The 72,089-nt window shown below is 42.8% G+C and overlaps 1 protein-coding gene across 2 annotated transcripts; it reads right to left on the bottom strand.

Annotated features, from left to right (window-relative positions):
• Nucleotides 1-36,663: 36,663 nt before the first annotated feature.
• olfm1b (olfactomedin 1b) lies at nt 36,664-62,383 on the bottom strand (the record flags this gene model as incomplete). 2 transcript variants are annotated; one of them, XM_083982965.1, is made up of 6 exons in its annotated part: nt 36,664-37,338; nt 42,369-42,475; nt 50,049-50,268; nt 52,874-53,029; nt 54,303-54,452; nt 62,318-62,383. In XM_083982965.1, the coding sequence occupies 6 exons, from the start codon at nt 62,381-62,383 to the stop codon at nt 36,664-36,666; spliced, it is 1,374 nt and encodes a 457-aa protein (XP_083839091.1). The 2 variants fall into 2 exon arrangements, with proteins under 2 accessions (XP_083839091.1, XP_083839090.1); XM_083982964.1 differs by lacking the exon at nt 62,318-62,383 and adding an exon at nt 55,829-55,978.
• Nucleotides 62,384-72,089: the final 9,706 nt, after the last annotated feature.

Raw genomic sequence — 72,089 nt, 5'->3', positions numbered from 1 at the left:
GCATGAATGAATTAGAACAACATTATTCCCTATGATTTCTAACTGAAAAGCAGCACTGTCTAGCCCAGCTCCAGCAGCCACTTTAGATCTAAAAAGAAAAAAAGAAAAGTTTTGAATTAAATTACGTTCATATTGCCTGAGCAAATTCATCTCACTCAATATTCTTATTTTCACCAAGACATCTTCCTTGTACAGCAGCAACCCTGCCGCTGTACGGCAAACTGTAGCACATATTGATTTCAAATATTCATACATGTGTGGGCCTTGCCTACAGATAAAATATGATCTTTTACAGCCTTTTGAAGTGTGTGTGAATTGTGTGATCTGTACATATTGAACTGGAGCTACCTCTAAAGCTAAATTCTATATCTAGATATCTAGATATGTGCAAACAACTGCACAGCCTTGTGATGAATGATAACTCTCTAGCTATATTTGCTTCCATTATTAGATGTTTTCTTTCTATTCTCATAAAACAATTAATTTTATGTCTGCAGCGCACGGTATATACACAAACACAATTCTTACAGTTTGCTCGCCAAATGTCCTATTTAATTTGCAGTTTTACACTCGGAGGAGGGAGTGAGAAAAAGAGCATTCAGCGGAGTGGGAATGGGAGTGTTTTTCATGCAGTGCCAGAGAAAGCAGGCCTGCTTAATCTAAATTTGTCATGTGCATATGATTATGGATTTCTGTTTATGGTGCTGATTAGTTTTGGATCTGAACGTCATTTGGTTGATTATTCAACTAGCACGTACTGTAGCAGAGCAGTCAGACTAGACTGGTGCGTTCATCGGAAAGTACATCAGCGACCGGCTTTATCTCCCTCCAGCTGGTAGTTCCAGAGACAAATTGACTGCTGCTTTCCGAACTTTTCTCTTTCACACTCGAAAACTCAGACACACAGAGTTTCTCTGAATGCACAGTCATGATAAGGATAAACGGGATCTTGCTCAACGCTCACCTGAATAACCACCTGAGACACACTGATAAGGTGTCGTCCACTGGCCAATTGTGTGCTAAGGTTACCGGGACAGCCCTGAGACAGACCTCTATTTAAAAACTAAAAAATGACAATGAATTATACATAATTGCAAGTTCATTACCATAAATATTGCTGAAAGTAATTATCTCCAGGCTGCTCAAGATGGAATTTAGTTATTTAAAAATGTTCCTCTGTCAATTGCCTTGTTCATTATTTGTCAACGTGAAAATTACTAGGGTGTAAACATGAAATCGAAATTGACAACATCCTTCATCCGACCGTAATGAAGTAACTTCTAATATTTATCTTCATAATTCTGATTTCAGTGCACAGGCTGTGATGTATTCACTGTGACTGCTCTCAGAGAAGACTCGCTGCTAAAAGAGGGGGAGGCAGAAAGCTGACAGTATATTGTAAAGACTATAGACATTGTGCATTAAGTGTGCTTAAAGCAATTGCAAATGGATGATTTGCTCAGCAGCGTTATACATGCATATTCATTTTAATTAATCTCTCTAACATGATGATGTGCACCTCGTTTTGATTTAAATGCACGAAAGTTCAAGTGTTAAATATGCAAGAATGACTTAACAGCCATGATGATAGATTGTACAAAGCCTTTGAAGTTCAATAACTTATTAAAATGATTTTTTTTTTTTTTCTTGTGGTGACTTTTTCATTAAATTCACCTCAAAAGTAGCTCACTCATGTTGGCTGTGTGGACTCACATTAGAGAAAAAGCTTTATCAAAACTGATGCTGAGCAAATGATAGTTAGTCACTTTCCTTCTTGGCAAGAATTTAAAGTCAAAGGCAAAAAGAATTTGATTCACTCTCATGTCAGTGTGCTAAATATTACAGTAAAACCAGCAGCTAGTTAGCTTAGCACAAAGTAGCTGCAACAAGAAGAAGCAAAGCAAGAGGAAAGAAATAGGACATTTGCTCTCCAGACAAAGGAATAGTTAAGGAACAAAGAATATATATAGGCTATTGTTTGTAAAAGTAGCATTAAATACACATAAATATAAGTTATAAAAAACATTTGAAAAGAAATAGGACATTCATGTTTTCTCTTGAGTAAAGCTCTCAGCGCCATGTATCATCATGAGGACAGTTACTAATTGCTCAATGCTCACAGTCTCAAAACACTTAAGTATGACAAACTACAATACAGCCCTGCATCACACACACAAAAATCGAGCCTAACTTAGTATGCATACAAAGAAAACACAATAGCCACAACATGACAATGTGTCTGTACATAAAAAAAAAAAAAAACATGCGAACAAATGCTACGGGTAAAACCGAAAAAAAAGGGGTTTAAAAACTGTTCATTTATGTGTTTTGATTAAAGACAGCAGCAGTAGAAGGTAGTTAAACAACCTTGGTGAGGTTTTAAATTTCAACTGGTGGTTTTGACAGGTAAATTAAATCCTTAACTGTTAATTTTATGCCACTACAAATCAGATTAAGATAAATTATGTCAAAGATTATCACATTACAGTTCATTTCGAGCAAAGTACAAGTTCTAAATATGATTTATCATCAATATCTATATAGGCTACTAGCTAAATTAGCATAACATAGCCTACCTGTTAGAAATTTCTGGAAGGTTCTCGAAGTCGGAATCGTCTTTCATTCCTCGACTACTTTTACTCCTTTAGTCCATTAGGGTCCATGAATTACAAAAATTTAAAGTTTTTTCTTTCATAAAAAGTATTCCCAGTTTGTCATAAGACATCACAACAGACTTCCAGGGGGTTGTTTATCCGATTCGGCTGTCCCTCTCCCCGCTTCCTTGCGGGGGCGCAGGTGCATTTGTTTTCGTACTAACGTTAGCCTTCTAGCCAAAGATATTCAATAAATGGAAAGATACTCCATGAGCGGCTGCTCCAATGATATGAAATGGTATACACTTCCTGTCTCTCTAAATGGGCGTGGCCAACCGTCACCCCACCTCGTCTGTGAACGAGTGTGTGGATTTATACAATTTTTAGGTAGATGAAAGTGAGATATTTATTTTTTCTTATGATAACATTAAATATATGCACTACTAACAGTAATATTTAGCATGACAAAAATAATTTAAATCATTTTCACGGGAGTTCGCGGCCGTTTGTTTGACGTTGCCTAGGAGATCGGTGCCAAATCTCGCGAGAGTGTGTCGTAGAGACAGAGACAGGTCTGGAACAGTTTGACACCAAAATGGTAATATATTTCATTACTAAATATTACCAAATATCTTTGGTCAAACTGTTCAGAAGAGATGTGGCTTGTGAAAAATGAGTCCAAAATTTGCTTCAGTGACCGTGGGGAGAAAGACCCGACCATAATCGGTGTTCACATTAAATTGTCCCATAGGAATCAATACACTCCAAGCTGCCTCTGGTCTCTCTAAAGGGGCGTGGCCGTGCAGAAGCCCACGTGACATGCATACAGGAAGCTGACTCGTCATGAAAGGTCTTGGTTTATAAACCGTCTTTGTTCTAGCTAGCTACGGAATGGCCGCCTCTCGACCGAGCGTAAAACGTAATGACGCACGTCGTTACGAAAAAAAGGGACGTAACAGCTGACCAATCAGAGCAAACTAAAGGGGTGGGCCCTTCAGAGTGACGGCCAGACAAGAATCATTTATTTTAAAAGGTTTATAATGTGAAAAGGGCTCAGTATGTTTTCGATTATTTCATATAAAGACTAGAAACATATTCCTAGAAGTATTATGGAGCATTTTACTGGTATAATGGTCATAACATTTTACTTTTTACAGATGAGGACCAACAAATACAACATGAGCTGATGTTGTTTACATTGTGTTTTAATCATATGCATAATAACAAGCAGATTTTCAGAGACCAGATATGTAACCTTTCAAATTATGCCTCATGAATACATTTCCTGTGATTTTTTTCCACATTAACATATGTAAATGTATGCAAATAGGGTTTGAAACAGGCCAGCTCCATAGGTTAAGAGAAAGTGAGTAAAAAGGAACAGAAGTTTTGAAAGTTAGCCAGTATCTTGAGACTATATTGCAACACACAGACATATTGACACCAGAGACATATAATCCAATTGTATCAAAGCTATTTCAGTGTTATTGAGGTAGTCTGTGATAGTGGAGGGTGCTATATAGGCTACTAGGTGTTACAGATGTGTAAAGATGGAAGGAAGGGTGATAAAACAGGTTGAAAGGGCATTCAGGGTCAAATTTTACATCCAGTCCCACAACCTTCCTCTTTTCCTCGTTTCTTTTTCGTAACTGTGAATCACTGTGCTGTGCTCTTAGACATAGCTTGCGCCATCTATTGTCTGATAAACAAAATTAATGTATTTTTGATTCACTGTGACAGAATGAAATGCGCACTGGGGGAGAGGGATTAAGATGATCCTCACCAACAAGAAAATGTAATGATCACAGGCATGGAAATCAAATACAGAGCAGAAATCCCCTTTTCCCTCCGGCAAATCACACACGCTTATACCCACACATATAGTATACACACACACACACACACACACCACTGGTTTATTGCTTACAACTATTCTAGACCACACCGCACCTGAAGCCAGATTTGCTGTACTCTTCAGAGGAGCAGTGTCCAGTCAAAAGAGGCCATTTTGCAGCTGCCTGCTATAGCCGTCTTTGCACTCTCAGCTCATCCTCCCCCAGACACAGTAGCCTTAATAACCTCTTAGATGCTATGTAACAGCACCTCCCATGAGAAATGGCTGCCAGTTCGGCTCATGTGTGTGGGGGAGAGGGTAGAGGCCACAGAATTCGTTCAGAGCAGAGATGCACTCAGAGCTACTTTCTTTTCACTGCGAATTTAAAGTTATATTCAAATTATCTGCAGATTTAATTCATATTTCGAATCTATCCACCTGTCTGTTTATATGTGCCTGACTCATGGCATCCCATTCAATGTAATGTCAGTATCGTATCACTTTCTAAATGATAGTTATTGTAAGCCATTCCCATTTTTAGATACACATTGATCATAATAATACAGAGATGGCACACGTCAACTAATGCACCCACTTCACCGGCACTTCTGAAGAGAAGAGCAGCTTCACACCCCTCCTGCAACCTCTCAATAATGGACCGGCGCCCCTTAAGTGATCTTTAATGGAAGCTCTTAGGGGAGGAGGCGCTCATTCATATTCCATATTTCATCCCACAATCCCACCACTGGTGCAAATGGGTCAAAGAAAATGCCATTGCACACAGGCTTTTGACTCTCCAGGGAATTGCCCGCATGGCCAGAGGGGGGGATGAGGCTTCTGGTAATCCAGATTATATTGGGATTTTTTTTTTTTCTCCCACCCCCTTTTTTTTTTTTTTTTTCCTAATCTGTATTAATCCAAAACAAGCAGTGTGTGGCGTAAAACCATGCCAGGGCATATGTGATAGTGTTGACAAATATGTCAAGACATGCAGACAGAGTAAATCTGAATAGTTTGACATTTGGAAACATGTTTCAATCGTAGCTCATGTTCATTCATGGGCAGTCGCTCTGCCAACTTGAATCCATTCATCAGGGTGACTCAAAAAGCACCCTACAATTTGTGTATTATGCAAATGCTTTTTCCTTGCAAACCTCAACTGTAATTTCGGGAATTAATCACCAGTGTTAGGGTGTAGTTAAAAGGAGCTCATTGAGAATTATGACATGCTAAAAAATGAAGGATCGGATGGAGGGGTGGGTTTGAGAGGAGGGGGTGGGGGGGGGCACAAGCTTCACTAATTAGCCACCTGCAAACAAGCACACTGATCATCCCGCTATCATTCACACAGTGTTGTGACTTGTTTTCTCCATTAACCGGGCGAGCGCGAACACAGCTCAAACCTAATGTGTGATAATAGGCACAAAAAAACCCGCAGTGGCTGTTATAGGGGGCCAACACAAACGCTGTCGTCGCCCCGTGTCACTGGAATACAAAATATCAGAACGAGGAGACAGAAAAGTACATCAAATATTGATGCGCTTTACAACAACATCTGCTGTGCGCCGTTTATGAAATATTCAGGGATACACGCAGAGAGAGAGAGGGAGATACACGGCGGTTTGTCATGGTCTGGGTGCTCCAGATTTTACAGTATATGTGCTGAGCTGTGGAACAGAGCATGAACACAGAGCTACTGGAGTCAGGGTAGGGGAAGAAGGGGAAGAAGATGAGGCAGAGGAGGAGGAGGAGGAGGAGGAGGTGGAGGAGTGAGAACGTGGAAAATCCTCTTATGACACACTAAACGGCCGGTGTGAGGGCAGAGCTGCGGAAACATGAGCTGCAAAAAAACTCTCAGAGGTGATTTCAGGCCAAAAGTGTTGGCATTTTATCTGCACTTTTATGTGGACTCTGTTAATGACAGTGCCATCACAGGAAGAAGAGAGGAGGGAAAAAAAACATTTTGTTGTCTGAGTTAAAGCCTGCCAACAATCCCTCTCTCTGCCTCGACTCAGCTGGTAAATAGGGGAGAATGGTGCCGCAAGAGAAACAAGAGGATCATGGGAAAGCATATTATGATCTTCCATTAAAAGCTTTCTTCACCCAACCCCAAATCTATCTATCTATCTATCTATCTATCTATCTATCTATCTATCTATCTATCTATCTATCTATCTATCTATCTATCTATCTATCTATCTATCTATCTATCTATCTATCTATTTCTTTCTTCTACCCCCTTCATCTGTATTTTAACTTCTTTCTTTCTTTCACTCTCTATCTCTATCCATCTACCTCTTTCTAATGTATCTATCACCCCCCTCTCTCTTTTTCTTTCTTTCTTTCTTTCTTTCTTTCTTTCTTTCTTTCTTTCTTTCTTTCTTTCTTTCTTCTACCCTATTTCTGTCTTTTTCTTTCTTTCTTTCTTACTTTCTTTCTTTCTTTCTACCCTTCTCTATCTCTATCTATCTACCTCTCTCTATCTCTTTTTTCCCATCTTTTCTTTCTTTCTTTCTTTCTTTCTTTCTTTCTTTCTTTCTTTCTTTCTTCTACCCTTTCTTTTCTTACTTCAGCTGCTTTCAGCATGCACACGCATTTTCTTCAGGAAATGAATGGAATGGAATCTTTTTCTAGTTTTTCTATCTATCTATCTATCTATCTATCTATCTATCTATCTATCTATCTATCTATCTATCTATCTATCTATCTATCTATCTATCTATCTATCTATCTATCTATCTATCTATCTATCTATATATCTATCTATCTCTTTTAGTGAGTTCTTACAGACCCACTAATTCAAAGACCGAGCGGCACCTCATCACTGCAATCAGCCGGGTTTAACCGAACTCCCCGAGCCTGTCGACACATCCCGAGTTCAAAGAAGACAAAAGGAAGAGTGGCTGTGGGAAGAGTCAGCTCCCCTCCCCTTCAACTCCCATAAATCTTTTAATCATGACACTGACGCTAACTATTTTTTTTCTTTCTTTCTCCCCCTCTTCCATTCTCCTTGATATGCTGGTATTTTCTATTCTCCTTGTCTCTCCTCTTGTACTCAACAACCCCACCACCACTTCCACCCTTTACCCTCCATGATGGCTCTGCTTCCCCTCTCCTCTCACAGCAGTCTCACACCAATCCATTTGACAGACCCCACCCCCCTCTCCCCTCCTCACCATCGGCCCACTGTAGAGCCTTAATGAGTACACTGGCACGGCCTGTAAATTATTCAATAACTGGGGAAAAAGAATCTGATTCTTCCCCTCCTCCCCCTTGTTATTCCAAAAATAGACTTTTTCTTATGTTGGGAGTGAATCATTCACAGCTAATAGAAATTGAGATGCTCGTTCTTCCGTCCTGATGGAGCAGTGAGCGTCGGATTTGACACCAAATTGTGAAATATTGGGATAATTACTCAGCTGTCGTCAACATGGTTATGCTGTATAAAAATGTTGTGTTCCCGAAAATGTGTTTTGGCTTCTGATAAAAAAACCCAGACATTAATCTAACATCATTTTAGATACATTAGGATGTGTTTTATATAATGAGTATAAAATTAATGAAGTGTACACGGAAATACAAACTCATAATGTCGCCGAAAACAATCAGAGTAGAACACAATAGACAAATAATCGACATGTTTCTAGTTTGCGAAGCTGTTGAATTGAGATTTAAAACGTATTTTTCAAACTGAAACCGACAACAAGTCAGACACACCAGGTTTTTGTCTGAAATCATTCAATCACTCACTGCTCACTATTCACCGTCCAGGGAGTCCTGCTGCAGAATAAGCTAAATTATGTAGAGGTCATTTCCTCTACGCCATTTTTCTCTCTTTCCCCCTCTCACTGTGAGCGCAATGCATGATGGTATATATAGCCTATATATTGCCTGATTGGAGCGCGTCTGTTGTTGTGCACTACATTTCATGATGTATTGTGGGATACTGTTACTCCACTATACGAGCAGCACTGATAATTCCCACTATACATTCAGACAGCACTCACTGTGGGGAGTACTGACTGAGTGATTTCAGACGCAGCCATACATCCACCTGGCAGGGTCTGATGGGAAATCCTGTTGAGTTGCATGATGGGAAATACAGGGAACATGTTTTTTTTTTTTTTTTTTGGAGGTTCACTCATCCTGGGAACCTCAGGATATGATGTGAATTGGAAAATACTGTTTTGAACCTCAGTGTATGTATTGTCACAGTTTGTCTCTTGCAGGATCACAAGTGATACGGAAATATAAATTGTTTCTGCACGCACGCACACACACACACACACACACACACACACACACACACACACACACACACACACACACACACACACACACACACGCATGCATGCATGCATTCAGAAAATAAGAAGAAGCTAAAAATGTGACTCTACATTCCCAACCTGACAGAAAAGAAAAAAACCTGTCACCATGATTAGAATAATTGCTGAAATAAGCTGATATTTGTTTGTAATGTTGACTTTGTGAGATGTTATGGAAGAAAAAAAAAATTCAGTTTTAAGCTTGGTAATATAAGCCATGCTGAAGCTATTTATCGCAAGTAATCAATAAAAAGAAAAAAACCTCTGAAGCGAGAGGGAGAGTGGGAGATATCTGATCCCTTCATTTAGTTATAGATAAAAGCCTTGATGCTGCAAAAGTTGTGGTCTGGGGGAAAGTTGGTCTAAAAATGGATAAATGTGGGATTAGAGGAGTTAAACATGTGGATGCGGCTTCACTGTGCTGCAGTTTACAGGTTCTGCTACTAAAATTGTGAGAGAAATAAATCATATTTTGAATTTAATTACACCCACTGTAATAAACAGGTGGCATTGATTTATGCCTCACAGGTGAATACTGTAACTTTACCCATCATTTTTTAAAACCTTATCAAAGGCTGCACAGTAGAGCACCTCAAAAATACCAATGTGCCAATGAAACAATGACAGAAAATTGCTGCAAAATGAATAATAATAACTGATGAAAGTGTTTGTGAATAGTTGGAAATATTCTGACATAGATCCTTTTTACAGCAACGTGGATGGAGAAAATGCCAGCTGAATAAAAATATAAGCTTTGTGATACAGCAGCATTTAAAGGGATAGTTCAACATTTTGCCAAATTGCACCATTGCCATAATCCCTATAGTCTTAGCAGTAGGTTCATTACCTTTAATTGTTGGTGCAAGCTATTTTTAGAACGGCGGAGCAGAGCCATGCCTGCTCAGAGCTACGCTACGGAGGCTAATGGGATTTCTTAACACAACGTTACGAGACAGAGTTGTTTTAGAAGCAAATTCATGCAAAACCGCTGATGCGCGTTGCCTTCAGGGACAGTTTTTCAGCAAGCAGTCTCTGCATTTACCTCTAAAACAACTCTGTCTCGTAACGTTTGTTATTATCTCATAGCGTGGTGAATGTGCAGGTCACAACTTGTCCACCAGAGCGTTTTGGAGTTGTTGGATTGTGTATTTGATGAGTTTGACGAGGGAAACCAAGAAATCCCATGAGCCTCCGTAGCAGCTCGCAGCTCTGCTCCGCCGTTCTAAAAATAGCTTGCACCAACAAAAAAGGTAACAAACCTACTCCTAAAACTATAGGGATTATGGCAATGGGCCAATTTGCCACAATGTTGAACTATCCCTTTAACATCGACAGCCAATTACATTTACATGTAAGGCGGACAGCAGCAGCTGGCCTGCGTTGGTAATAGTGCTGAGATTTGAATGTCCAGCTCCTCAACTGTTTGCACTCCGGTCAAGGTCAGCATTCAAATGCACCTGCGCTGCACTTTTGGCCGCAGATAACTGGCCTCGTCAGAGGGCTCCTGTCTCATTTTGATTTGAAAAGTCACATAACAAAAGGTTCAATTTCCAGACCTCTCGGCAGCTCGGTCCGGCTGATTAGGATTCAACAGTAGTCATGTGCCCAGCTCTATTTATATCTATATTTATCTGTCTCACCCGTCTGCTCCCGTGGTGCTAGTACCATCGTTCTGTGTCTCTGCACAATGTAGGGGATGAAAGAACAAAGACTGATGATTGTAAAACAAATTAAATATCTCATCTTTGTTTAATGTGGTGATTTATATTAGTGAGAACCCTGGGTGAGCTGGTGGTTGTCTGGTCAGTGACTGCAGGCAGGCTGCTATGTATAGTTATATTATGGATGCCAGACTGGCTGTTTTCCAGTGTATAGCCACACAAACCCAGCGGTTTAATAAAGAAGGGAGGACACCACTGACCTTTTCTCACCATGAAACAGCCAAGTGATTTGTCGCACACGGCACAAGTAGTTTTCCACACGACAACTAGCCACAGTAACACAAGTAGTTTCCTCTAACTGCTCCCATTAACAGCTCACAGTGGCTGCACTCCCTTGTTCTACTTCTCACTTCAATAGTTTTAAAAAATGACATTCTCCTGTTGTCGACTTGTTTTTTAATCATCGTGAAAAATGCATTTCCTGTTTTCCAGAGGCGCATCAACCAGGAAAAGGTTTGTGGGGCCCCGGAGGACTTAGCGGCCCCTGATGACCCCTATTATCAGCACATTTTTGCACTGACCAATATAAACCTTCTCTTTCAAATCAACTATAAAGACATTGTTCATATTGCACTGCTTCTGGGATCCTGATGACGGTGCTAACCTTCACGTTAGAGGCATTCAGGAAACAATGGCAAATTGCAGCGTCTACAGACAGTCTGCACCAGAAGCCTTGAGGGGACATCTGTAAATGTGAAAGAAAAGCTATAGTTGAATGGCTTTAATGTCAGCTAACAGCAGTAGAGGATGTTTGCATTAGCGGTAATTTAATACCACTCAGATATGGCAGCAAGGGAGGGAATAGTTAACGGTGAGGCTGACATCAATGAGAGACAATTACAAACACTAACAATGGATTACAGTCATGCATTGTGCGTGTGAAAGCAATTTGAATCCGGGGGCGGGAATTAGATACCCAGAGGCAGAAAGCTATTATATACAGAGGTAATTACTTGACTGTAAAATGCATCTGGTGTGTAATGCAGACACAATGCTGCTGACCACATTTTCATACATTATTAAAAAAAACATATAGTTTGTTTGCATGAAAATCTTCAGGATTATAGCTTTAAGGTCGACTGTAAATTGTCCTGCAATAGAAATCCGGTGGCCGGCTCCAGTCATATGAAACAAATCATCTGTCTGCCGTGAAAAAGAAATGCTTCCCAGAAACCAGGGCACTAAGGATCACCAGGGGAATTGACATTTGAATGGGCTCAGCGTTATCATCGCAAGCAACCATCCACCAGGCATTGTGCACACATACACACATACACACACACACATACAAATGCACATACACACATGCATGCACACACATCCCCCCAGAACCAAACACTCCATCACATGAGGTGTCAGAAGAGGATCAAGAGATGATGAAACAGCTTCATGTGCTGTTTAAGACACTGTGCTTTTGATCAGATCTCCCAGCTCCCCCCTCTCTGAACCCCCCCTCACCCACCTCCTCTTTCTCTCCTGCTGCTTCTCTTTTATTTCCACCATGGCGTGGGGAGGAAATGTGCCTCCCTGAAAATGAAACAGAACAAACAAATGAGATTGGGTGTGTTGACCTTACTTTGTAATCCCCCCCTCAACCCCCCCAACCCCCCTCTTTCCCTCTTTCCATGAAATATGACTTGTGATGCACGGTGTAGATGCTCTCCATGCACACACTCACTATTTTGTCTCCTAGTCAGTTTAGTGTGAGGAAGAAGATGAAGGAGAGGAGGAAAGAAAAAAAAAGAATGTGTGTTTTGTTGCAGTAGAGGTAAAAAAGAAATTCATAATTCATGATTCTGAGATAAAATGTATGACCTGATTAATTAGTGGATATGGTGAGAGCTCAGAGGGGAGGAGATGGGAACAGAGAAATATGGGATTGAGCCAGTACATGATAAGAAGATGGATGGTCCTTGGATGAGTGCTGAAGGTGAAAGACTACTAATTTTCTTCACTTCATATTAAATGCATAGGCTACTTGCACACTGTGAGCTCACGTGTACATCACCAGAACTTTGCTTTTCTTAAGGCACACAATGAGACCTACAACAAGCCTATATTTTTCTAAGCTATATGTTTGAATTTTTCTTATTAAAGTTATGTTTAAGTCATTTTTGTCCCACATAATCAGAATCAGTATAACCTCAGAATATTATAGGCTACAGGTATGTCACAAATAAAGACTGTGGACAGCATAAGGTTTTTTTTTTTTTTTTTTAAGGGAAAAATAATAACAAGGACCTTGTAAATGCCCATATTTTATACACAAAAGCAGCCAAATATAATAAATAAAGAAAATATCATCAGTGCACAACGTCATAAATCAGTGCAGGCCATGCACTTCTGATTGGCTGCCTGAACAGTGAGACGTGACGTGAGACGTGACGTGAGATGTCAGTTTGAAAAAAAATCATGGAGGGAAATCCATCCGTAAACGCTCAGGGGGAGGAGAAGGCGGGAATGACGCAGAAAACAAAACAAAATTGGTATGTCTCCTCCAACAATGTTTCCTAACTTGTAGCGCGGGTGTATCGATCTAAGTGAGTGACACGCGGTCGATCAATAGATCAATAGAAAGCGCCGACTCTCTTGTTTACGGACATAAAACGGCGCGTGTCTGGCTCGAACGGTCGCGGAGTAATATGACGTTTTAACGATGAAGGTTGTTTGGCAGCTTCCTGAGCAGCAAACTTCAAAAAAGTAGTGAGTGAACCTACTTCTCTGTTTCTAAAAAAAAAAACTACCAACAGCGCCAAATGTTGTCTTTGTTGTTAGGCGACTTATAATGTAGGCTATTATAATGAAACTCATTTGCTAACAGTTTGGTTTCAGATAGGTTCAAGCAAGCTAGCTCCATAAAACCTTTATTTTTCTTTCCATTCTCAAACTTATGTCCGCTTGATACAAAGTCTATACACAAGTGTGAACTCCCCAGCACCTCAAACAGACAAGTAAACAGGAAATTGGCACAATATCCACGTTAAAACTCTAATATTTGTGTTAAAGGAAAGCTGAAAACAGCCCTAAAATCAACCACAACCTGAGCTGCACAACTACAAAAACTTTAACCTTGAACAGACTTGCAGAGCAGCATCACTACAACAACGCTGCAGGTCAGTTTGATCTCTCTCCGCTGAGGTATCGATGGGCAGGTGTTTAAGGTCAGGATTACTATCAGGGATGTTGTGCATTAAACCAATTTCTGGAAAGACAGCTGCTGAATTTTTAAAAAGTTATTTTTCATTGCAGGAAGCAGCGCAAATAAAAAATCCGGTCCCACCACTGGGGTGCAGACATCTCAGAGACAAACAATACCGTAAAAATCTGAGCAAATAAAACAAGGCAGAGAGGAAATCTGTCGGAATAAAGAGCTCAAAGTCTCGAAAACTTGAGTGAATCCCTACAGTATTTCCCACCAGTTTTATAGTAATTAAATGAGATTTATCTCTTGATAACATAAATGAAATCTTTATCTAAACTTCACCTTTGATTGCTGCACATTAAGTCATGAATATTTAATATTAGGAAGAAATGGCTCAGATGTGACGCCTCGTTTTCTGGGGGGAGTTACAACGGGGGAGTAAACGTATTCAACAAGCTTTCCAGGTTGTCGCTTTTATGCATTCACAAAATATCCGGGTTGATATTCGTGCTTCGCCGCGACCGCACACTTTGATCAGCTTCACTCTCCGCGCTGCAACAACTCTGACATTTATTACTCGCCCACCTTTGATTAATATCACTGTAAAATAAAGTGCAATCCACAGCTCAGCTCAGATCTGCAGCCGGAGCCTCCCAGACCAGACAGACAATCAGTATAAGCAGCCGTTCTTCTGGCTGTGTAAAGAGACAGACACGTCCTGTTTCCAAACACAAAACATGACCTTGTCTCGCCATTACTCTCTGTTTGTCAGCTGCTTTGTCTGTTTACCAGGTTATCCCGATGCCGCGGCCGATAGTGATGCTACTCGGAGTGAAAAGCCTCCATTTCTGGCTTGTATTAAGGATTTGCTATCACTTTTCCTGCAGAGTCTTAAGTCCCCCCAGTAAGCAGAGCTAGAGATAGTTAGAAACTGAAAATAGATCCATGCTTTTTTTCCCATCCGCTGCTCCGGTTCACAATTTCGCCCCGTATCATGTGAGAAATCTCATATCAAATGGGCAATTTAGATTATCCCCAGCTTCTTTGTTAGGAATTTGCATACGAGAGCAGAGCTGGTGTCTATTAACGGGGAAGATGAAATGAAGATTCCCAGATTTCTGTGTTGCTGATAAAGGAGGAAGAAATGAAAGGAAGGAGGAAATTATGATTGTTCTACTTTGCCTAAGTCTGATTGGTGCAAAAAAAAAAAGAAAAAGGAAAAGAAAAGGCCTCATTCTGCGTTGTTAATGAGGAACTATGACAATAATAGCATGCACAACACCTTTTTCCTATTGTGCAGGTTAGATGTTAGAGGTGATCTACAACATCTTGACTTGGGGAGGAAATCTGATTCAATTAAATGCAGTGGCTCTTTTTTTTCCTTCGTTTTTCTGAGAACTCCCTTAAGTATATTGCCTTTGGTTTAAAGCCTAGATGATCTAGACGAGGCCTGTGCTGCCAATTTCCTGTCTGAGGTCGATGGAGTTTTTTTTTTTCAGTGGCTCCAAGCTGTTGCACATGATGAACGTGCCTCTTTCTTGGAGATAAAAAAAAAACAGTTTCTGGCCCCAGAGGTGCAAATGTAGATCAGCGATTACAGGTGCTGGGCTGGAAATCCAGTCTGACTCACACCCACAGCCTGGTGCTGCTGCTGCTGCTGCTGCTGCTGCTGCTGGTGCACATGATAAGCCAACAAAAAGGAAACCCATTGCTCTCCCTACAATTAGATTTGTGCATTATAGCATTCATGGAAAGTGGGAACTAATCAAAAAGCAGCCAAACGTTAGTTATAGTGGATCCCGCCAGCTCATTTTCTGCGCGAGTCCTCCGAGGGTTGTGTCAGTGTTCAGACATCAGTCTGCAGCTCTCTCTACCTCTCTCTGCTTCTGTCTGTTAGCCAGTGTTTCTGTTGTGCAGAGCTGTGGCTGCCACAGGCTCCCAAAAAAAAAAAATCTCATCTGCAAAACAATTGTAATGTTTTTTTTATTTTATTTTCAGGCATCTCCATTCACCAGCATTGAAACTGTAATGTTTTATTCTCCACAAACAATTGCACAGAGCTCATTTTATACATGAATGAGGTCCAGTGTTTGACTTTGAGTTGTTGATGATAATGTTGCGTTCATATCACATCAAAGTTACCGTAAATAACAGTTTTGAACTTAGTAATTAGGATTCATATCAACATCCAAGTCTTAATTATGACTGGGCGAGATGTTTCATTCATCATCAGCAGCAGCAGCAGCAGCAGCAGGAGGAGGAACCAGTGTGATGTGGTTATAGAGCAGCTGTTTGTGTTTCTATCTGCAGACACCAGAGTCATCATTGTTCCCACGGTGACTTGAATCTGTGTTTTTTTGTGGCTGAGTGTTGGTTGTGAGAGATCAAACAGGGTTTTACTTCTGCAGATGTAAGTTTCTTGTGGTTTTAGACTTTAGATGCTCTTGCGCTTGGAACTGAAAGACAAATCTCAGAGGGAGAGTTTGGACGGTCGGGCTCGACATCAAACGTGGGGTCTTATCTTCTGTGTTATTGAAGGTGTTTTTAATATTTTCTGTGCGTAAAGGACATGAGGACAGTTTTGACGACAGAACATGGTGCAGTTACTGACAATTGTTGATTGCAGTTTCTGCTCATCATGTGTGTTTACTGGTTTTGCTTGTTCTACCGGCCCTGAGTTTTTGCATGTTTCTTCTGGTCCAGTGTTGTTCTGCCTCTTTCGACTGGTCCTGCTTGTTTCTACTAGTTCTGCATGTTTCTAGTGGACTAGCGTTGTTCTGCTTGTTTCTGCTCGTCCTGTTTGTTCCGGGATGGGTCTGCTTGTTTTTACTGGTCCTGCATGTTTCTGGTCCTGTATGTTTCTACTGGTCCTGCATGTTTCTACTGGTCCTCTATGTTTCTACTGGTCCTGTATGTTTCAACTGGTCCTGCATGTTTCTAATGGTCCTCTATGTTTCTACTGGTCCTGTATGTGTCTACTGGTCCTGCATGTTTCTACTGATCCTTTATGTTTCTACTGGTCCTGTATGTTTCTACTGGTCCTGTATGTTTCTACTGGTCCTGCATGTTTCTGGTCCTGTATGTTTCTACTGGTCCTTTATGTTTCTGGTCCTGTGTGTTTCTACTGGTCCTGTATGTTTCTACTGGTCCTGTATGTTTCTACTGGTCCTGTATGTTTCTACTGGTCCTGCATGTTTCTGGTCCTGTGTGTTTCTACTGGTCCTGCATGTTTCTACTAGTCCTGTGTGTTTCTACTGGTCCTGCATGTTTTTAGTCCTGTATGTTTCTACTGGTCCTTTATGTTTCTACTGGTCTTGCATGTTTTTAGTCCTGCATGTTTCTGGTCCTATGTTTCTACTGGTCCTTTATGTTTCTGGCCCTATGTTTCTACTGGTCTTGCATGTTTCTGGTCCTGTGTTCCTACTGGTCCTGTATGTTTCTGCTGGTCCTGCATGTTTCTACTGGTCCTGCATGTTTCTACTGGTCCTGTATGTTTCTACTGGTCCTGCATGTTTCTGGTCCTTTATGGTTCTGGTCCTGCATGTTTCTGGTCCTTTATGGTTCTGGTCCTGCATGTTTCTACTAGGGCTGTCAGTTTTTAGAAAAATGAGGTTCGAACGATTATTGAATGACCCGTAATTTGTTCGGATATATTCGAATATATATGTATCTACTGGTCCTTTATGTTTCTACTGGTCCTGTATGTTCCTTCCTATTGGTCCTGTATGTTTCTACTGGTCCTGTATGTTTCTAATGGTCCTGTATGTTTCTGCTGGTCCTTTATGTTTCTGGTCCTGTATGTTTCTACTGGTCCTGTATGTTCCTGCTGAAATACAGCAGTTGTTGGCACTGATTGCTCCGCATCAGTAACCGCGGTGACGTAAGAGGAGGGATCTCAAGGAGTGCAGGACAGAGGGGGTTCAACCTTGAAGGTGTAAATGAGACATTCTCAGGAAAAAAAAAAAGAATTGATTCTTGGCGCTGGCCAGCTAATTAAAGTAACCTAACACCCTGTTGCCATCATCCTCCTCCTTATCCTGAGAGGTCGGCAGCGGTGGCAGCTCTCAGCCCAGAGAGCAGCGGGGGGTGTCCCTGCACTGGCCTTAATTAAAGTGCACCAAGAGACAGACAGAGAGACGATGTGGAACAGGAAGTTAAAGGAATAGTTCCCCCCAAAATGAAATTCAGTCATTATTGACTCACCCATGCTGATGAATACTCTGGAGTAGTTTTTTATTCCTCAAAGTGCATCTGGAGACCCGGGAGGCCGGTTCGTAGTCCAACGAAATCCTTAATATGAGAGTCAGTAGCGCCCGACACAAAAAGGTCCGTAAAACTACACAAAAACCTTGTAATATTCCTCCATACTGCTCGTCCACTGCAACCCAAGTGTCCTGAAGGGATATAGTCCAGAGTTTACTTGAAACAACGTAATTTAGGACATTTTTACAGTCTAAACAGTCCTGTATTGCGCTCTGACATTCACGCACCCCAGGCAAATTCAATACAGGACTGTAAAAATGTCCTAAATGACGTCATTTGGAGTAAACTCTGGACTATATCCCTTCAGGACACTTGGATTGCAGCGGACGAGCAGTGTGGAGGAATATTACAAGGTTTTGTGTAGTAGTTTTATGGACCTTTTTGTGTCGGGCGCTACTGACTCTCATATTAAGGATTTTGTTGGACTACGAACCGGCCTCCCGGGTCTCCAGATGCACTTTGAGGAATAAAAAACTACTCCGGAGTATTCATCAGCATGGGTGAGTCAGTAATGATTGAATTTCATTTTTGGGGGAACTATTCCTTTAACTTCCTGTTCCACATCGTCTCTCTGTCTGTGTCTCTTGGTGCACTTTAATTAAGGCCAGTGCAGGGACACCCCCCGCTGCTCTCTGGGCTGAGAGCTGCCACCACTGCCGACCTCTCAGGATAAATCAATAATGACTGGATTTCATTTTTTGGTGAACTATTCCTTTAAAACAGTGTCTACCTTAATTTTAAGGTGAATGGAAAATAATAAATCTTTCTCCTGTGGTTTTAACTGATGGCCCGTTGTGATGTTGTGCTGGTGGCATCTGCATCGCCTGGTTCCTCAGAGAGCAGGAGCAATCAGATGGCGAGGGAGCTGGAAATCCTCTCCTCGTAATCTCAAGCCAAGAACCACGAGCTGAAATCATTTCAAGCCGATGGGACGTTTGGGATTAACTAAACACAAAGGACTGTTTTTCTTCCCCTGTCTAGCAGCCATATTTGCTCTGTGTGTGCCAGTCATCGAGGAGGAGGATAGGGAGGACGAGGAGGAGGCGGTGGGGTGTATTTGCCAGATCAGTCGGGCACGGGCCAGCGGAGCCACAACTCACTAGTTCGGCTCAGTGAGTTTCGGGGCTAGACGTTGAAACCCCCCCGGTGCTTTCTGGGAGTTCTGCCTTACAAAAGAGACGTCCCAGCGGGGCGACGGCGAGGTGACGTTCAGACTTCCTCCGAGGCAAATAAAGACCAGCTCTGTCTTTTTTACAGTCTACTGTAAAATCACACTTTTGGATCCCGTGACGCTCGCTATAAATTTTTTATATTTATTCACAATTTAACAACTTATCAACCTGAGTGGATGATGTTTTTTATCGGCAGTTTTTTTCCACTTCCTGTCGTCGAATCAATGGAGTCGTTTGAGACTCGTTTTTATAGAAATACCTATTTCCCGTCCTTTCATGGTTATCTCCCGGGGAGAGCTCGGAAGTGACTATTAAACTGTCCTCAGTCATTCAGGAAATTAATTAAAGGCAAAGCCACGTCTCTCAGGGAGGCGAACCTGGCACTCAACCCAAGACCAGATCGCAGGAGCTGCTGTTCAAAAAAACAAAAGAGAGAGCATTAATACACACACACACATAAATGTGTCGTTAATTATACATAAAATTATGAAACCCGCCACTTAGAATAAATGGAAAATCTTAAGTGAGGTGAACGAGCTGAGACAGAAACAAATGAACATCAATTGTGACAATGAACCAGATTCAGGCCAAAGTGTTTTTACACAGATCACAGTCGAAGCTTTTGTCTCATTTGATCTGTGTCGCCGACTTTGTCGTTGCAGAATTTATGATCATTGTTTTGTTGTTTTTTCAGTTTTTAACTTTGATGCATTGTGAGCGTTGCAGACTTGTCATAAAAATAGAAAGGTTGTTGCTGTCGACTTGGGGCCAAACCTCCTGTATCAGCCAATCACAGAGCTCAGGAGTGTCTCACAATTCAATATTGTTTTACTGAGCTACAACAAAACACTGGAACCATAACTCTCTTTTTACTGGTCTTTCCAAAAGACACTGGAGCTGATTCAGAGCTGTAACAAGGAGGAGGAGGAGGGAGCTGACTGCTCCACAATGACCCTGTATCTTCTAGACTCCATATCAAAGTCCTTTTATTTGCATTCAAAACTAATAATGGTTTGACACCCCCTTAGTTCACTGATTCTCGATCAACAAGTTGTTGGATTATCGTCTAAATGTCCCTCAAAGTGTAAGGCCTTATCCACACAGAAACAGAGCTTTTCTTAAATTATCTTTTTTGTTCTGTAAACATAACATTTTTACAAGAAATGTCGGCGTACACTCAAAACTAGGGGTGGGGGGAAAATTGATACAGCATAGTATCGCAATATTTTGCATGGCGGTATTGTATTGATATACGGACGGCAAGTATCGATCTGAACAGACTAAGTTTATAATATTAGAAACAATAGATACAGTTTTCATTTGGAGACATCATAGCAGTTTAAAAAACATGAATAAATCGCAGCATATTGCAATATTTTTAATATCGCAGTAATGGTCGTATCGAGACACAAGTATGGTGATAAAATCGTATTGCAGGGCCTCGTGATTCGACTCAAAACCACTGAAAACAACTTGAAACACTGTAGTACATACACCAGGCCTGTATGAGGCGCTAACCACTAGGGATGTAACGATTCACTCAACTCACAATTCGATTCGATTCACGATTTTTTGTTCACGATACGATTTTCTCACGATTCTTTTTAGATCAAAAATGAGCTACAGACAAATTATGACCTAATAAAATGATCTTTTATTCATAAGAGAAAGATAGTCTGAAAAATTCACCTTTCATTACAGATACACTGCACATCATCATTTATCACCTTTTATCACAAGTAAAACTGGTCTTATTTACAAATAGTCGTTCAATTAATAAAGAAAATCTAATAGCACCGAGGGACAAGAGAGATAGAGAGAGAAAAGAGAGTGAATTGGTAGGCTATGTGTGCGTGGCGGCGGCGTCTGGTGTCGAACAAATTAATCAACCAGTGACTTTTGGGATAATGTAAGCTACTTCTCACCAGAGACTTTGTTCTCACGCATCGCAATTTATTTTTATTTTCACCGATGCGAGTCGTCACGCAAAGTATCGATTTTTAATCGACTCACGATGCATCGTTACATCCCTACTAACCACGAGAAGTTGTTCCAGAACAAATATGACGATTTAATGGACACATTTCAGTCGTTTGCCATTTTTGTTGTTGTTGTTGTTGCGTGACATCTAGTTGTGTTACTCAGGTTACAGGTTAGAGAGGTGGGGCTATGACATCATTTTTTCACAAAAGATACGTTTTGGTTGTCTACATGAAGATATTTTATGATCTCTTTTTGAAGAAATACGGTTTTAGGACTCCAACATGCCGTTTCCATGTGGACGAAATGTCGAAATGATAAGAAACTTACTTTTGCACAACTCCATGTGGATGCAGGAGCCCGTAGATAATCTTCTACATGTCCCTCAAAGTAAAACTGTGAAGCATCTTCAGTCACCTAAACTCACCGACAAATATTAGAGGACACAATTGTAGATAGATAATCTTTTATTACGGACTAAGGTCCATTATGGGGAGACAATACAAAAACACATACAATACAAGAGACATAACTGTTAATATAACTTTTAATTAGCTCTTTTCTTAAAAGTCTTTCCTGCTTTTTAATGTTTTAACTTCCTTTCCTCTTTTATTTTTGTCAGAGCACTTTGAGCTGCATCACCAAGAGTTGTTTTTACAATATGAAAGAAAGACTGAGAAAGTGAATGAACAGTGAGACTCAACCAGGGGGAGAAAATGCCTTCTTTCTTTTTTTTGGCAGCATTTTCTTTATCTGAAAGACTAAATAGGAAAATGTGAACGTAATTGGATTTTTTTGTTGTTGATAACGGCTGCACACTGTGTGGTGGACAAAAACATCTTTGTTGTAAGTTTCTTGTATTGTAGTTTGTGAACACTTTCCGCAGCCTCAGCCTTTAGTGAGCAGATCTATTCTCCTGTCAGTCCAAATGCAGTTTTATTGTTGCATCCATACTTGGTGCAGTTTCATTTCTCAAATGAGAAAAAATGAAGAATACTGCAGCGATGGAAGTTTTTATTTCTGCAGCAGAGAAGAAGGAGCTGAGGTTTTACATGGATTTCCATTCCTCCCTCTCTTCATTAACGAGCCTGATACATATATTTTTCATAATGTAAATCAAATTTAAGCCTGTAGTTTTTTTCTTTTCCTTTCTTTTATATTTTACCAGAGAGAGTGAAATGAAAAGTCTTTCCGATGCACACTGACTTGATGAGCTCTCACAACTCTCAGTGCACTTTCCTGTAGCTGGCAGAGTGCTTCCCCTCAGCCCCGGGGCTAATGAAGCCTTTGCTTGCCTTCCCACATTTTGCACATCTTTCAATTTGGGAGGCTGATCATTCCAACTGGTCTCATATCTCCAGCCAACTCTAATTCTCCCTTTTTCTTATTTGTATGCATCTGCTTAAGTGCGTCTTCTAGCTCTGTAGCTTTTGTTGGGCAAACAGCGCCTTCACAAATTTATACGGGTCCTTGTAAAACACCCTGTGCAACAGAATAAGAGCAAATATGAAATCTTGAATTGCTCACAACTAAAAGAAGAAGAAGAGGAGGATATATCACTTTCCCAAAAGCGGGACACAAAGTGCAGTAGTAAACACTTTGCGGCGTCTCGTTAAGGGAACACACACAGACACACACACGCGCTTTGATTAAAACAGCCTCGGTGCTGCTGCAGTATGTTTACTGCACAAACCAAATTGATTAAATGATGCAGAGGAGATTTAATCAATGCAAATGAACATTAATAACACATTTTATATTAGGAGACATGTTTTGGTTTAAACAATTAGAGTGACGATCGAACAGGTTATTGAATCTAAAGGCGGCGAGAGTCGCGGTGCGCAGCTGCCAGACAGATGTTCAGACTCGCACAGCGTTTGTAGAGACAATATTAAATTGAATGAAAATGGCAGAAATTACGTTTGGAGACGTGTTTTCTGCAGCACAGAGCTGAGGAGAGGAGGGGACTGAATGATTTCTGTGGCCTGCAGGACGACTTGTTGCAAAAAAAAAAAAAAGTCGTGCAACCAAACATGAAAAGTTTCATCACGATACGATATATCGATTCGATGTTTGATGATGTCAGAAAATCTGCAGTACGATTTCAATTTGATCAGAGATGAGACGATATCATCTGATTGACATCCAATCATATCGAACCGCAAAAAGCAACTAAATATCATTTAAGATTTTAATTTCTGAGCTCAACCAGACATTTAAATAAAAAACAATTTGCAATTTTTTCACTCTATAAAAGAAAACTGTAACAATAAGTTCCTGTTTGTTTACATTAAAGCAAGATTTTTAGTGTGGACTTTTCTCCTGTTTAGGGTCTAAAACTACTTTAAAATGCAAGGGAAGTTTCAAAATAAAAGCGCGTCAAACAAATGTTAAAGGGATAGTTCAACATTTTGGCAAATTGGCCTAGTTCGTTACCTTCAATTGTTGGTACAAGCTATTTTTAGAACGGCGGAGCAGGATTTCTTGGTTTCCTGACTCTGTCTGGTAACGTTGTGTTATTATCTCATAGCGTGGTGAATGTGCAGGTCACAACTTGTCCACCAGAGTGTTTTGGAGTTGTTGGATTGTGTATTTGATGAATTTGATGAGGGAAACCAAGAAATCCCATTAGCCCCCATAGCGTAGCTCTGAGCAGCTCGCGGCTCTGCTCCGCCGTTCTAAAAAATAGCTTGCACCGACAATTAAAGGCAACAAACCTACTCCTAAGACTATGGGGATTATAGCAATGGGCCAATTTCCCAAAATGTTGAACTATCCCTTTAATATGTCCCAATGTCTGATCGAGGTTTTCATGTTTGATCAATGCTGTGGCCTCGTTGATCAGTGAGTCAATTACATAAAAAGGACAATTTAAAGTGACCGAGTGAAGTGAAAGTAGATAGAAGTCTTTAATGAATTCCTCACACTCAGTTTGCTCCTGTGCTGTGGATTTAAGGCTAAAAAACACAACCCTCCAGACTCTTTACAACCCCGAGCACATCGCTGCAGCATGTGGAGAAATCCCAGGCTTTAGAGGCCGAGCTGTGCCGGGGGGGCGGGTGACTGGAGAATTAAAAGAAAGAAAAATCGTGTTTACCTTCAGTAAGTCTTGTTAGGTTCCCTCTATACCGCTGCGCTTACACGTCATCTTCAAAGCGTCCGTAAACGTGACGCTACGAGTTCAGATCTGCCTGATTAGAGATGGAGGGGGGGGTGCAGATTTTAACAGTGACTTCCAGAGAGGCAAAATGAAAAGGGACGGGGGGTGACACACGAGACAGGGAAGTAATTCTGGATGAAATGCAGGGAGGCTAAATGTGAGTGTCGAGCCAGGAAGTTAGAGTTATAGACCCACTCAGACAGATACAGTGGCTGCGTATAAGTCAGATCAGACAGGGGCCGGATTCAAAATGGAAAATGAAAATTCACCTGGGTTGGCAGTAACTGTATTATTGCTTAATCTCTGAAGCTGTAAAAAAAAAAAAGAAAAGAGTAGTAAAACAAAGAAAAAGGGATAAAAATAACTTTCAACTCAGACCTTTTTTTTTTTCCTACAGTGTCCTTTAATTTATCAAACTTACAGTAGTTTTAAACCGCTTTAATAAGCCGTGCGGTTATCATATAAATCATAGAGGCAGACGTCCTTTAAAGGGCAACAGGTCACCTTATTAGGTCCCCGGGAGTTGTACGGCAGAATTAGAATGAGTGCGAAGCCATGACGAGAGGCCACGGAGGAGCGCCGGGGAGCGCAGGAGGAGGAGGTCAGAGGAGGAAGAGGCAGCAGCCAGGTAGCCTAGTGGTTGGTAATATGTGTGGGAAAGGAGAAGGAGAGAGGGAGAGAAAGAAAGAAAGAGTGAGAGTCATCCTGGAGTAAACGATTGGCGCTGTGCTCCCCCGTTGTATGCACCAGATGGTGTTCATTGATTATTCATTGCATGCGATGGATGTCACTGTCACCGCACACGGCTCGGCTCCATTCTGCTCTCTGCCTCAGTGCACCTGTGGGGGCGGAGGGGTGGGAGCTGTATAGGGGGGGCCGCTGCTGCTGCTGCTGTGTGCATCCATTTTTTATTTTTTAATAGTTGTTCGGAAACTGTACATGATCAGCAAATGAGTGCATGTCCCAATTTCTGCACAGATGTATGTACAGGGATCAGTGGGATTTGGACGGGGGATGTGATATTGGTTTAGGATTAGTCGTCGTAGGTCATCGCTGATTGGTTGTAGTATTATCGTATAGTTCCCTGTATATATCTACTATCATAGGTTGACTTCCTATGTGTTATTATTGTCCCATAATGGCAGGATGAGGATTGATGCCGGAGTTTTGTGAAAGAGATTTATAGTCGACACCCGTCAGCAAACACGCAGAGAAAATGATCCGCGACCGCGAGAGTGCACAAGAGTTCAATCACTACCACTTGGTCGACAGCTCTATCTGTGTGTGATGGAATTCACGATTGCTCTGTCACTCCCAATTTGCATTCTTGATGACTGAGGCCGCGAGAGATGAAACGTGGCGGGGGAGTCGGCAACAGAGGGAGAGGAGGGGGAGAGAGTAACACGATTACGAAGAGCAGCTCGTGCGACGTAACCTTTTTTTTTTTAGAGTGCGGGGTCAGGGTCTGGTTAGTGTGATTGAGGTGGAGAGGTCGAGTGCATAATAATGTACAACCGCCTGGAGGTATTGATCCGGTCGCATCCACGGCTGTTACCAGTGGCTCTGTTGGAAAGCTTCAGGTGAAACACTGTCAGCTCTGCTCTCCTCCTGCAGAACAGCAGCTGGCGCGCACAGAGGGACGGACGGACATGGCACCAGAATTAAAGGGATTGTTCAGTACATTTTGGCAAATTGGCCCATTGTCATAATCCCTATAGTCATAGTAGTAGGTTCATTGCCGGTTGTCGGTGCAAGCTATTTAGAACGGCGGAGCAGAGCCGCGAGCTGCTCAGAGCTACGCTACGGAGGCTCATGGGATTTCTTGGTTTCCCTCATCAAACTCATCAAATACACAATCCAACAACTCCAAAACGCTCTGGTGGACAAGTTGTGACCTGCACATTCACCACGCTATGAGATAATAACACAACGTTACCAGACTGAGTTGTTTTAGAGGTAAATTCATGCAAAACCGCTGATGCACGTTACCGTCAGGGACAGTTTTTCAGAAAGCAGTCTCTGAATTTTCCTATAAAACAACTCTGTCTCGTAATGTCCCGTTGTTATCTCATAGCGTGATGAATGTGCAGGTCACAACAGCGTTTTGGAGTTGTTGGATTGTGTATTTGATGAGTTTGATGAGGGAAACCAAGAAATCCCATGAGCCTCTGTACCGTAGCTCTGAGCAGCTCACGGCTCTGCTCCGCCATTCTAAAAATAGCTTGCACCGACAAATAAAGGTAACAAATTTACTGCTATGACTATAGGGATTATGGCAATGGGCCAATTTGCCAAAATGTTGAACTATCCCTTTAAGTTTCCAAAATTGAACATATTCAGCGACAGCGAGCGAGTAGACCCCCTTCGCCAGTGGTGCTAAAGTAATTGTGATATTGACATCAAAATCAGGCGGGGACACAAAAAAGCTGCAGCAGCGTGGGTTACCAGTCTCTCCACAGGTGAAGAATCTGTGTGGCTCCATTTGAAGTGTCTCATCAGAGGCAGGTGGCGAAACACGTAAAAAAAAAAAGAAGAAATATATGAGTGTCTGTGAAGGCAGGTTTCTGTCTCCGTCTCTGTCACTCTTTACTTTCAATCACCCACATCGTTTTGATTTCGTCCCTTGGTTTCATTCCAGGTGAACAGCAGATAGTGAATAATTCATTGTTCTGTCACAGTCTGTCCTCAAATCATCTGAAAGCGAGGGATTAGAAATGTCTGCGGCTGCATCACAACCCATGACTCAACGCTACTCTACTGGATCAGAACCTCACTACGGAGTCACTGAAGACGCTACTCTTACAGATTTTGGCAAATGGGATGCTGAGAAAAAAAATAGAAGCTACAAAAACAAGTATTATTTAAACTCAGGACGTTTTCACACTGTAAAAAAAACAAAAAAAAATCAATTTGTGCAATCGAACACGTAACGAGCGCCAGGCACAAACAACACTTTCTCCTCATGTGGAGGCCATATATTATTGAAAATCAGTGCGGTGAACATGTGACCGCCGCTAACAGGCTGGAGCTTGTTGCTCTTTGCTTCCCTGTGATGATTGGCCAGTACGCCCCCCCACCCCTCCTCCTCCCCCTCCTCGACGAGAATACTGGCACAACTCAGACACGAAACGCGAGTGTGAAATCTCCCGTGTGCACAGATGGCGTGCATTTTGTCACCACAGCTTGTTAGTAATACATACCCACACACACACACGCACAAATACACACGTGCATGTGCAAGTACAAGCATGCATAGACACACATTTTGTAGGAATGACCCCCCCCCCCTTCCCTTCCCTTCTCGGCAAAAAGACCACCACATATTGTCCGGGCAAAATGCTGCATGCGGCACAAGTGCCATCGCAGCGTGTGGCCACTTAAGTGTGAAAGCAAGTGTTCTATATGGTTGGTAGAGCACAGTTATGGTTAGTTACACAGCAGAGCACATGAGGATAAAGCAACAAATATGAACAGCTCAGCTCATTGATCCTCAGTGAGGCCACGGGCAGTCGAGGGGCCGGAGGAGTCGGATCAACAAAAAAAAAAATCCATTGTTGACTTAGCTCAGGTTTTGTCAAATCTACTTTTTGAAAAAAAAGACATTCATCTCTGAACTAATCTGCATTAGCAAGTAAGTTTTGTAAGAAATATTAAGCTGCACTATTGCACAACTCGACTTAACTTATCTGCAAAATGATCACATCATCATATTTGACTTGGCAGCTCCTGGCAGCTTCGGCATGATGAGCATTTTAATGTCGGGTCAACTCGAAGCACCGTGTTACGGAAAGGGAAAAAGATTGAGGTCCTGGTTTAAACTGCTGTAATCAATATTTTTATATTAACAATCGACCAAATAACTGCTTCTACATGAAAGAGGTCGAACTCAAGGGATGAACCCCGTAAATTATCACCTGCTCTGCAGCAGAGTCGTAGCATCTTTCTGCTCGTTGCTCTGGATTTCTGCAACTTTACCGTCGTGCTTCGGCCTCACTGTTCTCAGAGCAGGTGGCTCCTCTCTAGACTCATTCAGCATTACCCTGCATAGTGGTATACACAACAGTCCGGTCCCCCATGAAATGAAACCTGTCTTTTCCCAGCTTTAGTCCTGTATCCACATGTAAATTGTTCATTTATCTGTTGATTTGCCAGATTCATGTTTGATGACTCGTCCTGCACTCAAGGGTGTTCATAATTTTGCGTCCAATCAAAATTGTTACTTGAATTTTTACATCCCTCCCCTTAAACAGACAACGAGGAGGTTTTTTTTGGTTATAAAAAAAGTCTCATATTAATGTGGATGAATCTACGTTACCCACACTTGTTAATGGGTCCATTTTCGATAAATATATTGTTTTGTCTTTATAGTTATTTTGATATTATTATTTAGTGGTCGGCTCGCCCAGCATTTCCTACTTTCGGTTTCGCGGACGCTGCCCGGCGGGTCATGGGAATAACGCCGCCGAATCGCCGTTTATGGTCGGAACTACGACGGTATGTGATCGTTTCATTCTTGATGAATATTCTTGGCAAATGTTTTCGCTTTCGTCTGTCTTGCGCCGGTCCAAGAATTTCACCGTGCACGCGGAGGCTCATGGGAAATGTAGTGTGAAAACACTTTGCTTTCCGAAACTCCTCGTAGTCTCTTTAAATATCAATCCTGCCGTCTTCCAATTGGCTGAAAACTGGGGAACCGGGGAACCAATTACAAACATGTTTTTACATTGGCGGGAAGCATTTAGCAGCTTTTGTTTAAGTGCCACATGGCGACCATCGAAGAGCAGCTATTGTTCAATTTGACTGTTGCTTCAATTTTGAGGAATGGTAATATTGCTTTTCCACTAAAAAGCAAACAAAAAATAGCATTACGTCATCTAGATCGTTGCTCTGATTGGTTTGAGGTCTATCCAATTGATTAAAGAGGTATTATGATCTACATCCATTGGTCACACCTCTTGGTCACACATCTCAGTCTAGCGTTAACTAAGCTAGCTCCGTAGTATATGTACCATAAGAAAATTAGAATTTTATAAAAGGTAAATATGCCACCTGCAGGAATCAATCCCAAAAACCAAACAGTAGCAAAATTGATCAACCAGCCAGCATTGAAGCATTTAGCAACCAGACAGCTGCATAGTTCCCTCAGGAGTCGGTGGAGACCAAAACAGAGCAAAAAGTTCACGTTTGGCAGCGATGCACGAGGTGGAACCTGCAGAATCCATCAACATTCACCCCAAATCACCTTTCTCTCTCAGTCTTTAGTGTCACAATCTGCGTTTTAAACCCACAAATCTTCCTTATCTCCTCTGTACTGACGAGGAATGTCACACTTCCTGGATTAAAGAACAGATCCAAGCAGCATTTACACCTCTCCCCCCCAAAAACATAAATAAATGTCTTAAGCAGGAAACAGGAGTGTAATCTTATAATATACGGAGATTTAGTTTAGCTTTGGTGGCACACACACACACACATCTGTTTGTGTGTGTGTGGGTGTGTTGGTGTGTGTACACATTCACCCCGCTGAGAAGAGAGCGTTCAAGAAAATGCTAATCAAGGAGACATTTTGCAACAGAACAGGTGTTTGAATTGCTGACAAGGACACAACTGTAAATGAAACTAGTGCACTGAGGATTGCAAAGGGGACATCAGAGTTCTTTCTTCGTTGCCTGTTTATTGCACCGTAATTAAAATGAATTGTCTTTATCGCTGTTGTTTTTCCTCTCTGAGTCCTATTCTTTATCGTTCTATTGATTTATTATCGGCTGTTATTCCAACGCACGCTGGGCTTGTAATAGATTCAGCTCGGAGATTGCTCCTATAGTTACAATGAAAACGTTAGACCGAGACTTTATTTCTTTTTCTCTTTTGTCCCCGGTCGCTGTGATGAATCTGAATGGGAAATTTTTGCAGTGGAACAGTAACAAAAATGATTGTGTCTGAGAAACTGTTGGTGTGCGTCATCTTGCATTAAATTTAAAAAGGTTCACAGTAATTGCTTGAGTGCGGTGTAGGTCCTGGGCCGTGGAAATGTTATTACTGCCTGGGCTCTCCTGACAGTCAGGGATTAATCAGCTTTTTTATATCGTGAATGAAACTGAAACTATTTCGGTGGATTGCTAGAAATTTTAGGGCAGAAACCAAAACCCAGTGCGTCTGCAGCAGCTGATAAATGCAATAAAGCTGCACTTTGTACTGGAATTACAAAACTAAAGCCATAGGATTGTTTTTGTTTTTAAAGGGATAGTTCACCCAAAATTGAAATTTCACTCCTTATCTACTCACCCTCATGTCGACTAAGGGCTGGGAGAAGTTTCAGAGTCCTCCGTGGCTTCTCTGAGTTACAGGGGGTCTCGGTGTAGCAGTGCATGTCCATATAACGGTTGCAAATGGATACCAACTGTCTTCGTAACAAAAAGACACACCAAAAAACATCCAAATACCTCCATGCTGCTCATATGTAATGTCCATATTGTATTGAAACCCCGAAATGCGAAATTGGCCCGAAAAAAATTAAATTAGTTCGTCCTCTTCCCAGTTCGTCCAAATTTGACGAACCGGGAAGAGGAGCTTCGAAAAGCTCCTCTTCCCAGTTCGTCCAAATTTGACGAACCGGGAAGAGGAGCTTCGAAAAGCTTCCGCTACAAAACAAGCTTGAAATATAGACTTATTTAATTTTTTTCGGGACAATTTCGCATTTCGGGGCTTCAATACAAGACGGACATTACATACGAGCAGCATGGAGGTATTTGGATGTTTTTTGGTGTGTCTTTTTGTTACGAAGACAGTTGGTATCCATTTGCAACCGTTATATGGACATGCACTGCTACGCCGAGACCCCCTGTAACTCAGAGAAGCCACGGAGGACTCTGAAACTTCTCCAGTCGACATGAGGGTGTAGATATTGATAATGAGTGAAATTTCAATTTTGGGTGAACTATCCCTTTAAATATTGCAGGAGGCCCCGCTGAAAATCTACAACCAGGAAAGGTTCGAGCACAACAACTTGGCACCAACTGTTGAACAGCTGCATCTCTGAGCAGACCCTTTCATTTCACAGACTCGCGCCGCTTCAAAGTCTGTTTTTTTTTTTTTTTACATAAATCCACCAACCTGATGTCGGTTCATTAGTTCAGTGGCAGACAGATTTGACACGAAAAGGCTGAAGCTGTTTGAGCAGAAACGATTAAATGATGAAACTAATCCCACCTCAACAAAAACACATCCACAAAACATCTTAGGGAAGTCGACAGCACAGCAGCAGGAGGTTGAAACACACATCCGAGTAGGCTTATACACCTGTATGAATGTGATTGGCTGTTACCAGTCAGCTATCAATGAAGGAAAAATATCTTTTTAAGCGACACAGATGTTTTCCCCCCGGCCGCGTTACATCATCTCACATAAATCTGCAAAGGTGTCTGCACAAATTCAAAGTTGCATATCAATTGGCTTTACCAGCCGGCTGACAGTCGGACTTCTCAGGGTTGCATAACTCAACCTTCAGATGCACACAATAGGGGCCGTAGAGGAGCAGTCTGGGAGAGTCGGGCTGTAAAGGTAAATTATGTAATGTGGCGTCTACAGTCGTGACGAGCTGTCATAGAGCTGCAGTGCTGCTGCTGCTGCACAACGTTTTCACAAGTCTCTTGTTTGCACGTACGCACCGGCTTTCTATCACTGATAAGTGGTTTTGTCCTTGTGGGGGGAGGGAGGGAGGGTGTGTGTGTGTGTGTGTGGGTGGGTGAGTGGGGGTGATGCACCTTACAGCTGGCCCAGGCAAGGTCAAACCACTCACTGTGTCCGTCCTGTACTCCCAGGAGCTGCCGCAGTACTTGTGGCATCAGGACGGTGAAAAAGGAAAAAGGAAAAAGGTAGCCTCACACATGCAGGATAATTAGCCCGCTGCGACTGTTTAAGGCCAAACAAGAACCAAACGGTGCGGAAATGATAAAAGAGAGGAAAAAAGCCAACGTGCAAAATGATGAAATGACATGAAATACAACTGTCATGGGTGTGTGTGTGTGTTGATGTTGGGTGGGTGGGGTTTGGGAGTGGGGGTGGGTGGTAGCTGGGATGAGATGGGGGTGCTGGTGTGTCTCTTGATGCGCCAATCAACTTGTAAAGATGCAAATATATTCAGCTGCTGACTGACAGCTCGTCGTGTCGTACGCTGAGAGACCTTGTACACTGAACATGTCTCTCTCTCGCTGTCTCAGTCTGTCTTCTTTCTTTTCTTTTCTGTCGGTCTTTTCTATATCTTCCCCCCCAAAAAAAATCCTGCCTCTACCTCTTTCTGGGGGAGCGAAGCAGCTCGTGTTGGCCAAGCACTCGGAGTGAAAATAGAAGCAATCATTTATTCATCGATTGAAACATCAGAGGACTAAGAGGCTGTGAGGGAGTGGGAGCAACAAAGAGCGGTTCTGACGGATGGAGGAGAAGGAGAAGGGTGGTAGTGGTGCTGCTGCTGCTGCTGCTGGTGGTGGTGGTGGTGGGGCTAAGTGAAACAGAGTGGAGATCAAAAGAAGAGACAACTGTTGAGCGGACAGAAAGTGCACAACTTCGCCTTAATAAGACGAGATCACAACGTGTCAAATAATGGGAGAGAGGAGAAACACAGTCAGGTTGTTCCAGCTGGAAACTGTTAAACGCCCATTAATAAAGTTAGATGATTAAAGTGACAGAAGCAGGAAGTAAAATAAAAGCTGTAACAGGGTCAGGGTTCGTATCGGGGTGCTTCATACGCCACGTTGTTGCTAGGTAACCAAAGCCATCAATTTGCAGGGAGACATAGTGGGGAAAAATAAAAACGAAACCTTGTCAGTGCAGAGTGAGAGTTAGTGTAGACGACGTTAATCTGGCCCTCTGCGTTGTGTTTCGGTACGGACTGCCCCAGGCGGGGTTCGAACCCTGGTTGACGATGCAAACCGTTTTACCAAGAGGTCAATGACCGCTTGGCAGTTGGGTTTTGCACGTCTTTTATGGGTGAGTGAGTGCACCCGGACCCTCCGTTACCCTCACCCCCGCTGAACTCACTCCACCCAGGGCATCCGGGTCACGGCACCACTGTAGCCGATGTTAATCTTGCCCTCTGCGTTGTGTTTCGGTACGGACTGCCCAAAACCGTTCTGCCAAGAGGTCAATGACCGCTTGGCAGTCGGGTTTTGCACGTCTTTTATGGGTGAGTGACTGCACTCGGACCCTCCGTTACATTAGCATAGCAGAGTTAGCTGCTAACAAGCTAATTAACAGCATAAACAAATATATTTTTTGGCCTGATACATCTTCTAGTCGCCAATTTTGGTCACAACAAACTCTTACACGATGCAGTGCTCTTTCACCTGTCACAAGTTTTCCTTGTTTTTTCACTTCTAATGTGTGTGAGCCACGTTTAACAAACAAAATATTGAGTAAGAGCCTCTGGTAAGTTTACATAGTTACTAGAACTGACGATACAGTACAGACAATGTTTAGTGCGTTTACATACAGATACAGCTCCACCAGGCCATTAAATTGCACTACTGGACTGGCGAATTGATTGGAATCGATCAATCAACTGAAGTCTATCCAACGGCTTATTGGACCTTTTTCTGGTTGACCTATTACATCACAGAACAAACAATCAACTAGCAAGTAGTAAGAAGGCAGTGAACTGGTCGTCAAGTGGTGAAAACATGGATGACTTTAAAGCTCTGTACATTTTGTACAACTTTTTGCTACCAGCTTCTTTTTCTGTTGTGCAATTTGTTCAAATTCTGAAGCCATTTTGTGTCCGACTGATTTAAACATGCAGAAGTAATACGACTCCAAACTATATTATCTGAGTATGATGTGGCTCTTTTTTCACTACACAGTTACTGCTCTACTCGGCTGGGCTCGTCTGGACTGGACTGGACTGGACTGGACTGGGTTTAGGTCATTTTCCATAGCTACAACTGAGTACTTCAAAGTTCCTCCTCAACGTGGGCTGGATTGTCTTAGCATGACTGCTACGGTTGCTCAGTCTGACTCTCTTTTTTTTATCCTCTCATCTACACCTCGTTGACCGACCATGATGTGGTTTTCCACAAAGCAGCCATCTAACTCGCATGAAAGAAGAACAATAGTGGCAGTACAGATCAGTGGTCCCTGTTGCCGTTGTGTTTTTAAAAACAGCGGGTTTGACTCCCGTGTCGGACGTCGCGCTCGCAACTTGACGACACTCTGGTTGGCTCACTTGGAACCTTGGCCGAGGCGTTTAGGAAAAAGGACCAGGTACTAGTAAGTACGATTCCTAGTGGAGAAGCAAATAAAGGAGTAGAGTCGAGCCAAGCAGTACTAGTGGAAAAGCGCCATTAGTCCGATTTCAGTCAGTTTATGTATTTTAAATGTCCACAATAGTGTAAACATACCGACTGTGGCCCAGCTCAAGCTGCAGCAACAGCAGCAGCAACAAAGCCTTTGAGTGTGTTGAACTGAGTACGACACTATGAGTCTGTAAAAGCTTAATCTTCCCCAACAAGTCCACAAAAGAACAGAGCGACCGCACTATAATCTTAATGAAAGGGACGGTCCAAAAATGGCAGCAAGTGAGTAGTAAGAGCATTAGATGTGATGTTAAAAGCGAGGCTAAGTGTACGGTCACATGGCAACAATCCGTGTGTCAGATTTCTCTGTTTTATTGACACGAATCATTTAACTATCTCATCTCAGATACGACACATGTCCAGCAAAGCGCAAAAAGAGTGGAAAGCTTTTGTCCTCTGCAAAGGGTATACATTTAAACAGCATTATCCTTCACTAGCAGTGGGGGGGGTTGGAAGGGTGGGGAGGGGTACATGACATGAGACAGGATAATCCTCTGGAAAAAAAAGAAGAAGGAGAAGAAAAAAATAACACAAACCGCAAACCTCTCCGTACTACAGGCGCATGGTGTGAATTAAAGATTGGAGGACCAGATTCCCAGGATACAACACTTCATACATTCTGTTTGTTTTTTTCTTTTTCTACTACTTTTTCTTCTTCAGAGGGATGTGAGTTAGATGTGAGAGATAGATTCCTCCCACACAGTCCAAATAAACAAATACACAGAGGCCAAACCGGTGCCAACAGTTACAGTGATACAAGAACATTTGAAAAAAAAAAATAAAATAAAATGATTTGCAAAGAAATAGAAATAAACAAAACAGAAAGAAGCTGGAAAAACAAAAACAAAAAGAAAATTATTCTTTTTGCGAAAAACCTCAAATCCCCAAGGTGTTGTACCTTGTTCCCACTCCCACCCTACCCCTTCCTCCTCTTCTTTACTTTTTTTTCTTCTTTTTTTTTTTTTTTTTACTATCGTACAGCAAAAGACATTCAGAAGAGCATACCGGAGTGATAGAAAACACTCATGCAAAAGAAAGAAAAGCCTTTTTCACACATAGTCACTAAACACAGGAAAAAATCGTCTCAAACAACAGCGCTGCCAACAGTCAGTGCCTTCAGGTCTTTTAGAGGATGTCGTTATTGTTGTTTGTTTGTTTTGTTTACAGACTTTTTGATATTTGCTACTGTACTCGATTTTCTTTTAAAAACGATATGATCGATTCGACGGGACTTTCCACGCCCGTTTGGCTCCATCACGACTTCTGAACCAGACTCACCTCCTGCTTTTTTGTTCCATCCGTCATTGGGACCTTGTGGCCGGGACGAGGGGGGTGCGGGGTCCAGTCCAGTCCGAGTTTTTTTTTTTTTTTATATTACCAACCAGTCTTTATTTCAGGACCCTCCCCTTCCCCTCCTCCTCCCCCACCCACCGTCATGACCTAAAGAAAAAAAGTTCGGCAGGGAGGATTTCTGATTTCTGCAGAAAGAGCCGGAGCCACAGGAATGAGCTGAGGGTGATAATCCGTAATATAAAAAAAAAAGGCGTGTTGATGTTCATCGATGTTGTTGTTGTTGTTGTTGTTAGTTTTTTTTTGGCATCTGTTCTTATTCTTTTACATCTGATATAGTATATTCTACTTTTACAATCATTTTCTATGCGGCAAAACAAAGAGTTTCATTCCAAAATAAAAAATACCTCTAATAAAATGATGGCAGCTAGTAAAATAAAATCTACCGTATGTTCTTTTAAAACTTTGTAAAGTCTTTTTTTATTTACAGGACGCTTTAGGTCTGTGATATTAACCCCTGAACACCCACTGGCCTGGGCCTGCTGGGTGTTAAGGGGTTAACTGATAATATTTTTTTCTCTATAACAAATATATCACATTTTGGAATGAAACCCTTCAGTTGTAGGTTTTTTTTTTTCAGTGTCATGTATATGCACATTCAATCCACTTTTGCATTCACTGTAGATTCAGTCCGTCAGTAAAAGTTATTGGATGTTATAAATAGAGCAAATCTTGCCGTCGTTGAGTCTTTTTCTTTCGCAGATATATTTTCGTATATGGGGGAGATCTCTACACAGACAATATGTATGTTATGCACGTAATCCGTCGTCCCGTGGTTACAGTTCCTCCGAGCGGATGACGTGGAACAGCGTGACGTTGTACAGCACCTGGTGGCCATTGTTCCAAGCGTAGAGTGCACGGTCACGCGGGTTGTAGTCCAGCATGGAGATATGCGAGTACTTATTCTGGAAGGCAATGTCGATGTACTCGTAGGTGGAGGAGTTGGTGGAGTAGGCGTAGTAAACCTTGGTGCCTCCTGAGTAGCCGTTGGTGACGTAGAGCGTGCCGCAGATCATGAAGGACTCGCCCGCGCTCCGCTTGGGGTGGTTGGTGGTCCAGCTCTTGACGATCTGCAGCGTGTTGGGGTTCAGCTTACTGATGACGATGTTGCCGGCGTTCTGGTTGGTGGCGTACACCGCCCACAGGCCGCCCTCGTCCACCATCAGGTCAATGTCGGAGTGGCCCCCCCAGGCGTAGTGGTACGCATTGTTGAAGCCGGCGTAGTCGAGCTGCCGGGACTTGCTGATGGAGGAGGTGCGGAAGTCGAACTTGATGATGACGTGGCTCTGGAACTTGTTGAAGTAGATGGAGCCGTTGTAGACCACCTGGCCCGTTCCCGACCACGGGTGGGGCAGGCGGTGGGACGTGAAGTTGTCCGACGTCATGAAGTCCTGCATCGACTTGTACTCCCGCACGAAGCGGTTGTTGTGGTAACCGTCCATGTACCAGACCTTGACAGAGAAAAAGGAAAAAGAAGGAAAGGTCGGTTACATTCTGACATCCCACCATTTAGACATACCACCATTCCAACATACCGCTATTCCGACATGCAAACGTTCCACCATTCCAACAAGGCTTTCAATATAAGGAAATGTGCGTTACTCAACAGGTGACTCCCATCTTCAAGACATGCTGATAGAGCAATATCCACATGGTTCTGCGTCTTTTTACTAAACTTAACCAACTCCTTACCACCATTCCAACATACCGCTATTCCGACAAGGCAGCAGAGCGCAGACATTGACTAGTCTGCCTGTCTAGCCTCTACCTGGTCTTTTTACTAAATTTAACCAACTTCTTTCATCATTGCCTAAGCCCAACCAGTGCAAAAATCTTTTGGGGAAAAAATACGCTATTAACTCTTTCGCGACCATTGACGAGTTAACTCGTCACAGCCTGCCGAACGTTAACCGTTTTTTTTACAGATTACGATAATAGACACTCTGAGGTACCCTGTGTGTGAATATGGTAGTCCTCTGATATGTAAAACTGTTTTAAACTAAAATCAAAACATAATGTTTTTTATAAACTGTGTGATCTTGGTTTTGTTTGAGTAATCGTTCTCCTTGAATGCTGCTGTGGGGGCAGCCTGCAGCACTGTGCGGCTGTCGGCTACAGTGTTGCGACTTCCTCGCTGAATCTGGCGACTTTCCAAACCCTCTTTTGACAAAAGCGACCGACGACAAATGTGGCGACTTTTACCGGTGCTGTTACAAACGTTTCTGGTTTGGAGACTCGGATCTGAAAGCCCGTTATCACGGCTGTTTTCACGGCGCTGTGCAGCAGAGCGGGCGCTCTGCAGCGGGGGCTGTGACCGACCGCCCCCGCCCCAGAGCACTCATCGCCGGCCAGTCACACAGCAGTGTCCCGGAGCTGCTGCGCTGCGGCCAGAGACCCACACCGCTGCACCGCTGCTCTCCAGGCTGCCACACCCCCCAGATTTACCTACAAATATATTTATTTAGCCGTAGAAATGATTTGGGAGACATGCCACACTGCAGAGTAGCGGTAAAATGAGCCGATTGCCACTTGACACAAAAGTGCGTTTTTCTCTGAAACTAGAGCGGGAGCTCCGTTTTTGGAGAAACCCAGCTCTCTTCTTCTACTTCGTCCTCACGAACGAAACGGCGGAAAAACTTGCCGTTTTTTCGTGGAGCACGTTGTAAAGTCACTCTTCAATCACGTGAAGACCGTTTGTTTCTAGGTGACGTACAGAGTTCGGTTCGACGTTAGATAAAAGGTAAACAAATAGCCAAAAACATGTGGTCCTGAGCGGATGTGCTGAGGAATTAGTGTGGTCGCGAAAGAGTTAAAGGAATTGTCAGAAAGGCGGGATGTTTAAAAAAACAAAAAAATACCGTCATTCCGACCATAGGAGGCAAAAAATTGGCGGAATTATGGGACGTTTGATAGAAAATAAGTGTTACCATTTAGACAATTAATAATAATAATAATAATAATAATGATACATTTTATTTATAACGCACTTTTACAAGTGCTCAAATACACTTTAGAGACCTATGTTGGACTGGTGGGATGTCGGAATGGAGGTTGCCCCCCCCAGAAAGGTCGGAAGAAGCATCAGCATCACACAGAAGCAAAGTGCATCACAGCTCGATGTCCTATCATCATCATCATCATCATCATCATCATCATCATCATCATCACCACCACCATCACCAATCCTCATCATCTTCATCATCTGTCTGCGCGTCCTTTTGTGAATATCACACTCTGGTATGCGGATCACTCGCTGAATAAATCAAATCACAGACGTCAACAAGCATCCCAATTAAGTTAGCGGCGCTGAGACTTCCACACCAGCTTCTGAATACAAACAGTGGAGGAGGGATGACGGCCAGGAGCCGGGGGCCTCGCAGGGATAATGCCCATCACTCCACATAAAAGGCTCGACTCAGCTGCTTCGACCCCCGGTTTCCTGTTGGGCCCCCGTGGTGCCGGGCAGAGAGCTCTCTCATCCCCGGAGCCCTGGAGGCTCAAGCGCTTCCTCCTCCTCCTCAGTCTCGGCGGGACCGAGTCACCTCGAAGCCTTTTCCCCTACCGACCTACAGTTGCTCCTTCTTCCACGTGCTATCTCCTGTGATTGACTTTAATAAAAAAATAAAAAAAGATAACAGAGGAGTCTCCACAGGCCCGAGGAAGAGACCAAGAAAAAAAAAAAAAAAGAGCAAGGTGAGGAAACCCAGAGATGAAACGAGGTGAAACAGGCCTGTCTGCTCTCATCAATTAGACTCATTCTTCCTCCTCTGCTCTTTGATAACGCAGCACGTCTTTCATGTGTTCTGTTCAAAATGTATTAGTTTCTACAAAAAAAAAAAAAGTTGTCTTTACTGTATGCTAAATATAATCTTAGTCAGCAGTACGTTCAACCTTGCTGCTGTGAATTTTTTAAAATATACACTTTTAAACAGCCGGTGTTGTCATGACAATTAGCCTTCAAGAAGCAAACTGCAAATTTACACAAATACAGCGCCGCATGCTGCTGCTGCTGCTGCTGCTGCTGCTCAACTCTCTCCTCCCATGTGACATTGAGGGTTCAGTCTCTTATTAAAGTGTCTAATAAAGCGGCTGCACAAAGACCATGTTCACGCTTAGCAGACAAATAAACTTCCCTGTTATCTCCAGCAGCTTCCTGTTAAAAACCTGCACACATTTATTTATCCCCAGCATTTTGGTTTTTTAATGCGAGCAGAGCATTAATAAACGCAGGCTGCTGCATTCACTCTGACCTCTATCATATAGGTGAAGGTCAGCATTAACTTTCAAGACAGGCAAACAATTTTTATTGCCGATATTGAGCTTCTTCACCAAGGCGTAGGAGGTAGGGGGGAGGGGGGGAGGGGCGAATCAGCATGCAGCGTTCACAGCCAGTGGGACTGGACTCATTGTTTGTGCAGGTCAAATATTGGCGTGTTAATTTTTCATGTGTTACATGGTTTTTAACAAAATGTTTCATATTCATATCACCGTCGAAGCTGCACATGTTTCCAGGTGCAGGTAGCTACAGTGATGTAATGATTATAAAGCGTATAAAACACACAAACACATACACACACATACTCGGAGTGCAGGGCTGGCTCTCGTGTCAGCACACAGCAGCAAGCAGGGTCAAATTACAGGATGGAAAAATGTGGAAGATGAAAATGTATCACATTCGCTGTATCTGCTCAGTCTGAGTGCTGCTCCTGCATTGATAAAGCAGCTAAAAACGACCAATTTCCTGTTTTCTAATCAATCATAAAACAACCCAGAATCAATCGGCACACACACAGAGCAGAGTGGGCACGATCATCATCAGCCTGGCTCTGTCCCACAACAACTCAGCCCACCAACCGGCCTCTCTATAGCTCACTAATTGTGGATTTATGAGTGGTTATGTGCACAGATTATTACTGGCTGGACTGGGAGCAGAGACTTACTGGAGTCCTGTCGTCATGGTGATGTGATGTTGCACAAAAAAACCCTCCATGAAACCACAATTTGCACAGATTACATGCTAATGAGTGACCTGCAGCTGGAAAAAGCTAAACTAATCCAAGCTAACTGGTAGTATTTTATACCTCCTAGTGCTAACTTTGCTAGCAATGCTAAATCCATACTTTATTCTTTCATTTTTAATCCAAGACTCCAAACGGCAAACGTTAAATGTCAAATTCTGCACAAAAAAAGGGACTTAAAAAGGGATACTTCACCCAAAATAATTCACCAATTTTCTACTCACCGTCATGCCAAGGAAGGGTTCGGAGAATGTTCGGAGTTATCAAAATGTTTTTGGAGTTCCAGGGGGGGTCCGACTGGCAACAGACTTTCATATAATGGCGGTGGATTGTGCTCAATTTTGAATGGTCCAAAACACACACTATGAAACATCCAGATACCTCCATACTGCTCGTCTGTACTGACCCAAGTGTCCTGAAGCCTCCACATGAAAAAGTTGTTCATAAAAAATTCATTTGATCTCTGTTTTTATCCTTGTTGTAGCAGTAGCTCCCAGTGGCTGTGCGAGATTTGCTGCGAGATGTTCTTCCATGTTTACATCATACATCCAATGGTTTACAACGACGAACGAACATCTTGCAGCAAATCTTGTGCATGCGCACAAACATCTACAGAGCCACTGGGAGCTACTGCTACAACAAGGCTAAAAACAGACATCAAATTATTTTTTTCCGAACAACTTTTTCATGTGGTGGCTTCAGGACACTTGGGTCAGTACAGATGAGCAGTATGGAGGTATCTGGATGTTTCATAGTGTGTGTCGGACGATTCAAAAGTGAACTCTATCCACCGCCATCATATGAAAATCCGTTGCCAGCCGGACCCCCCCTGGAACTCCTAAAGTGTTTTGATGACTCTGAAAGTTCTCCAAACCCTTCCTTGGCATGACGGTGAGTAGATGATTGGTGAATTATCGATTTTGGGTGAAGTATCCCTTTAACCCCTTAACAGCCATTGATGCTGGGCCAGTGGGTGTTAAGTGTTAGAATTAAAACAGAGAGCCAGAAATAATCAGATTTATGGATTAAATAAGAATCTGTGTGATTTAAAAAAAAAAAGAAAAAAAGAAAGAGCAGTTATGTACACAGATTATTGGCTGGACTGGGAGCAGGGACATCTGGAGTTCCATCATCATGATGATTCTGCATGAAAACCCTCCATGAAAACACAATTTAAACAGATTACATGTTAATTAGTGACCTTTAGAACAAGCTAAACGAATCCAGGCTAATTGAGGTAATTTGCTATTGTTCTGGATGGTGTTTGAGGTTTTCCAGAACCAACTCGCAATGCTACAGCCATACTTCATTCTGCAATAAATTGGCCGTTTATTCATTGTTAACCAATGAAACCAAACTTAAAACCTCAAATGTTGGGCCTGCCGGGTCCTGGGCGGACAAAAAAAAAGTGAAGATGAGTAAAAATCTGAATGAACTCTATTGCGTGCGTGATGTGTACGTACCCGTGTGTCTCCTTCAGGGGCCAGGGGGTCGGTCATCCAGGAGCCGAACCTGGACCCGGACGTCTTGATGGTGATGGGGTCACTGATGCCCGTCAGTTTCCCGCATGCTGCGAACGAAACAAAAAAGCGCCATGGGAACATCTGGTGGAGGATTTCACACTGACTCACTCACTCCCGGTTACATTAAAACCCAAATGTGTTTCTCCTGGAGGACGATGATGAGCAGAGTGGACATCCGGCTCGTCTCCATGTCTCTGTCTCTCTATCTGCACACTGTACTGTACTCAGGGTCGTTGCTAGGAATTCTGGGCCCCCTAAAGAATACTCAAGTGGGCCCCTCCCCCTAACTTTTCCTTTTTTTTTCTTAGACTACGTATGTATTATCGTTTTTTATTTAGCCTTCTTTGTTTTGATGCTAATGCAGCATTACACTGCAAAAACTCAAGTATCTTAGCAAGAATATTTGTCTTATTTCTAGTCAAAATGTAATTTCTAGTCAAAACAAATCTCATTCTACTTAAAATAAGACTCATCATATTAAAAGCAGCTTGTTTTTAGACACTTTTTTACTTCTTTCAAACATATTTTCACTTGGAATATGTAGAAAAAATCTGATAGTGGAGCAAGTTTTTCTTCCTTATTACAAGCACAAAAAACTTACTTTCACTGGCAGATTTTTCTATTTATTGTGAATTTAAGTGAAAATTATCTAAAAACAAGTTCATTTTTAGGTAATGAGTCTTATTTTAAGTGGAAAGAGATTAGTTTTGACTAGAAATGAGACATTTGGACAAGAAATAAGACAAGTATTCTTGGAAAGATGTTGAGTTTTTACAGTGTACTATGAGTATTAGTCAGGGTTTTACGCAGAATAAATCAGTCATAGCCTACAAAGATTAGACTACTGGGGTTTTTTATGGGCCCCACTGGGTGCTGGGCCCCTAGAATTATCATCACCTTTCTCCCCTATACAACGGCCCTGACTGTACTGTACATGAGGTGCTTGTTATTCAGCACACACATGCTAATGGCTGTTTTACTCTGTGTGTGAGGAAGTGTGTGTGTATATGTGTGTGTGTGTTGTGAGCTGCTGCAGTGTTAATTAGCGTTGACTGAGGTGTTGATGTGAATTTGACAAAGCTAACACCGGGTTCTTTGCCCCCTCGTGACGGAGAGCCGGCGCTCGCACTAATATCCCCCCTTTTTTTCTCTCTTTTCTTTTTCTAATGAGAGACAACAACAACAACAACGACGATGTCTCCACGACGTCCCCGTAGTTTTGGACACGGGCCATTTTACAGACGATATTTCTACAAGACAAAGGTCAATGAGACGATTCTGATGAGCTCATTTTTTCCTACGAATGCGCTGAATCGTTTTGATGTGCTAATTTAAAGGGTGAGACTGTGACGATGGCTCATTTTTGGGGGTTTTCATTAGCATCTCTCTCTCTCTCTGTCGCTGCATCCATTAACCTCTCTGTGCTGTAACGCTCCCTCTCATATCTCCTGTTTTTCTGAAACAGTCATCCAGATCTTTTGTCGTTTCTCGGGCGTCTTTTTTTTTTACAGTGAAACTTGTGCCGTCGCCTCCATGTTGGGAGCGCTTGTCTGCCTCTGCGGGGCGACATATGTCATGTCTGCATGCTGCTGCTGCTGCTGCTGTTGCTGAGTGTGTATGTATGTGTGTGTGTGTGTGTGCAGGCGTCGCACCTCGGAGACGGCGGCTGACAGGCGAGCACATGGCCACATGAGCAGCGTCTTACTACAGTATTTCTAGTGGAGGCTGAGTCCCTTACATAACCCTCAGTGGGATTAGAGGCTGCAGTAATACACTGGCCATTGATTTATTTATTTATTTCCTCTAATCATGCCTCTATCTTTAGATGACAACTACTATTGCTGCTGCATCTGCATTCAAGAGATCCACACACACACACACACACACTGGGTCTAATCTCCGTTTGGCCTGAATTTTCCCAGGGCAGAGCAAATGGGAAAAAACCTGATGATGGGACCTGAAGCTGATTTAACAATGAAAAATAAAAACAAACACATGAACCTTTACTACGAAATGTGAGGATTTAGATAAAGATTTACTGTGAAGAAGGTTTGTTTGTTTATACATAGAGGAGAGAACTTATTTTTTGGGATGTGGCTTTGAGTGTTTTCAGATAGGAGAAAGAAAGAGAGGCGGTGACCTTCTTATCTAAGCCAAATAATGTGGAGATAAAAACTTCAATCTGTCAATTTTTGGTCTTGATTAATCAGCCAGCTCTTTATTTTGTCTATAAACTGTCTGAAAATAGTTTAAATTCCCTCTAGAAAATGTTATTTCCAACTATTGCTGCTCCATTATGGAGAAAAATTATAATGAAATCACGATTATTGACAAAATTATGTCTTTAAGACATATAAACTCATAAACTCTGCTAAATAACATGCTTAAGTGTCTCTTTCAGAATAATAGTCTAGGTTTACTTGCACAAATGCAAATGACTAAGTAATCGGTTTTCCCCTGATCATATTAGTTTAGAGATCGTTTGCAGCCAAAATCAAACTCAAAATCATAATGTCTATTAATTACACAGCTCTATTTCTAACACCACAATCATCAAATGTCTTACTTATGTATTCTGCACGAAACCCTAAATAACAATCTAGTACAATGAGAGAGAAAACTTTTTAGATCATTTTCTGATCAACAGCACAGCAAAAAACTGTGAATGCAACAACAGCAAATACTTGCACTGCAAAAACTCAAAATCTTTCCAAGAATATTTGTCTTATTCCTTGTCAAAATGTCTCATTTCTAGTCAAAACTAATCTCTTTCCATTTAAAATGAGACTCATCACCTAGAAAAATAACCTGTTTTTAGATCATTTTCCCTAGTTTCAAACAATGTTTCAAAGCAATTTTTTGTGCTTGTAATGAGAAAGAAAAACATGCCCCACTATCAGATTTTTCTACTTATTTCAAGTGAAAATGCTTGAAAGAAGTTTAGAGAAGTGTCTAAACAAGCTACTTTTTAATGTGATGAGTCTTATTTTAATTCTTGTTTTGACTAGACATGACATTTTGACAAATGTTCTTGGTAAGATTTTGAGTTTTTGCAGTGTATATTGTGGTTTGACCTTTCATCTTCTTTTGCTGTAGTAAATCACTCTCCTGTAAACTCTGCCTCACCTCAGTTTCCCTGTTTTGTCTCTGAGCTGCTGTCGCTGGTTTCCTGTGTGTGTATGTGTGCGTGTGTGTGGGGAGAGGGGGGGGTTAGTTGTAAACTGATGTCACAGATTTCTTTCGCACCATTCAGGATTTAGCAGGATTTGGAAGCAGAGGTGACCGCCGGGTCACCGTCAATCAAATCTGATCAAAAGCCACGCCCACTAACACCAGATTAGCCGAGTCTGACTCTTCATCAATGAATGGAAATAATCCACTAATACGTTTCCTCATGCTGTGTTCATTTCATGTTAAACACTTTTGTGTTCCCGGTCAAAAATAACCGCTCTATTAAGACTCGTCAAATAAAACTGTATTAATACATATGTATATTATCATCAATTTCTCTCTGTTATTTATGGCCTGTATGCCTCATTCATCTGAGCTAATGCATCTGGAAAATGAGGATGTTTGAGCTCAGTTTTTTACACTAATTGTAGTTCCCCCATTCATTTCTAATGGCCGGTCATTTTTGACCGGCACAACAAGAGTGGACAAAAGTTGAATAAAAAGCACAAAGTTGTATGCAAATAAATATAATTCATTTTGTCTGTTGAAATCCTCTTTGTAGACAAAGTCATGGAGTCTTAGGTCAGTCTGATCACATTAACTACATTTTTCAGAGATAAAACTTTTAAAACGGTCAAACTCGACCAGAACATAACAATAGGGTTAAATCAATGCATGGTTTATCGGCCCATCGTCTCCTTTTACTTTGAAGACTGTGATGAATTAATGTTATTCTAATAGAAAAACACCACATGGGTTATAATAAACCATCATTCACACAGGAAATGAACCTGTAAGTCGAACAGAGAGAGAGAGAGAGAACTCGGTTGTTTGTAATGAGCTATATATTGATTCAGCAGCATGTGAACTCCACTATATTATTATTATTATTATTATTATTATTGTGGCTGTGATTTTATTCCACACAGAGGAGATTGAAGGTGAGGAGTCGGACCATGGCAGCAGCAGGTAGCCTGGTGTTCAGCTCTGACCTTGCTGCTCCATTCATCAGTATTTTGTTGTGCAGGACTTCCAGATTTGCCTAAAGCTCTAGTTGTTCTTGTTTCTGTGTGTGTGTGTGTTCGGTGTGTGTCTGCCTTCCTGCCTGCACCACGTTAACGTTTTTTGCCGTGACACCGGGTGATTTATTTATTTGATTATTGCCCAGCAGCAGGCCTGGCGTGTCCTCTTGATCGATGGCCATTGTGTCCCAGCAGCCGCCGGGTTGTTAGTCTCTCCGGCACAAAACAGCTTGAAGGACAGCTCTGTGGGGACCCTGCTTACTCTCTCACTCTTTTCCTGCTCGCCTTCACTTTATCACTCCTTCCCCTCCCTTCTTCTCCACCTTCTTCTCTCACTTTTTCCTCCCTGCCTGCTCCATCTATCTATTATTCAGCACTTAAATTCCCTCTTTCCTTCTCCATCTCTTTCCCGGTTCTTGTTGTTGTTGTTGTTGTTTTGGTGTGGATGCTAATACGACTAGTGACCTTCGCCGGTTTAATCTCAACGACGTGGAGTGTGCTGCTGGTGCTGGTGCTGGAGTGTATTTGGTTGCGCACTATGCATGAGCGCCTCCGCAGTCGTCTGAAGATGAAAGGAAGTAGGCGCCCTCTGTTCTCGCCTGAGCCGGTCCCTTACTGGGTGACCTCGCCTTTATCTCGTCTGATCCCTCACACACACACACACACACGCACACACTTATACACACACACACATGCACACTGACTGGAGTGACTCCCAGTGACTGCTCTCTGCTCTCCTATCTTAGGCAGCTTCTGACCACAGATGTGAGGGATTGGGGCAGATGTGCATTGAACTGAGAGTGAGAACATGGACAGGACTCTCAGGAAAAAGAAAGTATGGAAACACTTTACTTGAAGGTCTCATCATAAGAGTGACATGTCATGAACATTATGTCATTGTCATAACACCCGGGTTTGTAGGGTTAGGGTCAACTGAATGACACTTAATAACAATGTTATGACATGTTAATGACTGTGACATGTGTGAAGCTGATTTAACAATGAAAAATAAAAACAAACACGTGAACCTTTACTACGAAATGTGAGGATTTAGATGAAGATTTACTGTGAAAGTTTGTTTTCATAGAGGAGAGAACTTATTTTTTTGGATGTGGCTTTGAGTGTTTTCAGATAGGAGAAAGAAAGAGAGGCGATGACCTTCTTATCTAAGCCAAATAATGTGGCGACAAAAACTTCAATCTATCATCTTTTGGTCTTGATTAATCAGCCAGATCTTTATTTTGTCTATAAACTGTCTGAAAATAGTTTAAATTCACTCTAGGCAACGTTATTTCCAACTAGTGCTGCTCCATTATGGAGAGAAATTATAATCACCATTATTTTGGTCAATAATGAAATCACAATTATTGACAAGATTATGTCTTTAAGACATATAAACTCATGAACTCTGCTAAATAACATGCTTGCGCATCTCTTTCAGAATAAAAACCCAATAGTCTAGGTTTACTTGCACAAATGCAAATGACTAAATAATCGGTTTTCCCTGATCATATTAATTTTGAGATTGTTTGCAGCCAAAATCGAACTCAAAATCAGAATGTCTATTAATTACACAGCTCTATTTCTAAGGCCACAATCTTCAAATGTCTTACTTATGTATTCTGCACGAAAACTTAAATAACAGTATAGTATGATGAGATCACATTTTCATCTCTTATGACAGTGTCTGATGAGACCTTCAAGTAAAGTGTTACCGAAAGTATTAACCAGAGAGCCCCAGATAAGTCGTAATCATCTTCTTCTTCTTCTTCCTGTACTCATATCCAATTTAAAAACAATGGCTGTCTCTCTCTCTCTCTCTCCACAGAAACAGAAACAGCAGGAACCGGATCCACAAAGTTCCTCCCGGTTTGGTCCTGTCATCCTGCGCCGTGAATAATTTGATGCTGGGACACAATATACCTGTGATGTGCGGCGTGTAAGTGTCTCTGTGCTTGCTGCAATATATCTTAGTCACTGTGGTGTGTGTGTGTGTGTGTGTGTGGGTGTGCATCTATTAGCACCGTGGGCCCTGACAGAGGTGTGAAGAGCCGGAGACAGGGGGCTAAAAGCAAAGATAAGACTGTGATTGAATCAAGCGCGCTGAGTCAGTGGCTCTGCTCCTCTGTGTGTGTCCACCCGTTAACATGGACACCGTGTATAGGACTCCACTCCACACGCTCTTATTGTGAAATTCACCATAGATTTGTGCAGGATTCTGCATTAAACTGTAAATGTGCATGTTTCTAAACAGATCCAGAGTCAACAGGTGGCTCCTATGGGGCTCTGCAATCATTATTGATCCATTATTTACTTGTTAAATAGTCAGGAAAAAGCCTGAGCCAAAGATTCTCAAATGGTTTGTGCTTTGTTTGCTTGTCTAAGGTTTTCACTTTGCAATGATACGTGTGGTAAATACATCAATTATGCAAATGATGTGAGCACAACTTCAACATTTGAGGAACTTTCTGATTGATAAAGTAGCTGCACAACTAATCATCAATATATAATCAGATTTGAACCATGGCCAAGTGTTAATAATGCAGATTTGTATGTGTCAGTGTTGTTGTTGTGCATTGTTATAATCACAATGTGATGTTTTTTCTCTTTTGCATATGATGCAGCAGCTCTGCTAGTTGGAAACATTACACAACAATTGATCGCTGATCGATTTCCTGTCGAGTGACCAGATGTTTCAACTCTCTAGTTTCTTGTTTCTTGTTTCTTTGCAGGATGAATGTGCAGAAGATACAGATGTTACCTCCAGCTGTGTGTGTGTGTGCATGCACAACCTTCACCATCAGTTCACCTTGAGAGAAACCAGTGGGCAGCAGCAGGTAGGAAACAGTCTGTGTGCATGTGTGTCTGTGTGTGTGTCATATAAGCCTGTGTGATGTGTCGATCACAGTGTGTGTGTGTCATCATGTGAATATTACGGTGGCCCTGAGGTGCAAATCACAACAAAAGAGAAAACACGATTACTATTACTAAACACAACAACTCTTTTGCTGTTGTGTTTTCTCATTTGCCGTTGTGTTTTCTCTTATTGTGTTATGTTTTCTCTTTTGCCATTGTGTTTTCTTTTTTTTAGAATAGAATAGGAATAGATACACTTTATTGTCATTCAAAATACACAGTGTGCATAGAACATGTGTTTTGTTTTCTCTTTTTGTGCTGTGTTCTCTCTTTTTGCTGTTGTGTTTTCTCTTTCTGTGTTGTGTTTTCCCTTTTTGTGTTGTATTTTCTCTCTTGCTGTTGTGTTTTCTGATTTGCTGTTGTGATTTGCACCTCTGGGCCACCGTACAGTAGAATATGCCTGAGCATCCTTCTCTCTCTGTCCAGTCATACAACAAAATCATGTGTGAGTGTTTGTGCATGAAACAACATGTGTATGTGTGTGTGTGTGACAACAACTTTCTGTGCCTACCTAATTTTTGCATGCATGCTCGGAGTCTCTCCTCAAGATTTGACACTCTGTTGTGGAGCTCCTCGTAGTCATAGGCCCCCATCTCCTCCTGAAGTTCGCTTAGAACTGACGTCAGATTCTGGACCTCCTCCTTAAACTGCAATACCAATTTGGCATCGGCTTTGTACTCCTCCAACACTGGTATCAACGGTCTAAGCTCCTCCATTTTCGCTTTTATGGCCTGAAAGGATTAGAATAAGCTCGGTTGAGTGTCATGCGCGACAAAAAAAGGAAGTCCCGCTGTCCATGAAAGAAAAAGAAAAGGAGGGGAAGTAAAAAAAAGAAAGTAATAAAAGAAAAAAACACCTGTCTGACCTGGCTACTCTGACTCTGACTCTAATCCTGCCTTTTGTCACTGACATGAAAACCCCCTGTTTGTGTCCATGTTCAGTGTATTTTGTGTTCTGTGTGTCCGTGCAGGTGTGTGTGTGTGTGTGTGTTGTGTGTGTTTCTGAGCAAACAAACAAACCCGCCCCCCGGAGAAGGAGAATATTCTCCGCCCCGCTGGACGACTGGACGAGCAGAGCAGAGCAGAGCAGAGCAGGTGGCTCCGTCCCGGGCAAAGTGAGCAGCCGTTTTAAAAAGCAAGCCCTCGGTACACCGACAACAATTGGGAAAGCTCTTTATTGGTCATCATCGTTTAAAATGCAACATCGTATTAAGGGTTACATGCTTTTACATGTCACACACAACAAAGTGTCTCGAATTGTACGTCTATAGTTTTTACGTATAGATTTGTTGAGTAACCAAATATGCATAGACAAAAGCCAAGGAAAATAAAATGAATAACAGCAATTGATAATAATAAGAATAAGAAGAATAATGATAATAAGAATAAGAATAAGAATAATAAGAGAAGTAATAATAATAATGATAATAATAATAATAATAAATGTATTTACTTTTTAAAAAAGCTTTTAAATGGAAAACTTTAACAGCAGTAACATGCAGGAAGAGATCAGTGGTGGGTTGGTTTGGGAGAGGGGGAGGGTTTCTTAGTCTTAATGGTGCTAAAGATAAATTAACTGTTTGACGCCCAAATGCTCTCAGTACTGTGGCCCAGCTCAGGGGAATCTGGAATTGACCTGCCTCTTCTTCCCTGTGGCTCTCTTTACATGTCTTAAAGTTAGCCCTGCAAGCAAGAAGACGACAAAACTGTTGACAGGGGCTAGAGCTTGCTAACCTATCTAACAGACACACAAACAAACAAACAAACAAACAAACAAACAAACCAACAAACGCACACACACTTTAGTAGCAGTAAATGCACTTGGGACAGGTTACAGTAGTAATTGCACAACACATGCACTGAATTGAGCATGCACAGATGACAGGGTCACAACACGGATGTAGAATGACAGAAACGCTGAAGATGCTTTTGGCTCAGGTGCTAAATGACATTTTATTTTTTAACTTTTCTTTCAAGTTGGAGCTGAAATTACTAATTGATTGGTCGATCAACAGCGAAGGGAAAATGTCAACTGTTTTTTTCAGAGTTGGTTAAACGTTTAATAGGAAGTCATTTTCCGACTGAGAACAGCCAAAAAAATCATTGGTTCCAGTTTCTTAATTATGGAAATTGTCTCGTCTCTACTGTCAGAGGAAAATTAATATTTTTCATTTGAGCAAAACGAGCGATTTGTTGACATCACTCTGGGATTTAAGGAACTTCCTACTGTCTACTGACATGTTAGATTAGATGTAGGTTATAGTTTGAGGTGAGAATCTGCATCTTGTTGGATAAAAAATTAAATTTGGAGTTAACCTAAACCTGTTCATTTTAAAATCACGAAAAATAAAGAAACGTGTTAATCGAAGCGATAAACTTGAATTTCTCAAAGGACTGTATATGCTAGCACAAGACAATGCAATAAAGCAAAAGCTTATTCTACACTTAAATCACATGACATGTCACGTGACTGCTCATGTCATGTGTTTGCACTGCAGATTATAATCTCTGTAAAAATCCCTGAAACATAGTCGCCATCAGATTCAAGAGGCTTCATTTCCCATGCGCAAATTTTTCGCATTTTATTGAATATTACGAAGGCCAGTGCAGCGGATTCAATCAAAATCACTTTACTTGCTTGAGTACAACTCGTGCACAAGAAAACCAAACGGGAATATTTTGGCTGGAGTTTAACGTTTAATGTTGAATTTACGCAAATTACATGGATGCCACGAATTTGCTTATTCGCGCCGCAGCATTCCCATCATTCGCGCCGCCGCCGGCACAACTTTGTGTGTATTTGCGTCTTTGCATTGATTTAGCATGTAATATAGTTGCACGAAAACTCGACACCATGTTTAAACTGAAGATGAGAAAACCTGCTGCTGTTTGCGTTACATTACTCAGTGGAAATGCAGATCGACTTTTAAAGATTAAGAAATTTGCTCATTTATTTCCTGCAAAACTATATAAGACTCCACTACAGGTGTGAACATCATCTCACCACTGCATGGTCATTGGGATAAACCTGAAATTTGCCTTTAAACCTCAGTTTCCTGATTTTTCTATTCTGAAATATTACATTAAATCACCTTTTAGTTGATTTAAGACTCAAAGTGAGTTGAAGTTGAATAATAATCCAAATTCTTGCAGTTTTGTTTATATATTTCAATCATTTACTCTCTTTACTGAGCCGTCTCCACAGCGGGAGCACTAACAGAATGAGTTGAGCTGGGTTTGATGGCATCTACAGAGCAGCCGTGAAGCTTCTACACAGGATGGAGGTTGGGTTTGGGGGTAACTGGGTCAATGGCTGGAGACGCGCGTGGCTCCGTACCTTGTATTGCTTGGCGATGTTCTGCTTGTGGTTCTCCTCCACCTGCCTGAACTTGGTCTCCAGACCGCGGAGCTGGACCTCCATCTTCTCCACATACTGCAGGTCCCTCTGGGTCCTCTGGTCCAGCACCTGGATGGACTGGGTCATGTTCTGGACCTGCACATTGGATCATCGGAGGAATTTTTTTAAAACACACACACACACACACACATCTCCACCAAACACATTCAACAGACTTTGAATATGTTGCTTGTGCTTTGGCATCGTCCCGTCAGTGAGTCACACACCCTGACATCAGGCCAACTCGCAGTCTGGGGCCTCACACACACACGGTGCAAGTGTAGCATGCAAACTGCTGAGACACCCTCCATTAACTTGGCTCCAAGAGAGATCTGCTCTGCTATGCATTAATAATAATACCCATCTCTTTCCTTTAAAGGGATAGTTAAACATTTTGGCAAATTGGCCCATTGCCACAATCCCTATAGTCATAGCAGTAGGTTCGTTACCTTTAATTGTCGGTGCAAGCTATTTTTAGAACGGCGGAGCAGAGCCGCGAGCTGCTCAGAGCTACGCTAAGGAGGAGGCTAATGGGATTTCTTGGTTTCCCTCATCAAACTCATCAAATACACAATCCAACAACTCCAAAACGCTCTGGTGGACAAGTTGTGACCTGCACATTCACCACGCTATGAGATAATAACAGAACGTTACCAGACAGAGTTGTTTTAGAGGTAAATTCATGCAAAACGGGGCAGTTTTTCAGCAAGCAGTCTCTGTATTTCCCTCTAAAACAACTCTGTCTGGTAACGTTCTGTTATTATCTCATAGCGTGGTGAATGTGCAGGTCACAACTTGTCCACCAGAGCGTTTTGGAGTTGTTGGATTGTGTATTTGATGAGTTTGATGAGGGAAACCAAGAAATTCCATTAGCCTCTGTAGCGTAGCTCTGAGCAGCTCGCGGCTCTGCTCCGCCGTTCTAAAAATAGCTTGCACCTACAATTAAAGGTAACAAACCTACTCCTAAAACTATAGGGATTATGGCAATGGGCCAGTTTGCCAAAATGTTGAACTATCCCTTTAAATGAAAAGGGTTTTGTTATAAATGTGCTTAAATATTCCTTTTATGTGTGTATGGACGTAGATGTGGTAGAGGGGTGAGGGAGTCCCGGCTTCCAGTCTCTGGGTGTTGAGCTGCGTTGCATCATTAGATGCATGGCTTTGTGGGTGTGAGCAGCACAATGGAAAAGGCGTAGCGCTGCCTCCCATGATGCCTGTCGGGGGTTTCCAGGGAGCTCATTAGAGCATGAATCCCACTCGTGTCTGACGGGCAAGAGGTGACGCGAGGAAGAAGCTTTTTTTTTTCTACGCCTGGTAGGTGTTTGCTGTGTAACGGCGGTCGTCCCGAGGTCGGAGGCGGTTTGGTTACCTTCTCTAACAGCTGCCTCAGTTGTTTGGTGCGGGCATCCCGTGAACACATGGACTGCTGCGGCGCCACCACAGTGCAGACACACCTTCCCTCACTATCCTGGGCTGAACTGTACACCTGCCACGACTCCTCTGGGTTTGCTGGCAACACCTGAGGACAGAGGAGATGGAAGAAGAGAGATGGATGGATAGATGGAGGGGAGAGAAAGAAAGAGGAGTTAATTTATAAAGCTGGCTCCACCCGGTCTGCACCATCACTCTGTGTCTTCATAGCCACACAAAGGAAAAAGATTGCAGCCAATCACATGTGGAGGCTGGAGCTACACCCATTATTCATTAGGTTGTGTGTGTAAAAAGCTCCTGAGAGTAAAAGTGTGAGGTGTCTGACGTCAGGAGGAGAAGTTTTTTTTCTTTTTTTTTCTTTTTTCCACAGTCCCACAATCCTGCTGATTGGGAAAACGACTTTGACAGAGACGAGAGACGTCGTTCATCAGGAGCATCAGCAATAAAAATGATCAGCGGAGCAGGAGCTGCTGATTGATTCAATTAGCGAGAAGGACTTGACTTCACACAATCCTCCTCTTCACACCGCCTCCAAATAAAAAAAAAGAAAGAAAGAAAGGAGCAATCAGAGCGGATGATGGTGGAGCTGCTCTGTTCCCTGAAGGATGCTGCTGACAAGACAAAGAGGAGAAAACCACAAACCTCCTCCTCCTCCTGCTCTTCCTCCTCCTGCACGTCTCCACATCTGGATGCTGCTGCTGCTGTCACACTGATGAAACACCAGCTCTTTGAAATCTAACCCTGCATCCATTTATTCATTCCCCCCTTTTCCCCTCTGCATCCATTCAGTGATAACCCTCCACTTGACAGAGCTCCCCAACATCATCCAGGCTCAGACTCAGCTCCCCTCCTGCCCCCCTCTGCCCCCCCCTTTCCCCACCTCATCCCTGCATCCAGAGCCAGGAGTCTGACAGAGAGACAAAGAAACGCTTCATCTCTTGACTCTGTAGCAGCAGCAGTTGACGCTGATCCCATTCACACGGAAGAAGAATGGGAAAATAACACCGCTTTGAAATCTGTCACATCAATGAATGATCATTTATCTCCTGCAAATGGATCGCCTTGCTTGCTTTTTAAAAAAAAAAATATTATTATGATGATTATTTCTAACAATAACCCTAAAGCAGATAAGTTTCTCCACTTTAGTGCGGGATCCAGCAGCCCAGTGGCATCTGGAGGAGCCACATCAAACAAGACATCGCAGCAGGAAGGATTTCTCTGAAGCCTCTCCAAGTGGTGATTTTCTTTTCTTTCTCTATTTTATTTTTTATATCCTATACTTTTGACGCGCGCCGTGCAGGAGCGCATCACTCACACACATGTATCAACTCTGAAACGCGCTCGAAATCTCACTCTTGTCTATTTTTGGAGCTCATTAAATTTAGAAAAGATACCAAAAAAAAATGTTTAAAAAAAAAAATGCAAAAAGCAGCCGCAGGAAATATGCGAAAGTTGCGCACTTACTCCAGTGCTCCGGTCCGGATATCCTCCCTGCGCCGCCGTGAGCTTGGTGGTGTTGAGCCCCACCAGAGAGGGGAGGGTCTGCGACATCCAGTTGGTGATCATCGCCATGGTGCTGAGCACGACGCCGATCTTCAGCAGAGGCACCGACATCTTTGCGCGCTGCTCGGGACTTTTTCAATTTTTTTTTCCAATTTTTATTTTTTTATTTTTTACTTCTTCATTCTACAGACTCCAGCGAGAAACAACGGAGGCGAGTCATCATCATCATCGTGGTGGTGGTGGTGGTGGTGGTCGTGGCGCGTCCCAGAGCTGCTGCGGCTGCCTGATCCTGATCCTGATCCTGTTGATGTTTCACCCGGGACTCCGGCTCCGTGGCTCTTTTTTTGGACATCTCCTCCAGTCAAGTACCTGACGGCGGAGAACGAGTCGGACGGACGGACGCGGTGCGGGAGGAGGAGAAGAAAAAAAGCCCCGAAAGTGGTTGTGGGGAGAAATAAAAGAAGAGGATGGATGGAGAGATAGATGGATAGATGGAGAGATCAAACTGCAGCAGTGGCTCCACAAAAGGAGGATGGAGATAAGGATGAGGAGGAGAAGCAGCTGGAGGAGAAACGTCCTCTGGTATAAGACAGGAAGAAAAAAAAGCTCCTCTGCTCTGTCCGCGTTGTCCCGCACACTGCTCACTGCCTCTCTCTCTCTCTCCGCTCCACCGTTACTATTTCGTTCACGCCCGTCGGTCGGTCCGCCTCCTGCCTGGGTGCGCGCTGTGATTAAGTGCCACTGACTACACACACACACACACGCACACGGGCTGCTCCAAATGGATGAGAGGAGGGAGGAGGAGGGAAGAGGAGGAGGTACTACGGATCTATCTATATCGCCCAGACGCAATGATGTCAGCCAGGTTGTGGGTCCGTACCGTGGTAATATCTGGAACTGCGCCGGTTGTTGCTGCTGTTGCTGCTGCTGCTGCTTGTGGACCGGCCGGCCGACACCGCGCCTCCCCAGAGGGAATGACAATGAGCCGCTGGTCGGCCCACACTGATGCTGAGTTATTATTTATAGCAGACTGTGACATTTCTTCCTCCAGTGCCCCAAAAAATAAGAGGAGGAGGGAAGGAAGAGGAGGAGGAGGAAAGGAAGAGGAGGATCGGATCTCTCCTGGTTAAAGTGGCCTTCATTTAAACTCGCATGTCACAACACACACTAAAACACTTAAGTTGTGCACAAATGTGTGGATGCGAGGCGAGTGACAGCAGGACTGTTGATGGTTTATTGATGATGTGATGATGCTGAACTGAAGCCTCGAGCTCCTGCAGGACGATGGAGGGTTGTTTTTTTTCTTTTCTTTCTATCATTTTAATTCGTGAGACTCTGGCGCCATCGTGTAGCTGAGTTTGGTGTTGCTGCAAATAAAATTAAAAAAAAAAAAAAAAAAAACCTGAGAGGGCTTTTATACTGAAAGGTAAAGGCGGATGACAGGGGGAATAGAGCGTATACCTTTCAAAATAAAAGGAAGGCAGCATCAAAACATCCCATTTGATTGATTTACACAGTGAATCTGCAGTAAATTGCTGCTCAGGTCGCTGCTTTTTGTGCATAATGAAGTGGAGCCGGTCGGTGCACGTGGGTTTAACGCAAGACCGTGCACACAGGAGAGGTGATACTGCAAAAAGGATAAATAGTCAATGTTCAGAAATGACAAATAATTAATCTGCTCAGAGTCAGAGAGTCCACAGCAGCCTTTAGGCAAATACTCTGTCGGCCTAAATTGCAGCACTTGCATGATACATGAGCCTCCTCCCTTCCTCCCTTCTCTCCAGAAACAGCAGGAGTGGCTCCGTGTCCGAGGTTATATCTGTCGGCTCCATAATGCATTTCTCTGGTTAAGACAAAAATGGAAAAGAGGAAAGTGAAATCTCACTGCACCTCCCCCCTCTCTCTTTCTCTCCACTTCCTCTCTCTCATCTCTCTCTCATGTCTTTGTGGCCTTGGAGGTGAGGAGGAGTTGATGCTTCCACAGGTGACCGCGAGGAGTCGGTGTTGGGGTCAGCAGCTCCGTGCAGATCCGACTGGTTTTCTCTCAGCTGCAGGATCCCAACAGCTACAGCTCAGTGTTTAAAAACCCTCCTGTTGTCCTTCTGGGTCAAACTGATCTGTTCCCTTCCTCCATCCTCCCTTCTTTCCTTCCTTTCTCCTTTACACAATCCTATTTGCCTTCCTTCCTTCCTTCCCTTCGTCCTTTCTTCTTCCTTCTTTTTTGACCCAATCTGTTCCCTCCCCATCTATCTTTCCTTCCTTTTCCCTTCCTTCTTTCCACAATCCTTTTCCCTTCCTTCCTTCCCTTCGACCTTACTTCTTGTTCCTTCCTCTTTTGATCCAATTGACCTGATCTGTTCCCTCCCTCCATCTTTCTTTCCTTCCTTTTCCCCTTCCTTCCTTCCTTCCACAACCCTATTTGCCTTCCTTCCTTCCCTTTGTCCTTCCTTCTTCCTTCTTTTTTGACCCAATCTGTTCCCTTCCCCATCTATCTTTCCTTCCTTTTCCCTTCCTTCTTTCCACAATCCTTTTCCCTTCCTTCCTTCCTTCCTTCCTTCCTTCCTTCCTTCCTTCCTTCCTTCCTTCCTTCCTTCCTTCCTTCCTTCCTTCCTTCCTTCCCTTAGTCCTTACTTCTTGCTCTTCCTCTTTTGATCCAATTGACCTGATCTGTTCCCTTCCTCCATCCTCCCTTCTTTCCTTCCTTTCTCCCTTCCTTCTTTACACAATCCTATTTGCCTTCCTTCCTTCCTTCCTTCCTTCCTTCCCTTTGTCCTTACTTCTTCCTTCTTTTTTGACCCAATCTGTTCCCTTCCCCATCTATATTTCCTTCCTTTTCCCTTCCTTCTTTCCTTCTATTTTCCCTTTGTCCTTACTTCCTTCCTTCCTTCCTTCCTTCCTTCCTTCCTTCCTTCCTTCCTTCCTTCCTTCCTTCCTTCCTTCCTTCCTTCCTTCCTTCCTTCCTTCCCTTCGTCCTTCCTTCCTTCCCTCCTTTCGTCCTTCCTTCCTTGACCCAGGAGGACAACAGGAGTGTTAACAGCAGCAGCAGCAGCAGCAGCAGGAGGAGGAGGAGGAGGAGGAGGAGGAGGAGGAGGAGGAGGAGGAGGAGGAGGAGGAGGAGGAGGAGGAGCGACGCTACAGGTGCACTGATAAAAGACGACTGACTAGAGGGAACAGATCAATTAGTCATCCAGTCACTCAGTCTGTTCATCGCAGAGATTGATCGGCAGGTTTGACAATGAATTAGAATCACGCTGCAAGTGCAACACACACATAGAGACTGAATGATTGTGTCTTTTTTTTTTAAGAGATGTGGCTCTGACATGTAGACACATCAGACAGTATCACTCTGTGGAAAGAAAAACCTTAAATGCAGCAGAGAAGCTGTTGGACTGTACTGTAGCCTACTGTACTATACAGTAGCAAACAGGTGTTTAGGCTGTTCACACACACACACACAGAGGGATCTCATACTCACACTCACAAAAGAAGCGGAAAAAAAATCACTTTCCTGCAGCCGCCAAGTGCACCACAAAAGGCACCACATCTCCACCTACTCCACTTCTGCTCTCTCGCTCTCTTTCTCTCTTTTGCTTCATCGCTCCACCAGCCATACTGAATAATAAATAGCTTCAACCCCAGCTGCCAATCACACCACGCATATTGCAATTCAGCTCAACTCCGTCTCAGTTTCTCACATAAAGCTGCCGGATTGATTCTTTCTCTTCTTTCTTTTTCTTTTTTTTTTTTAACTTTCATACATTAAAAATCCCCCCCCTCTGTTTCAGAGCTGGACGCCGTTCATGCATCATTTCATATTAAGCAGCGTGGACGTGGACAACGTGTTTCGCAAAGCAGATTTAGTCCTTTAAATGTGAAAAATTCCCTCTGTGCGTACAGTACAGTAGTTGTTGTGCATTCACACGAATCCTGAAGAAAAAAAAGAAGCTTGACTGGGGCAGATGTTGCACAGCACTGCGTTGCATGATGGGTATTTTTTTTGTAGGACGATATGTAGGTTGCATGGTGTCAAAGGCTGGGTGGTGGTGGGGGGATGCCATCTGTTTTTGTCAGGTGTCAGAGAGAGACGCTCCAGGACGCGTCGGGCCTGCAGCGGCAGAGAGGTGAGGAACAGATGCCGCTCTGGCTGCTTTACTATTCTTCACCACGCCAAACGCCATGAAGGCAGTCGCCAAATCCTTCAGAGATCAGGGGATGGGGGTTGGTGGTAGAGGTGAATAAATGTGGGCAGAATTAAAAGAGAAGGGTTAGGGTGCGTGTGCTGCTAATCAGGCGTCTCCTCGGCCAGATGTTGTCACAGGGAAAGAGAAAGATCTGCAGCTGTCTGAAGCCTGAGACTCGTGAGGCGAGCGGTTCATGGTTAATGTGGTCGTTAAGAGAGGAAGGGGGGAGTGTTATTGTTCGGCATCAAAAGGTGGAGGCCGCGCTCGCTGCCTGGTGATGATGAGTAATCTGGCTCCGTCGCTCTGGATGGATACACCTCTCACTTCTTCTCCTTCTTCTTCCTCCTTCTGCCTTCAAACAGCGCGGGGTTGTGATGTGGAGAGGCCTGCTGCTCGTCCTACACTCCAAACGTGCTGCAGCTTCTTTTTTTTCTTTTTTCTAAAGTATAAATAGAGCCTGTCAGTGCTGCTTGTTGTGTGTTTCTGTGGACTACTATCGACTTACCTTCAAGCAGATGACACACAAACACACACACACTGAGGCCATCAGAGAGAGAGAGAGACACTGTCACTGTCACCGTTACCGTGAACCCCCGGGCCTAAAGTGTAACACGCTCTCCTCCTCTTCCCTCCTCCTCCTTCGCTTCCTCCTCCCTTTCTGACGGATGGCCTCCATCAATCAGTGCAAATAGCCACATTGTTCGATTGTGTCAGCATTTTCCTGCACTCTGCTGCCGCTGGATGCTGCTGCTGCTGCGAGTCCATGCGCTCCACCACCACGTCGTTCGGTTGCAAAGGAGGGATGGAGATAAAATAACAGCAGTAATAACTGTGTGTAAGCTCACAGCTTTGATCAATTTACAAATCAAATTCCACATGAATGTCAAAGCCAAGCTGTTGCTTCATGAATAAAAAATACCTCCGCTCTCACATAAAGCGAAAAGAGGGGCCGACGCTCCTCATCAATTCAGGGGGAAATCAATCGCTGTCGGGGGCAATATTATATCAATATTGTTCTAACAACACATCGCGGGGGCAGGGGGGGGTTTGTTTGTTTTTGCTGCAGCCGACTATATAGTTCACCACCGCCATCACAACATGTTTTATTGAGTTTGTCACTTGGAGTGGTGGAGATGACTTTATTGATAGTACCTCAGTGGCACATTTGATTTTTTGATTTTTTTTTTTTTACACTCACTCTCCAATTACCAACAGCACAAATGGATTCACACACACCACACCACACTGAAGCCTATGAAATATGACTCTGTGTGTGCAATGTGTATGCACGGCCAATTAAATCATCACGTTCCTCCATCCAGTGGTGGCAGGGCCTGCAGTAAATAATATTAATCCCTCACTTCACCTCCTCCTTCACCCATCCATCCATCCATCCATCCTTCCTCCTTCCACTATTCCCATTGATTGATTGATGCATAAAGGCAACAGTTCCCCCATGCTGCAAATGGCTTCTTAGACAGCAGGAAGTGATCAGAGAGGATGAGCTCTGATTTTTCTTTACTGAACTGTGTGTAGCTATGTGTTGTTTGCATTTTTATTTTTTTTTATTTTGCATTTAGCTAGACTCAATGTTCTCTTCCTCCCCTCCACACTAAAGTCACAGTGTGGTCACTGAGCATGCTCACAACAGCACCTTTCTCTCCCAGACACTGCATTTGATTGTTGAGCCCTGAGGAGCAGCAGCAGCAGCAGCAGCAACAACACCGGCCTGCAGGCGGCAAATCGCCTTTTAGAATATTATTTATATTATATTATAGGCTATTGATTATCGAGACCGTATCAACTCAGAGAGGAAGGGAAGGGAAGCGAGCGAGGGAGGGGTGGAGAGAGATCGAGCAGCATCAGCATCAGCTCTCCCCCGGTATGTGGCCGGTGTGACAGCCCCGGTGGTGGAGGTGGAGGGAGGAGAGGAAGAGGAGGAGGAGAGAGGCTGAGCCGGGCTCTACGTGGATCTATCCGCGCCCCCGTCAAGCACAATGCATTCACATCATGTAATCCCACCCGTTAATCTGTTTAAGCGGGGTAGAAGGGGGAGGGGAGGGGGGCTAATTCACCGGGGCTCTTTAGACGAGGTAACCCGGTAATCTCTAAACGGATCTGGAAGCCAATTAAAAAAAACACACACATATACAAGCGAAAGGAGGTAGGAGGAGGTTGGAAAATGGCGTTTATAGGCTACATTATTAATAATATAATAATGATAAAATAAACATTAATAATAATAATAGTGGTAATAAAAAAAACCTACTTGGGTGAGTTCTGTGCCCATGAAGATGAGGAGAGTCAGAGTCAGGAGCTTGCTCGCAGGCTGCATCTCTTGCCTCCGGTGTGTGTGGACCAGCGGTCTCACATGCAGATCGAGTCCCTGTATGTCCCCCCCTCTCGCGCGCTCCGGTCCTCTCCTGCCTGCCTGTCCTCGCGCTCCTCTCTTCTTGATGCGCGGTGTGGAAGCGGCGGCTCGGTTCCTCTTCCTCTTCTTCTTCCTCTCTGTGTGTCCTCTCTTTTATTATCTTATTATTATTATTGTAGCAGAGAGCGACGGATCTGTTTGACCGACTCGACTCTGTGCATATTCATTTCATATCTGGAGCCGATCTTCAGTCCGCGCCTCTTCTCTCTTCTCCTCTTCTCTTCTCTTTTCTTCTCTTCTCCTCTTCTTCCCCCCTCCGCTCTCTCCGTGTGGCCGCACTTGTTTATCGCTGCTGCGCCGGCACTGAGATGAACATTGGGCTAAAGACGCGCAGACACTGAGCTTGTCTCCTCTCTCTCACACGCACACACGCACACACACACGCGCAAAACACACACGGTGATTTTACAAATAAATAAATAAATAAAAAAGGCTTCACTCTGATATTGCCAAAAGTTTACCTCCCCGCCTCAAGCTGCCGTATCAGCTCTCGATGAAAAAATGAGGGTGACGGCGCTGTGTGCATGGTGCTGAGAGCGGAAGTTGCATCGCACCGCGGAGAGGGAGATTTAAACTGGCAGCAGCAGCAGCAGCAGCATCAGCAGCAGCTCAGTGTCCAACATCACACACACACACACACTGGGACCCAATCAGTATCTATCCTTTATTATAGTCTTTTTCTTTTTTTTATTGTTAAAAAAATGTGTTGAATCCATTTCATAATGAAGAATAGAAGTTGCAGGATAAAGTAAATTGCTCTCTCTTCCTCTCAAACACACAGACACACACACACACACAATGTTCACTGTGTATTTCAAAGTCTCCTTGTGTTCTGCAAGGACATTGTATTTAGTACGACGTTTTAATATTTTAAAGAACAGCCATGCTTTTTATAAGTATTTCCATATTTTCTGTAGCGTAACATTTTATTTCCAAATATTGCAGAATTACTTAAAGGGATAGTTCAAGATTTTGGCAAATTGGCCCATTGCCATAATCCCTATAGTTTTAGCAGTAGGTTCGTTACCTTTAATTGTCGGTGCAAGCTATTTTTAGAACGGCGGAGCAGAGCCGCAAGCTGCTCAGAGCTACGCTACGGAGGCTCATGGGATTTCTTGGTTTCCCTCATCAAACTCATCAAATACACAATCCAACAACTCCAAAACGCTCTGGTGGACAAGTTGTGACCTGCACATTCACCACGCTATGAGATAATAACAGAACGTTACCAGACAGAGTTGTTTTAGAGGTAAATGCAGAGACTGCTTGCTGAAAAACTGCCCTCGACAGGAACACGCATCAGCGGTTTTGCATGAATTTACCTCGAAAACAACTCTGTCTCGTAACGTTCTGTTATTATCTCATAGCGTGGTGAATGTGCAGGTCACAACTTGTCCACCAGAGCGTTTTGGAGTTGTTGGATTGTGTATTTGATGAGTTTGATGAGGGAAACCAAGAAATCCCATGAGCCTCCGTAGCGTAGCTCTGAGCAGCTCACGGCTCTGTTCCGCTGTTCTAAAAGTAGCTTGCACAGACAATTAAAGGTAACAAACCTACTGCTAAGACTATAGGGATTATGGCAATGGGCCAATTTGCCCAAATATTGAACTATCCCTTTAAATCCATATCTGTGGGCAAATTTAGAGTCACCAATCAACCTATGGATCGAACCTTCTTGCTATAACCACTGCATCATCGTGCCACCTGTTCCCTGCAAAGTGCAAGGAACAGAGTGTTTAATGGAAACTACATCCATGCATTTAAAAAAAGCTTCTGTGCATTAAATCCATGCAGGTGACTTTTACTCATTTTGCCCACGTGCACCAACCCCCCGGCTGCAGACCAGGCTTGATTGACATCTCCGACCTGTAAGGGGCGGGACAAATGACATGTTGGTCCTGCCTGTTGGACTGTGGTGACCTGAGCAGAGATCTCATCAGACACCAGAGGGGTGGAGGGGAGTGGGGACTTGAGTCCACAGCTGTTATATGGGGTTATGGGAAAGATTTAATATCAGTTTTTTGCTTCTGTCATTGATAAAACCGGTGTGTGTGTGTGTCTGTGTTTGTGTGTGTGTTAGTGCAGCAGTATGATTTATGTCTGGCGCTACAGTATGTTACAGCACCACTCCGATACTTGAGGCGCCATGCGTCTGTCTGTGTGGGCCGTTCTCCACTTATCCCTTTTGCGAATGTCAACAATAGGCTCTTAATTGGGCGGTCATGTGAGGATGATGATGAGGATGATGATGATGATGATGATGTAGCTGTTTTTGCTGCTCACAACCACATTACACACTAATAGCTCAGCGGCCTGTAGACAGACTCTCCAGCTGAGATGAATCCTCTCTTGGTGGCCCGGAGATGCATAAATCACTTGAGTGGTGGAACTGGGGCAAGATCGTATCTGTGTTCTCTAATGTCGGACTCTTATTTTCCCTGTTAGCTGAATATTTTAGCTGTTGCACTGCTTCCTCTGATGTTTTTTTTTCTCCCCATCCATCACATTCACAGACAGGCTTCATGCATGCAGCCAGGCGTCAATGCATGTGTTTTTTAGCTATAGTGACTGGGTCCGATTATGGGGACAGGGAGGGGATGAGATCTGTAATTAATCAAAGAGGAATGCTGCACAAGTAACGCAGAACATTTGTTTGTTGGCAGGAACATTTCCCTGAGCGCTGGTAGCTACACGGCCCACACACACACACACACACACACTGGACGGCAGGGGACACATCTCACTGGCACTTTTTGGGCCAGTATTAAAAAAATTTGTCTCGGGCATGCAGACACTTTTTTTAATCAGGCCTGATTAAATGTTTGTTATTAAAGGAGCTATTTTTAAGTTGTGCCATCGCTGCATGTTGAATGATAGCGTTAGCAGCTGTTCACGACACAGAGCTGCCACTTCAGCATCAAACTTGATCCCTTTAGGAGGTGGAAAAGCACCGGCAACCGGCAGCATCTTTTCTTCCACTGCAGGTTGCATGCTAACCAGCTGGCTGATCTCTCATATTTTCCGATAGCGAGTCACTGGTACCCGGAGGCAGTGGTGTTTCTCCCACAATTATAATTTTTTATCTTGTAAATGAAGGCTGAAGCCAGTGATGAACTCTGGGAAAATATACTTAAATCATTCCAGACCGCCCTTTTTTTTCTTTTTTCTTTTTTAACCAAAAAGACCACCAGACTTCTAAATTTGTGAGGTAGCGCTATCCAAATGATAAAATACATACATAAAAAGATATTTATAACGCGCAGTATCTGTATTTGCTGTGATTGATACCTGTTGCTATACGGCAAAAAAAAAAAAAAAAAATGGCACTATTTATCCAATATTCATCATTGCTTTTTTCTCTAACTGGCTAGTCAATCTCTAATATTTTCCGATAGCGAGTCACTGGTGCCCTAAATGGTGTTTCTCAGACAATTATGATATTTTTTCGTCATTTAGGCAGGGAATTTTACTTTATTTCACACAGACCACCAGATTCTAACTAAAGAATAAAAACTAAAGGACTTATGATGAATTATGCAAGATTTTTACCTTAATTAAACAACTTCAGAGTCATTGTGATGGTTAAATGGCTTGTTTCGTGGAGACTGGAGGCTCTTTGCCTTCCACCTAGCATCTCTTGGCCGAAAACCAACCTTGTAAGATCAGCGCCTCCGACCCGGTGACCCAGATCTTGTCTTGGCTGCACCATGACACAAACATGGTCCGTAATCAATAATTTCTTCTTTAAGACAGACAAGACTACACAAATGTACACATCGTAACACGTATCATGTAGCACCTTCTCGTCGGCTTTGTTGAAAACAAATGCGTAGTTGCCGTTTAACTGGGAGGGAAAGTTATCCAAATTACAAAATACATCAATTAAAACATATTTATAACATATCTGTATTTGCTATGATTGAATTAAACTTGACACTTTTGATGTTATATTAATCATTGTGTTGCACAGACTTTTAGTTTTGCCACTGTGGCCTGTTTTACTGTCAGTTTACACACTTTCCTCAGAGCCAAGTTTTACTTTCCTTTAGCAGAAAGCTGCTGACCGACCTGCTCTCCCACAGAAGAAAACTCTGCATATTTTGCCGTAGCTACAGTATTTATCTGCATCTGCCTCTGCATCGATGACCCCTCCGCTTCTTGCAGCTTGCTTGTAAACTCAGCTGCAGATTTAAGACAGTGGAGCTGTAACATCTGTGACTGTTGCTGCTGCCAGACAGATCAGTGGATTTGATTGGTCTGTCGGCTCAGCCTCTTTCGCTGTCGACTGTTCAAGGCCACCGGTGGCTAAAGCTCCGGTCGAGTGACAATCAGCGCCTCACCAACAGCTCCTGTGAGTTGCACTATGGCAAGCCATTTTAACATCTAAATGCCAGACTGGATATGTGTTGCAGATATCTGTAATTCAGTTTTGCCTAGTCAAAAAGAACATTTCAGATATCTACAACTACATTCTTCCTATCCACAATTGTTATTTCAGATATCCACAACTACGTTCTTCCTAGGACAAATTACGTCACTTTTGCCATTCATGTGTATGGGGTTTGTCATTGCAGATATCTATAATTTAGTTGCAGATATCCGCTATTTGAATTACGAATATCTGTAACTGAATTACAACTAGTACTAATTCCAGTTTGAGATATCTACAATTTGATTCTGACTGGTCATAATTCCAGTTCAAGATATCTTTAATTCACCTCAATTAAAGATATCTACATGTCCATTTTCAGATATCTTAAATTAAGTTTTGACTATAGGCGAAATGACGACGTAGATATCTGTAACTGGAATTATGACTAGTCCGAATTAAATTGTAGATATCTCAAACTGGAATTAGGAATAGCCATAATTCAGTTACAGATATCCGTAATTCACATAGCGGATATCTGCAACTGAATTGTAGATATCTGCAATGACAAACCCCATACACATGAATGGCAAAAGTGACGTCATTTGTCCTAGGAAGTAGCCTATGTAGTTGTGGATATCTGAAATGTTCTTTTTGACTAGGCAAAACTGAATTACAGATATCTTGAATGAAAAATCCAACTATTCAAAATGTAGTGTAGTTTCAAAGTAAGTCAGGATGACGCTGTTGAATGTTAAATCCGCTTGCCATAGTTGCACACGCAGAGGAAAGGCACTTTAGATGTGTGTTTGTCAGGTTTAGAGCTTGTGTGTGTGTGCGTGTGAGACAACGCTGAGCTCCAGTTAGATTAATTAGCAGTTTCCTGCATATTTTTACCTTGGCAAAGGTGAAGTGAGGACAAGATAATGCGTCCTCACATTCTGGTCTTCTAATGCTAAACAGGAGGGAGAGAGGGAGGAAGAGAGAGGGGATCAGGACGAGGGCAGCGGTGAAGAAGAGGAAAAAGTGATGAATGAATGGAAAAAACTTTGAGATATTCTGAATGTCAACACAACAGGAGGAGCAGGGCGATGATGAAGCAGCGAGCGGTGCGATGTGGAAGAGTGCGATGAGAGCGTTGTTCAAACAGAGCAGAGCTGAGTGTGTTAATGTTGATTTAAGGTGGAATTTTTTATTCAAGATTCATTTCCTGTCCATTGAGATGATGAGAATGCAAATCCCCGGGACGTCCTGTTCGCATGCAGATCTACGTACTGTATACGTGAAATGTCGTCAGTTAAAACAAAAAAAAAACGCACGAGAAGTTGCAATGACTTTGAGAGATGACTGAGAAAGACTGATTGCACACTCTCTTCCTTCCTCACCCCTGACTTTCACTTTTCCCTCACTTTTATTTTTTACTTCTCTTTGTGTTTTGCAGATTTGGCATAGTTATCCAAGTTTCAGAGAAAAATTGATTAACCTTCCGAAATTTGTCCTCATTTGAGAAAAGGCCTAGTTCTTTCATCAGCTGAGCTCTTTTCTTCTTCCTCTTCTTCCTTTTGCAGTTAGGTTTCTACGAGTAGACTGTGTGTCTGTGTGTGTGTGTGTATGTGTGCGTGTATGTGTGTGTGTGTGTGTGTGTGAAAGAGAGAGACAGAGAGGAACCAAGCAAAAGAGCTCCAGTTTAAATTTAGGTCTTAATAGAATTTGTGTCTTTCCTCTCAGGCACGCAGCCATTACTTCCCCCTTTCATCACTCTCTCTCTCCCGGTGCTCTCTGCAGACCTGATGCTACAGATAGCTATTAAAGATATATTCCACGCTCCTGTTATTTCTCAGTAATGCTTCTTGTTCATTTAAGCCTGATGCTCAGCACAGGCACAGGCACCCCGGTCTGGATGGATGATGGGACTCCTGGATGGACCATTGATGTGGTTCTATATATATGCTCACAAAGAGAGAAAAAAGTGTGATTGAGTCGGTATTAATCACTCGATCAGCATTCAGACCTTGGGAGGATAAAAAAAAGAGAGAGAGAGAGAGGAAGTGTTGCACTGAGAATGAGGGAAGAAAAGGTGAAGGAGGAGGAGGAGAAACTGAAAAGACTTTGTGAAAGAAATGACGTAAGATCCATCAACGCAAACGAGAAGCGGTGATGTGATGCTGCAGCGCCCGTTGAAGCAGAATATTTCCGTCCATTTGTCTCCATGCGGACGGATCAGTGTCAGTTACCAGATGTCGACTGTAGTTTTTAGGCCTGTACAGTGATGCACTCAGCCGTCTCCACTGGAGCAACATTAGATCCGATGATTGCTCCACATGATTGTAGACCAGCTAAAGGATATTACACCACGTTTACGGCCCACTGAAGCAAATATATATGTTTCCCCCGCCTCCCCTCATGCTGCTGCTGCTGCTGCTGCTCTCGAACCGTAATGTAACCATCGGTGTGTCGAGATTGAAGTTAAACACATTACGTGGCCACATCCAAAAATCATTAAAGCTTTATGGGAAGTTCAAGAACCACAGAGTCTATGAATTAGATTATTAACATCCACCGCTCCGTGACCCTGACCTTGGTCATTACAGAGCGGGATGGATGAGGTGGTAGCTAATATATCGCTCCCTACACAGCTGGGGACTTAAAATAGTTTTAGACGTCTCTGCAAATGACCATTAGATTAACCCCCCACTCCCCCTCCTACACCCCCTTGTCCAATCACATCTCAGGAACCCTACAGTAAGGTGGCTGAGCTCAGTCCTCTCTCCACATGCTGCTGACTGCTGGTCTGGGACATGTCTCATTCTTTTAGCATCATATCACATGTAGTCATCAAGGAAGCATTAAAAACCTTAATACTACTCATATATGTATCATATGAATACCTGTGCCCCTAGAAACAATGGTAAGTGGGAACCAAACAAGGTTTAACCTTAACATTACACCTACAAATTATAGTGCTGCAACTGATAGAAGAACAAACTCTATTGAACAACTTGGTATACAACACAAATATTATAATTCATATAATCCAAATGTGTAAAATAAGTAAAATTTAATTTAAGCCCCTGTACAGACTTTTAATTTATTGTTGATTTTGGCGGCCCCTGTTGATGAAAGCGGTGGTGTTTTGCCGGAATGAAGACTGCATTTGCATTTCCGACGTTTGTCTGGCTGGCGCATGTAGATTTGTTTTGGAAACGTCGGAAAGAAGACGGGACTTGCTATGAAAACTTTTTTTTTTTTTTTTAGCAGCTATCTGCAGTGTGCATAGTAATGCATCTATTCGTATCGTTTCATCAGTGGTCCGATCCGACCATGCCTTCCAGAGGTATAGAATTAGACTACTTATCTTCACACTGATGGGCTCATTTGCTGTTGTAGGTAACAGAGACACATCAGCAGAAACCAGAGACTTTTGCGTATCCAGTTAAAAGCTCCATACAGGGGCTTATCAATAAGTAGCTTATATAGCTAGCTAACTAGCTAGCTGTAGCAATATATATAGTAAAATATATTTAATCCAGCAAACTCACACTTGCTAGAAATGAAAACCCTGCCCTTTACGATAATGATAACAATAACGATATTTGATTGATCCCAGGGGGAAATTCAGGTGTTACAATAGTAGGTAGTAAAAGCAGATAACAAAGGGGAGAAAAGCATATATTCAAAATGACAATTAAATAGTAGAATAAATAGTTATAAATAGGCTATTAAAAACACCATGGCTGTAAAAAAAAAAAAAAAAAAAAAAAGTGTTGATACGTGTTGGGATCGTGCAGAGGCCTCACTTATTTGAGGCTGCTGGGTTTACACTTGTTTTTAGGAATTTAGACTGATACATTTACCACTATAACGTTGGTCAGATTTCTGATTTATTGTCTATGTCCGTGTGAAATCAAGGATGTGGCCTATTGGATTGAAAGTGACAGAGAGATCATGTGCAGCTGCAGAAGGAGGCGGGTGAGGTGAGCGATGAATCCATCTCTAACACCTGCTCAGTTGCAGGTGTTTTAATCCGATGACTGAAACATTTATGGGAGCTGATTGTTGTGTAGGTGGTGGTGTAGGCCGCTGTAAGCGTTGCTGAACTGACAGTTTGCCACGGTAAACACAACCAACTTCTATTTGCCCCCGGGGCGGAGACGCCTGCGGGCGGACCCTCGGGCCCCGTCTTTGATTCACTGACTAAGCACTGTGATTTAACTAATGCAGACGTTTACACCAACAGCACAAAACTATTCTTAATTGACAAACACTTTGCACCTTTTCTGCAGCTGCTCCCAAACAGATCCACACACATTCACATTTAACATTCGCATCCACCCGTACGGAACATGCGACGCGCTCGCTGGAGATAGATGCTCTTTTATTTCGCACTTCCAGCCTGAGTTTGTCGCGGCGCAGTCACAGATCTTTACAGCTGAATGGCTGTGTGGGTTTAGACGGTTTCAATGCCTCTGTATTGGCCTATTTGTTTTCCATTCAGCTGCTTCAAACCTCTATTAAACCCGGGATTTGTGTATTTCTACCATCATCTCTTAATTATCCGTTCCATTTATTTCTTTATTCACCAGATCCAGTGTCTCTGCCGAGATATTATCGTCCTCTTTCAGACCGTGCAGCTCTCCTCCATGTTTCTCTGCCTCTGAATAGGCTGCAGTGCTGTTAGTGTGTGTGTTGTTGCTGGGGGGCTTATGTTAGCCAGTGATGGCTATGGTTCTGATTTATGCTTGTGCATGTGTGTGTGTACGAGTGTGTGTATGTGTGTGTGTGCAGGCATGTGTGTGAGTGACATACCCGCAGGGACCTCCATGCATCATAATGCATCAGCTATATACAAAATTGATGACCGGAGGTTATGTAGGTCAGGCCAGAACGACGCTGCAGACATCCACAGAGGGACACTGACGGACAATGGACGACAGGCGGGCGGGCGGCTAAAGAGGCCGAGGCCGTCGTTGATAAACAGAAAGCATTAAAAAAAGAAAGAGAAAAGAGAGTGAGTGAGTTCTGCAGCAGGACACGGACGGACGGACGAGCAGCACGAGACAATGGAGAGAGCAGAGTTACGGAGGAGAGCTCAGTCAGTCTTGATGTTAGTATTTCTGTCATACGGTACCGTCCTTTGTTTGCTCATCACACACGGCTTCTCTGTGTGGTTCTTGTATTGATGTCAGAGATAATTACAGGAGGATGCTGTCAGTTGCCAGATCGGTATAGTTAGTTAGAGAG

Source organism: Trachurus trachurus, assembly GCF_905171665.1.
Source record: "Trachurus trachurus genome assembly, chromosome: 12".
Lineage (NCBI taxonomy): Eukaryota > Metazoa > Chordata > Actinopteri > Carangiformes > Carangidae > Trachurus > Trachurus trachurus.
This window is presented reverse-complemented; position numbering and strand designations above follow the sequence as displayed.